Consider the following 69784-nt stretch of genomic DNA (forward strand, 5'->3'; position numbering starts at 1 on the left):
TGGTTATTCATCCATTGGAAGCAAGCCTGACACGAATGAGCCTGATAATGAAAGAAAATGCTGCCTCAAACCATCAAAGGAGAAACTGGTCCTGGTTTTGCTATGTGAACTATTTGCATAAATGGGGGAGCAGTATTTTTTACTCAAAAATAACTGTTGGTCCCATAAAAAACCATACACACATTTTTATGATTCTAGGCTGTGAAGTGTTACTCTTAGCTTACCAGAATTTTTTTTTTTTTTTTTTGAGGGGTGTTGGCCTGTGATTCAGTGCAATTACAGGCCCTTTCATATGGAACATTTCTGAAAGGATGGGAGAAAGAAACCCAGTTGAAATAGAAAGCATGAGAGTAGAACGGCTAGAATTGAAGGTCATTTATTGTCATAACTTTCACNAACCATCAAAGGAGAAACTGGTCCTGGCTTTGTTATGTGAACTATTTGCATAAATGGGGGAGCAGTATTTTTTACTCAAAAATAACTGTTGGTCCCATAAGAAACCATACACACATTTTTATGATTCTAGGCTGTGAAGTGTTACTCTTAGCTTACCAGAATTTTTTTTTTTTTTTTTTTTTTTGAGGGGTGTTGGCCTGTGATTCAGTGCAATTACAGGCCCTTTCATATGGAACATTTCTGAAAGGATGGGAGAAAGAAACCCAGTTGAAATAGAAAGCATGAGAGTAGAACGGCTAGAATTGAAGGTCATTTATTGTCATAACTTTCACCCAATTTACAAGTCATCATGGATTCATTAATATTAATACATCTACCACATGCGAGCCAATTTAATTCAGTTGGTTAAATCTTTAATCAAGGTGGCTATTTGCCTCGTTTTTCAAAATTAGCAGTTCACAGTTCACACATTGTTATGGTAACGTTATGTCCAACTACAGATAGGCCCATCAAGTCTTAGGATCCAATGGATTGGCCGATTGCTTCTGGGTCTAATCCTTTGCAATGGCGGCCTGATAATGAATACCAAGAAAAAATCCCATGGATTAACCATTACTTTCAGAAAACAAGCCAGAATATGATTTATTTTGTATAAGTTTCAAGGAATTAATAACACTATGTATTACAGGCATATCAAATATAATTTAGTTGAAAGATAAACCCGAAATACCGGGAGGGGTCAAAGAAATTACGAAAATAAGAATACTAAAGTATTTACTTGCACAAGCCGGATTATAATATGGTAGCTGCTAAGACTTGCTTGAAAATGCTCCACTTAAATCCCTTCTATTACTTGAATTTACTCATCAAAACCTCAGATATTACATTATAGATTTAAGATGTTAAAATAGCCGGCTGCTGTGTTGCGTCTTCTGCTTGCAAACTTTCATAATATTTGACAAGGACTTTCCATCCTCCAGGGCACATAAAACCATCAGGAGGATTCTCTCCGGTCCTCGCATATGTTCGCATCTGGAAAACCAAACAAGTCCACCAAATCAAGTTCAGGAAATTAAAACCACCAAATAACTTTATTTGATAGCAAAATGTAAAAGATTAACTCTTTCAGCTTTCAAAAACATTAAGTAAAAGGTGATGTTTATGTAAAGGAATAAAAATTAAACACCAAATTATTAACACATTGAATTAACTAGAATAAACTTAACATCAGTTTCATGAATTTTACATTCAGTCATTTCCAGATTAAAAACAATACAGGTCAGGGCAATATCTCCAGTTTATGCTAGAACACCTTCACATAGGACAGTGCAAACTTAACACCAGGGCTGAAAATTTTACTAGTGCAGCCACCCAAAAACTGCATGCATGATAGAATACTTTTTCCAGAAGTGCTAAGATATCATATAGGACACTAAGGAAAGCACTAGATTAAACCAACATCTTTTTCTATCTACACAGTGTGACATGAAATGAGCTATTTTCAGAAAATTGGTCATTAAATACTTTTCTCACCTTGGTTCCAGAGATGAAGAGGAAATCTTTTGCACGTGAAGGATCGAAAAATGCCATTTTCTGTGCCACTGTGTCATATGCAGCAACCTGCAGAATAAGAAAGAAGGTTAAAGACAATGCAGGGAAAACACAAGAAACTCTCAGGATTGTAAAATTCATATCCGACCAGAATCCTGTCTACCCTATATTACATATAAGGCGTTGACATAACATATGATGATACATTTAATGTTTTTGAATTTTTGCATCATATAAAATTACAAATGTGGAGCCTTAGCCGTTTTCCACAAGCTCCTAAGTTTTAGAAAGAGATCGGAGATAGCACAGTTATCAGCAATGCTTAGCTGAGTAAAGTAAAATTTTGATAAAATCTACAGAAAATGCAATACTATCTCAACCAGTGAATTCAAATATTCAAAAATCATTAGCAAAATCAAATTTTGAAGCTTACGGTAGATGAGAAGCCAACTAGATTTTTTTTTTTTTTTTTCCAAATCATATTAAACCATAGAGTCAACTTGACACATTCAAACTAAACATTTACTGCAGTTTCATATGACAAATAATAAAATTGCAAATAGAAGTATATAATATACAGCAACAGCTTGCAGTGACAAGAAGCAACAAATATTTGTTAATCAGGGCTAACAGCAGTATAGAATGATACTTACCCTGAATGGCAAAATATTTAGCTTCTCCAGACCAGGGGCCATGCTTAGCACCTGCTTCCCATGATCAGGATCATATAAATCTCTTTTCTCTGTTGGATGACCCATTCCAGCAGGATCACGACCGACAATATAGAAATTAGCACCTGCATTGATACGAGCCTTGGCATGCCATTGAACTTCAGTTGGGCCTGCATAATGCATTGGTGACGGAAATATGGCCACAATTGTAGTCTCAGGGTCAAGGACTCCGGCTGCTAGTACCTGCAGATATTAAAAAAAAAAAAGGTAATAATTTTGATAGATTAGTCACCTTGGACATGACAATGACGTTAATAATTTTGATAATTTAGCACCTGAAACATGCAGTTTACAGTATAATGTGATGTTGCCGCTCAAATTATAAGTAAATTAGGATCATGAGTTATTAAGACAACAAGTTGATTTGTTGATTGTTTCCAATGCTATACAATTAAAATAGTAAGACATACCTGACATCTGCAATAAACACAAACACAGAGTTGTATTAATTTTACGGAGTTCCACCAGTTTGTTGTTCCATTAAAGCAATTCCAAATCAACTCAATGTCAAATATGTATATAATTGAATTTAGTGCAAATACCTCACTGTGTTGTTCCATTCGAACATCCAACGGCACATCATCAGCCTTTGTGAAACCTCCTAAAGGATGAAGTAACAAAATTGGATTCTTGTAACCCATCTCCAAAAGTCGCCTGCGTGTATCATTCATCAATAAAGCATGCCCATTATGCACAGGATTCCTCAATTGAAAAGCAAAAACTGCATCAGCTTGACGGCTATCAAATTCTTTCCGGAGTTTTTTAGGAGATAGCCTATAGTGATCAAGGCCATCGTTATATTTAATGGGCTGTAACACTTCAAGATCCCCACCAATGAGCCAATTTCCAGCTGGAGTAATAACTTCCTCAACGTATGGCAATCCCGGTGCGGTTGTTCCCCAAGTTCTAGCAATTCTTTCTTCTTTGTTATGCTTATATATTTCAATGCTGCAATGGAAGTTAGAATTTAGGAAACAATCCAAAACTAAGAAACTATAGAAAAATACTGACTGAATGATTGAATTAATACTTATTGATGTTTTCATTTTCATGCATTAACAAATATAGTGATTGGCCAAACTGACCTGCGAAGAATTCCGATCAAGTCTCCACTAGGACCAACCAACCCAACATTGGTTGACGACCCAATTCGGTCTTTAGTCTCATCATCGATAGCCAAAACAATGGGAAGCGACATGTTTACTATATTCCCATCTCCCAATTTTACTGAATTGAAATGCAAACTCTGCAAATACTCATTTTCCCTCATGAACCCTCTTAAAGGACTTGCCCATCCTTCACTAATCACGTGAGCCCACTCCAAGTCGATCTTCGTCAGATTCACTTTCGGCATTGATTCAGCTTCTATCGTCTTGGGTCCACGCTCATTCTCCGGCACCACCAGATCCACCAATACCCCACCATCTGGCTCGATCAAAGAGCTCTTGATCACAGAAGATGCAGACTTAACCGAAACTGAATCCGTACTCATTTTGGGTTGATAAACGGTCAATGGGTTTGAAGAATAAATTGGTCTCGGTCGAACTCTAACGTTATAGTTTGCGAATTTTTTCTGTCTAACTGTTTGGAGATTGAGACCAAAGTTCGCGGTGACGTGTATTTTAATTGTTAGAGACATGATGTTTGGGGGAATTTTGAACAGTTAGGGATGACTGTTGAAGTAATGTGGAGATCCGCCGGATTCGGGAAACTCTCTGTGGCTATGGCGAACATCTTAGCGAAGATGAAGAACAGAAGTTAAATAATGTGAGGTGAGTCAAGAGATCCACACGTTTGCATTGACTCTTTGTTTGAGTTTGTGGGTGAGAGCTTGGAGCTAGTCGGCGTTTTCCAAGTTGCGAATTTGATTTTGTTTTCTTTAGGGACCAGAACGGATATCTGAGAGGTACATATTGACAGGCTTCATATGCGAATCTGGATCATTTCTTGGCTTCTATTAGCATCTTACATCATTACCGCAATCTCACTCACTTCTCCTAACACCATCCCAGTCAACATTTTAAGTCGTTGAAGATTTTATCAAATTTATATATGTTTACTTTGAGTCTCATCCGGCATATTGTTTATTATTATTTATTAAAACAATAATGGTAAACGTATACACAAATATTAGAAAAAAATTTGTACAAAGGCACGTAACAAAAAATATATAAATAAATCTTGTAAAGATTTTTATACAAGGCATGTGACAGAAAATAAATTAAAATCAACTCTTCTATTCATTTCCTGCCACATCACTTTGTACATAAATCTTTGGGTGCATTTGCTTTAGTATTTTTGAAAAAGTAAAAATTGGGTAGTTATTACGAGGTAGAATTTAAAAATTAACAAAAACATCCTCTAGGTTTGTTAATTTACTAAACACCCTTATAATAAAATATTAAAAATTAACAAAAATACCCCCACCCACCCACTAAATACCAGCCGCCACCGCAGCCGTAGGGTGGCCGGAGTCGCCGTATCGACGCACGACCGACCAGATCCAGCTGTTCGTGAGTCGATATGGCTTTTTCTAGCTAGATCCACCATGGATCTGGTCTAAAAATGTCAAATCTACGGCTATATACAGCCATTGATGGTCAAATCTAGCAGCATTTGGTCGTCAACGACATCCATATCTTGGTCGTCGTTGATGACTAGCTACAGCCAAAGATCTAGTCGTCTTTGGCCATAGATCTGGTTTTTTTCAGCCAGATCTACTATAGATCTAGTCGGAAAAGGCTAGATCAGTGCACTACCGGCCAGATCCAGCCGGTAGTGGGCCATTATACCAAATTTTGGCCGCCTTCCGACGATAGTGGCTGGTAGGGGTGGAAAAAACCGGTTAACAGGTAGTTTGAACCAAACCGGTTTTCGGTTTCTAAATAAAATTGAACCGAAACCGGTCCGATTTCGATTATAAACCGGTTTATAACCGAACCGAAAATTCGGTTCGGTTGACCGGTTTCAAACCAATTAATTATAATGGGTTGGATTTCAAGATTTTTTCGGCCCAATTCTGTCAAACCCTCCATTTGGCCCATTTTTTTTTTTATTTTTCCAGGTTTTTTTTTTACACTTGAACAATTTGAATTCATTTTAATAAGGCCATTATCAATTTGTTATTTTCATTAAGAAAATGTTGAAATATCACCCAATAAATCATTTCCATGTTTTACCTCTAAAGTGTAGCAGTATTCAACTTTTCTTATCATATGAAGTTCGGCATCCTGTTTCTCTCGATGAAAGAGTTATAATTCCTGTTTTTCCGCTTAATAGCTTTGCAGATACAAGAACAATTCAATAGTGCCATGACAGAGGAGACTGAAAAGCTCAAAATATTGTCGCATATAATTCAACGAAGTAATTATCCTAACAAACAAGTTTTATCACATTCCTAGGATATTTACAACACAAAACTCTAGAAATAAATTTAAAAAAATAAATAAAAAATCCAACAGAACTGTTCTGTAGACCTAAGTGGAGATTAACAAAATGCAGATATAGGGTTCTATACGAAAGGCGATGATTACCACTTCAAATGAAGGGCGAGGTCTAATAAAGCTTCAACTTGGTGTATGGTTCGTTGCTTCAACCTAACTGCAACAGATTCGGGATCAAACCCTTGAGAATTTCGTGCTTCACTTTGCGCCAGCTCTACCTCTTTTAGCAATGCATCAACCTCTCTAATAAAATCTACCCTCAAGAGAGGGTCATCTCCTTCCAGTGGTGGTCGTAGTGGCCCATGATGGCATTTCGGTGACTGAGAGAAAGAAGAATGGTGAGTTGGTGACTGCAAGTCTGTGACTGCAAGTCTGCAACTGCGACTGCCTGGTGTCTGCCGTCTAGTGAGCAAAGATCGATGACTGCACTGACTGGTGAGCTTTTTGGTGACTGAGAGAAAGAAGAATGGTGAGTTGGTGACTGCAAATCTGCAACTGCGGCTTCCTAGTGTCTGCTGTCTACCGTCTGTGAGCAAAGATCGGTGGCTGGTGAGTTTTTCGGTGACTGAGAGAAAGAAGAATGGTGTGTTAGAGTTGATGCCCTAGAGCCAATCAATTATTGTAGAATTGACTCTTTGTAATAATGTTCATTAATCAATAAAAGACATTTTATTCTATATCGCGTAAATCATTATTATTGCAATATGTATTGATATGTGTCCTTAGAATGGTAGAACCATGACGAGGGTATCAAGTGTTTCAAATCTTGATAGTGAGAACCCTATGAGCACATATGGTGGCCATTCTAGAAACGTCCGTAGCCCCAGTATTATTCTGAAGTAAGGGCACAGATAATACGGTAAGGCTATCATAGTGTTGAACGACCCTGTCGAAAGGCAGTGACTGATCTCACTTGTCAAGGTTGTTTGGTGACAACCTGGTGCAACACATGGGTGCTTGTTGTAGGCGGATATACCGCAGCAAGTTCACTGGACTGACCACCAGGGATTCCATATGGATGTGGTAACCTCAGTGTCGAGAACAAATCCTCTAACGAATGGTGGTGCATGTGATCCTTAGACTTGAGATCACCGGAGCGCCTTGTGCATCGATTGGTGTAGTTTGACATAGCCTAACGCGTTCTTTTCAGAGCTGCTCATACGGTGGTGATTGGCTGCATCAAGGAGTGTTACAAGACTATGGTGGATTGACAGAGGATTCATCACTCCCGGGTATGGGAGAAAGTTATTCATGGCGCAATTCAGTAATGACAATGACACTAAAATTGTGGCCACAGGAATTGAGTTGTTGCTCTATCCAGTTTATAATACGGATCATTGGTCCAGAAACTGAATAAATAATATCGAGAGTAACCAAAGGTTGACACTATTTCTATCCTTTGTCTCGTCGAGATAACGTATGATGAAATGATCGATTGCACGGTAACCATATCGTGACAGGTAGCTACTTTGCTGAATCTGAATCTATCGGGTGGCATGATGCCTTGCTAGGGGCTAATATTGGTCTGTGTATTAGTGAGACGATTAATTGGTGTTAATCGCGATACTATACACTGTCGATATGATGAGGAGCCTATGGTCACACATATAGAAGACAATTTAAGATCCAAGAAGAAAGAATGACATTTTCGTCTTTAAGGTGAAAGGGTATTTTGGTAATTTCACAGTGCAATTAAATTTGCTGAGGTCGTAGCCTTTATTTAATTTTTTAGAAAATTAAATAAGTGAAATTACGTTTAAATGTGTGTTCGCACATATATATATATATATATATATATATATATATATTATATATATATATATTATAATATATTATATATATATATTTATTGATTTAATTGAGATAATGATGGAAAATAAATAAATCAAATTGGAAGTGTTTGGCAACATGGGGCGTTTGAGTTGAAGCCCAAGCCTATCCGTATGGGATTAGGGCAAATTGTTTTACTATAAAAAGAAAGTGTGTTATTAATAAATGAGAGGGAGTTTTTTTGTTAAAAAAAAACACACAGCCCCCATTTGACACTCCACGCAAAAACCTTTCTTTGGCCTAAATCAATAATTTGATTTTTTTTTCTTCTTAATCTTGAAGCCAAAAAAGGAATCTAGCAAATACCTCTTTGGTTCTTTTGAGATTGTCTTCGTGTGGACTACGTGGGTTCGATCCTACACTTGGATCGGTAGCAAAACGTTCAAAGACAATCGTGGTGGAGCCTCCAAACGTGCGTATGGTTTCTAAACACAGATTATTAATTTTTGCAGATTCTTGCTTTAATATGAATTGTAAAATTATACCCTTGATCTTGACTCATGTAAACGATCCTGTTATATTAATTTTTGTTTCCACTGTGTATACGGGACCGTTTACTAATATGGAGAGTGGTGACTGCAAGTCTGCAACTGCCTGGTGGAGTGGTGTGACGATGTCTGCCGTCTGGTGAGCAAAGATCGGCGACGTGAGAACTGAGAAATTTGTGATTTTGTGTGGTTGAGGGCCTGAGGCAGTGAGGCTTGACCGCATGAGAAGTGAGAACAAAGAGTTTGAGAGAGAGTCTCTGAGAGAGAGTGTGAGAGTGAGAGACTGAGTGACTGAGAGTTAGCCAGTTAGGGTCTTACACTCTTACCTAGGGATTCCAAAGTCAAAAACCCAAAATGCATAATTTCAAATTTGTTTAAAAATTCGGTTCAAAAACCGGTTTCCGGGTAACCAGAATTCATTTAACCAAAAACCGAAACCAAACCGAATATTCGGTTTTTTTATAAAACCAAATCGAAACCCCAAAAAAACCGAATTTTCGGTCCGATTCGGTTTTCGGATTTTTTTTTTCACCCCTAGTGGCTGGAATCTGGCAAATATGGGTGGGTAGAAGTGTTTTTGTCAATTTCTAAACACCTTTTTTTTTTTTTTTTGGTTTAGTTAAATTAACAAACTTAGGAGTTTAAAAATAATTGAATAAAATATAATAGTATTTTCAAAATAGGGAAACAAATGTGTATTTTAGAAATGATAAGAATAAGACAGGGCAAAAATAAGGAAACGAACTCACCCTTTTGTATGTCTAGCATTATTCTTATTAAAAAATTATTAGATCAACTTTGCCAATATTCATTTGCCAAAAACAACTCTAACCCAGTGTTTGATTCGATGAATTTTTTATTAATAAAAATATATTATTACTACTAAGATAGATTATCTTGAAGATTAACGATGTTATATTGATATGTTTTGTTAAATTAATGAGTATAAATAATTAATATGTTTGGTTGGGAGGAATAAAATATTATCGGAGGGGTTTTGACTGAATTGTCCTTCCTTATTAATATTATTATTAATATTTAGAGTATTACTTTTAACCCTTTACATTTGAGAATTTAGCTGAAACACCTCAATAACAAAAGTTTAAAATTTAATAAAATACTCTTAGCTACCTAAGACGACTATCGACCGCCAGCCACCACCACCGACTATCGCCCGAAGTTGCTGGAACGACGCACAATTGGTTAGATCTGATCGGTTGTGAGTTGTTCTAGCGACTGTCGGCGGTGGTGGCCAATAGCAGGCAATTGTCTTGGGTGGCTAGAGATATTTTGGGTATTATTCGTGTAAATAGTGAGGGTATATATGTCCAAAAAATTTATATACGAGGATATAGAAGTCATTTCGCATATTTGGGCTAATTGTTATTTAGTGGACATATGAGGGCATTTGTGTCCAAAATGTTTATTAATTAAGGGTAAAATTGGTACGAACAATAGATTATCTCGGTAATTAAAAAATAACACCATTTTAGGCAATAATCGAATTATCCCTTATATTACCTGTAGTAATTACTATTGGTATTGGTCGATTATAAAAATCTTATATTACTTGACACCCAAACGTGGTAATTGTTTGATTAAAAGATAGATTATCGGCATTATCTTTTATGACCCCAAACCAACTGCTACGTAAATAGTTATTATTGGTTCAAATTGAGCAACTTTTTTTTTTTCTAACCATTGTATTAAGGTCATATGCACGCACCTCGACTTAAATCGCGGATACTCAGACGAAGAATTGAACCTGAAACTATGCGTTTATCCATACTATCTTGGACTCACCTTAACCATCTGGGCAACCTACGAATATATTCATATGAAATTAAAATCTAACTGTGTGACATAGTATAAAATGAACGAGAGAGTAAAGATAAAAGTTGAATTTATTTACAAAGAAGGAATCATATATTAATAAATAAATAACAACACATTAGTTTGTATATTTAATTTTGTAACTTTTGATGATAAACTTACACAATTTTTGTTTATTTATATTATTATGAATATAAGCTTTCTTATTCATAATTATCCACGGTCGTGTTCAAAATAGATATATGATACTAGATTGTTCATTCAATATTTGTCAATGGGCTACTAATATAGAGATAAAATGTTAACTAGTAATTTATGTGAGTATTCAAATGCCTATAAAGAAATGGCCAAAAAAAAAAAAAAAAAAAGTATGTAATAAAGTTCCATAAATTCAATTCACAATATAGGGTGCTCCATCATTGCATAATCAAACTTATAATGTAATGTAGAATACATTTGTACTAGTATGAATAATGGCCAGAGCGTGCTGTGGAGTTCATCCTGAGTCCTCACTTGTTCGTCAAGTAATGCCATTCTTCCTAATACTGCCTGCCCTAACAAGCACCAAATTAATGTCCCAAGCTTTGTTTACAAATAATCTCACCGTCACAAATCGCAGCATGACAGTCAAGTTTAAATAAAAAAGAGAACGAATTAATTTTAGGATATCACAGTAAATACTAAATAATATCCTTAAATTATTTCGTGTAAATTTCAAGACATCCCTTCAGGTGTTGCCAAAATACTACTTTTCCCCAAAGGCTTTAGGAAATCAACAAAAGTCTCCCTATATTTTGTCATAAACATTAAACACCGTGTTAAATAAATATAAGTAATAGATTTTGTCATAACAACTTTGGGAGAAATTTGAATTTTAGAAAACCTTAGTCCTTACGGAAGGTTGTATTATTTACCCAAACAATTATTAAATTGATAAATTCATCCACAGACTGACTGTGACGCATTACAGTGACAGCTCTCCTTAATCAGCAGGCTGACCTGATAAAATATCTCATCGAGTCCTGCTACTCTGTTTTCCAAAGAGCAAACCGACCTAGTGAGTAGTTATCAGTTTTTTATCTTTTCACAAGACGAAAACACCCAAATTGTTCCCAAAATTCCCGCTCTTTGTACTGTGATTATTCAAGAACTCAGGGGCATCGCTGTCCCAGTATTTACTCTCGTGCCCTAACTGGGCATATCGAAACGAAATCCTTTCTTTCCTACAAAAGGAAAACAATACTTTGAAGCACGGCTNTATTTACCCAAACAATTATTAAATTGATAAATTCATCCACAGACTGACTGTGACGCATTACAGTGACAGCTCTCCTTAATCAGCAGGCTGACCTGATAAAATATCTCATCGAGTCCTGCTACTCTGTTTTCCAAAGAGCAAACCGACCTAGTGAGTAGTTATCAGTTTTTTATCTTTTCACAAGACGAAAACACCCAAATTGTTCCCAAAATTCCCGCTCTTTGTACTGTGATTATTCAAGAACTCAGGGGCATCGCTGTCCCAGTATTTACTCTCGTGCCCTAACTGGGCATATCGAAACGAAATCCTTTCTTTCCTACAAAAGGAAAACAATACTTTGAAGCACGGCTTCTTTTCTCTCGTTTAATTATTTTTTTCTCCCTTCTTAAGCTTAGGGTTTCGATAGTTCGTTTAGATTTTTGTTAGATATTTCTTAGATTTCGAGCTCCAAGCTCCAGTGTTTGGAAATGGGAGTGCCAGCTTTTTACAGATGGTTAGCGGAGAAGTATCCGTTAGTGGTGGTGGACGTCATCGAGGAAGAGCCGGTTGAAATTGATGGCGTTAAGATTCCCGTGGATACAAGTAAACCTAATCCTAATAAACTCGAATTCGATAATTTGTATCTTGACATGAACGGGATTATTCATCCCTGCTTTCACCCCGAAGACAAGGTAACATTCAATTCAGTTTCTTTTACTCTACTACGATTTTTCTTCTTCTTTTAATTCTTGTCGATTTATTTTAACGTTAATTGATTGAAAATGCAATTTATTCTTGCAGCCTGCGCCCACAACTTTTGATGAGGTTTTTCAATGTATTTTCGATTACATTGATAGGCTTTTTGTGATGGTGCGACCTCGAAAGTTGCTGTACATGGCTATCGGTGAGTGTTTAGTGTGGATAAATTATTTCATGCGGAAAGGCAGAAACAGATTTAACAAATATCATGTGTATTATTTGCAACATTGATTATGCGGAAAAACTTGTAGAAGTTTGTATTGAATAATTATTACGAGTAATGTTTGTAATACTGATTATGCGGCAAAAAACTTGTAGAAGTTTGTATGAATTGTTTCATGCTGTACATATGTATTGAATAATTATTGTTTTTATTGTTTGTAATACTGATTATGCGGAAAAAAACTTGTAGAAATTTGTATAAACTGTTTCATGCTGTAGAAATGGATTGAATATTAATTACGTGTATTGTTTATAATACTGATTATGTGGAAACAACTTGTAGATGGTGTTGCTCCGCGGGCTAAAATGAATCAACAGCGATCTCGGCGTTTTAGAGCAGCTAAGGATGCTGCAGATTCGGTATGTGGTTTCTTTCTTGGATTCTAGGTGGTCAGATCATCGTGTTATTGTTAGATTGCATTTAATAGAAGCCAGTTTTTCATGGAACAATAAATTTCTCTATGTAATTTCTTTATTTTTTGTATGCTAAAGGATATAGACAAGTACTGGCGGCTTATGAAAGAATATGTTTATGATAGTTAATTTTAATGGTGTATTTAGAGTTTTGCTAGTTGTACATATTCTGGAGTTTCTTTTTTGATTTGATGGACGGGTCTGAGAACATATTCTTTGGAAACTAGGGATTGATGATTTGATGATGTGCTCTGCCTGTTATATGTTGACTTGTTTCTCAGTGATAAGTTGTTGATTGGGAAAATCTCAGCCCTTGAACAGGGGAAGTTAATGTATTTGAACTTTTAAGACCTTGTCCAGTTATTATCATTCTTTTTAATGCTATCTTGGAAGTTTTAGAGGTTGTACAGATTGTAGGTGTGTGTGTTCCAATCAAAGTTCACTACCTTTTCCTCACCCTAAACTTCTAAAGAATAGAAAAACTATAGAAGAGATCAAAATGAGTCATGTGGTAGTTGTTGATTCGTCAGTTTTTACTTTGTAGGCAGCTGAAGAAGAACGGTTACGGCAGGAGTTCGAGAAGGAGGGCAGAAAACTCCCCCCTAAAATTGATTCTCAAGTTTGTGACTCTAATGTTATCACTCCTGGAACTCCATTTATGGCTGTTTTGTCAATTGCCTTGCAGTACTATATTCATCTTAGATTAAATAATGATCCTGGATGGGAAAAAGTCAAGGTACCACCTATATCACTGTTTTGTATTTTCCTTTGTGTTTTATTTCTTCTGCAATCAAAATAACGTTCCTACCCTCGGGGTCCATTACAACGATAAACAACAGTTTTTAACCATTTGCTTACATTTTCTTTTTGCAGATTATTCTTTCTGATGCTAATGTCCCTGGTGAAGGGGAACACAAAATTATGTCTTATATTCGTCTTCAAAGAAATCTTCCTGGTTTCGATCCAAATACACGCCATTGCCTATATGGTTTGGTATATATCTCCCTCAGAGCCTATGCTTTCATTTCTGATAGCAACATTGGCTTTAATCAAGTATCTTACACCGATGCCATGCCTAACTCTTCTGTGACTAACATGGTCTTCTCTGTTTATTTTGCTAAATGCCAGGATGCAGATTTAATTATGTTGGCTTTGGCTACACATGAAGTTCATTTTTCAATCCTTAGAGAGGTTTGCATTTTACTATTGTTATCTGCTGGTTTATTATGTATTTATGAAACATGTTATAGTGAGGAAAGGAGATACTATTTTATTTCCTTGAATTTCATTCATCTCTTCCATCTTAAATGTTTTTTGATTGATGAATCAAGTTCTGTAGATTTTCATTCTCATAATAATTGATTGTCGAAGTGCCCTTTTGTCAGTCTCAACGTATTGAGTATCCTTTTTCTTAATGTTATTCTTCAGGTTGTGTTCACTCCTGGACAGCAAGACAAATGCTTCCTTTGTGGTCAGATGGGTCATTTAGCNTTTCGATCCAAATACACGCCATTGCCTATATGGTTTGGTATATATCTCCCTCAGAGCCTATGCTTTCATTTCTGATAGCAACATTGGCTTTAATCAAGTATCTTACACCGATGCCATGCCTAACTCTTCTGTGACTAACATGGTCTTCTCTGTTTATTTTGCTAAATGCCAGGATGCAGATTTAATTATGTTGGCTTTGGCTACACATGAAGTTCATTTTTCAATCCTTAGAGAGGTTTGCATTTTACTATTGTTATCTGCTGGTTTATTATGTATTTATGAAACATGTTATAGTGAGAAAAGGAGATACTATTTTATTTCCTTGAATTTCATTCATCTCTTCCATCTTAAATGTTTTTTGATTGATGAATCAAGTTCTGTAGATTTTCTTTTTCATAATAACTGATTGTCGAAGTGCCCTTTTGTCAGTCTCAACGTATTGAGTATCCTTTTTCTTAATGTTATTCTTCAGGTTGTGTTCACTCCTGGACAGCAAGACAAATGCTTCCTTTGTGGTCAGATGGGTCATTTAGCTGCAGATTGTGAAGGGAAGGCAAAGAGGAAGTCAGGTGAATTTGATGAGAAAGGAGATGAGGTGGTTGTGGTAAAAAAGCCATACCAGGTAAGTTTTAACTGAAATGTCCTTAAACAGTTGCTAGTGTAAATTTGTTTCATAATGTGATGCCCTAATAATTTATCCGTATTCTTTGGCCCTCATTTCCACAATTCATCCTTTTCTTGACCTCAGTTTCTTAACATTTGGACGCTTAGAGAATACCTGGAATATGAGATGAGAATTCCTAACCCGCCATTCGAGATTGATATTGAATGCATTGTGGATGATTTTATCTTTATGTGTTTCTTTGTTGGCAATGACTTTTTGCCACATATGCCTACGCTGGAGATTCGTGAGGTATGTAAACTTTCAATTAGCGTTTTTTCAAGTAGCTGGCCATTCTTGATCTACCCGTTTCGGTTTTGGGTTGAAAATTTCTAGCCAGCTGTCCAGTTGGAATGTCTTAACCCAGAACTGCAGTGCCAGTTGTTAATATAAGGCCAACCTTTATTTCTTTTCATGCATATTTTTCCAGGGTGCAATCAACTTGTTGCTTGCAGTATACAAGAAGGAGTTTAGGGTTATGGGTGGTTACTTGACCGATGGAAGCAAGGTAGTAAACTGATTGTGTTATTTGTTGTTGTATCCCTTAAGTGGTTTCAGTTCTCTAACTGCATTAGGCTTTTCTCTTCCTTTCGTAGTAAATTGATTATTTCCTTTCTCAGCCAAACTTGAGCAGGGTGGAGCATTTTATTCAAGCTGTTGGATCCTATGAGGATAAAATATTTCAAAAAAGAGCACGGTTGCACCAGGTTTCTCCTTTGTCTCTCCATATCAACATTGGATTTGTTCAGCATGAGATGTTAACTGAATATATTGCTGTTGTATAAGTCAGGAATTATTTTTTATCATGTGCACGTTGGATCCTGTGAGGATAAATTTTTCAGAAAAGAGCACTGCTGCATTTTCTACTTATATCAACATGGGATTTGTTCAGCATGAGATGCTAACTGAATATATTACCATTGTATAAGTTAGGAATTATTTTTTATTATGTGTAACTGGCTGAATACTTACGTAAGTTCTGACTGGTTTTTTTTTCTTTTCATTGTACAGCCTACTATTATACCAGTCCATGGCATTTTAGACTTCAAATTAGGTCCATGGAAGTATTGGCCCATTGAATGAACTGGAATTGCACAAATAAAGTACTTTTTAATTAAGATGTTGGCATTATATGCCGATATAGGTTGGGATATAGTAGGTGTCTTTCCCTGAAAACAAAGAAAAAAAAAAAAAGAAAAGAAAAAAAGAAAGGAGAATATGTGGGATATCCTTTAGTTTGAATGAGAATATAACTAGCTGTGGTGTATATGTATTTGTATTTGTATTATGAGGAAGTGAGGCTCCTTGCTGTTTTAGGCTCTTATCAGTATTGTTGTGGTTGGTAGGTTAACAATATTTTGTGGCATTGATTGTCATTTTATCGTGGTTTATGTTAACAGAGGCAGGCTGAACGAATCAAGCGTGAAAAGGCTCAAGCAAAAAGAGGAGACGATGCTGAGCCTCAAGCCCAACCTGATTCTTTGGTTCCTGTTTCACGGTTTCGTGGTTCTCGTCTTGCTTCTGGTCCTTCCCCCTCACCATATCAGCAAATGGACATGGGAAATGATAATGCAGGAAAAAGTTCATTGACATCTGATGGTAAAGGAGCTCCTGCTCGGCCCTCTAAAGTTCCACGTTTGTCTTCAGGGGCCACTATTGGTGCAGCCATTGTTGAAGCAGAGGACAGTCTTGAAGCAGAGGACAGTCTTGAAACAGATGTATGTTTTCCTACTTCAGGAGAGGCACTTTAATGTAATTCTGACTCCTTCAGCCATTCTTTAGGACTCATATTCTATGGGCTAGCCGCCTTTGATTTGGTATGAGCCTTACTGGCGAGGAGTTAAGAGTGCATTTAATATCATTTTAGACTATATTTACTTGCTGTTATGTATTTGCAAGTTTTGCAGGATTATTTTGTGCTATAGTCATGCATCTTAGGCTAATTTATTCCTTGACTTTCAGATGCAGGAAAATAAGGAAGAATTGAAAACAAAGTTGAAGGAGTTACTTCGTGGGAAATCTGATGCTTTTAACTCCGAAAATCCAGAAGAAGATAAGGTTTGAATTTGATACTGCATTATCATGAGTCATAAAATTGCAAAATGATGCTTCTTTTATTGATTATCTGTTTCCTTCTGAAATTTTGAGCGGAAGAGCATTTTTCATTCTAAAAACTCAGTTTCAATTTGCTTATATTTAGCCATATTTTATGAATGCTTTTTTCTTTCAAGAAGTAAATGATGAAACCCCACAATAATGCATATTTCCTTGCATTTATTATAATTTGCTATAATGTAATATTGAAATTGTGATTTAATTTTAAATGGTAAACAGCCAAATGGTGGGTAAAATAAAATTTTCTTATTTTTGGCAATGGACATTTATCATGTTTGGATGTTATAACTCTGATTCTCTTTTATCAGGTTAAATTGGGAGCGCCAGGATGGAAAGAAAGGTATTATGAAGAGAAGTTTAATGCAAAAACTCCTGAGGAACGCGAAGATATACGAAAAGATGTTGTAAGTTAGATGAACTTAAGTATTATGTTTAATATGCCTATATCTTTCAATCAATGTAGGCTTGTCTTATGTACTCAAGTTTCAATTGAGTAGGTTTTGCGGTACACAGAAGGGTTATGCTGGGTTATGCATTATTACTATGAAGGTGTCTGCTCTTGGCAGTGGTGAGTATTTCTTCTTTCAACTTCTTGTTATTTCTTGCAGTTCTCCTTGAGGTTCTGATATACATATAGTGGTACAGAAGCGAAGAACTTCCTAGACAATTTTGGTGTCATTTATATTTTGGTGTTGATATTTTGGATTTGAGATTCCAAACAGGTCTTGTCAGTCATCGTTCTGTTTTATTCAGTCTCACAGGAGCTCTTTGTAGTCATTCTTGAAATTGTATCCATTTTTTTTTTTTTTTCAAATTTGATCTTAATTCCACTTTGGTGTTTCAGGTTTTATCCTTATCATTATGCACCCTTTGCTTCTGATCTCAAAGATCTTGGTGAATTGGATATCAGGTATGAATTGGGCCAGCCTTTCAAACCATTCAATCAACTATTGGGGGTCTTTCCTGCTGCAAGGTGTGGTAGCTACTTACTTTAATTATTATATTTAATTTCTGATAAGTTTCGTAAGTAGGAATGTATTGACTGTAACCTTTTTTCAGTGCTCATGCACTCCCTGAGCAATACAGAAAATTGATGACAGATCCAAATTCACCTATAATTGATTTTTACCCAACTGGTATGTGTCTTTGCTAAATGAAATCCCCATTACTTATCTATTATTAAATTAATCCCTTATGAGCTCTGTCTTCTTGATATATTTCCTATGTCAGATTTCGAGGTGGACATGAATGGAAAACGGTATGCTTGGCAGGTGAGTTTATTATCTTGCCCTTTTGTTTAGCTTTGTGTAGGAAATAACTTTCTTTTCTACTTATTTATACATTTCTATTTGATTTCTTGAAGGGTATTGCCAAGTTGCCTTTCATTGATGAAGCTCGCCTTCTTGCTGAGGTTAAGAAAGTCGAACATACTTTAACGGTATGGTACTTTGATTAAGCCTGCATGTGATGCATGTGCTGTTTTCCTTTCTTTCTATGAGATCATTTTATATTAATTGATCCAAGTAATGCGTAAATCTCCTGTAGGAGGAGGAAGTCCGGAGAAACAGTATGATGTCTGACACGCTTTTTGTGCTATTATCCCATCCTCTCTCTGCAAGCATCTATACACTTGATGAACATTGTAAACAATTAACAAGCAAAGAGCGAGCTGAAGTCAAGGAACTTATCAAACCTGAGTTAAGGTTTGTGCTGCCGTGACTAAATGTTTTGCATCTACTTCAAGCTCTGGAAGCTGACTGCTGCTTTAGAGAGCTTGTTTGACTTATAGGATTTTAAGTTGATTTTTTCTAATTTCTACCAGTAGCTATTAACATTATATTCTTGAAAATTTTCAATGATTCATTTGTGTCACCTGTTTCACATAGTATTATATATTAGGTAATTTAAAATTAGGCGTAGAATTTTCCATCTTGGTTTATTTATAACTTGGTTCATATAATTACTGAACCTAGTTTAGATCACCATATTAACTTTTCATCTTTTTGAAAAGGAAAAATTAAGACCAATTATGTTTGTTCGTGGCCATACTGATGTTTCAAATTGTTGAAAAGGAAATTTGATTGTTTTCACACGTTTATGATTATAACAATGCTAGTAATCATGAAACAGTTCTATCATCACTCTGACCCAATGTGTTTAGCTTTGGCCACAATTTCACATACACATTTAGTGCAGTGTGCTAGTTATGAGTGTAAGAGGTTTAAGTCATGTCTTGCATCTTGTTTTTGTTTGATTGTTGCTAATGAAATTTATGTTTAGTTTATGTTTGGACTGTCTTATGATTTTATTTAGGGTTATGTGCAGTGGCGGGATGAATGGTTATATATCACCTTGTGCTGGTGATCCTCATCCTCCTATATTCAGGTCTCCAGTTGATGGGATGGAAGATATCATGGGAAACCAAGTCGTGTAAGCTTCTAATTATTGAATATAATTGTTCGTTAGGTTATTGAAGTTATCATATTCTAAGATTTGCTAATTAATTTTCTTTTTCTTTATGTGCCTTGATTTTCAGCTGCGCTATATACAAACTCCCAGATACACATAAACACATCACCCGACCTCCTGCTGGGGTCATATTTCCTGAAAAGGTAAGTACTAGTGAAGCCTTTCTGTTGTTAATGCATGGTTAATGAATGCAATGAACCATGTGGGTGTCTTATATGTCTGAATCTTAGATTTAACATTTTATTCAGTTATATCATACTTACCAAAGCTAATGCATGAGCATTCAGAATGTTAAGGAGGCTTGATTCTTTTACTTGACTCTAGTATTAAAATGTAATTCAAAATTTTAATCTTGCAGATGGTGCAACTGGATGATATAAAACCTGCGCCTACATTATGGCATGAAGATTTTGGGAGAAGACCTTATGAAAATGGAAGGTATGTATTCAATTCAGTGAGAGGCCAATGCGAAATGGGATGCTCAACTTTTAAAGTTTCTTCCTCTCTGTGCTAATTACCTGCGGATTAGTGTTTAGAAGTTTTTTATTATGTTTTAAATAATTGTGGATTTGGTTTTTGCTATCAGGCAAAATCCCCGTGGAACCATTTCTGGCCGTGAGCTTGGAGAGGCATCACATCGACTTATTGTTAATAGCTTACAGTCGAAGGTAGATCATAATGGGTATGGTAATCATATGCGTGGTCCCCCAGTACCTTATGCTGCGGTTCCCTATGTCCCTCCAGTTCCTTCCTATCATGATTACAGGGGTCACGATCAGGGACATCATAGAATACCACAACGTAGAACAGATGGCTCTCCTTCTGGCAACCCACGATCTTCAGTTCCTGCCCGTTCCTATGACAGTGGGTATGGTCAACAGTATTTGTCATCAACTCCTCAACCTCCTCACAGAAGGTCTCATCCTCAATATGATAGAAATAATCGGTCAGCTAACAGTGGAGAGCAGCCTATAGATTTATACAACCCTTCAGGAATTCACCTGAATGGTGGACCTAGGTACCCACCCAGGCCTATGGCCCAGACGTCGGGGGCAACTGCATATTCACGCCAAGGTGGTTACAGTAGCATTCAGAGCTACCAACCACCTGGTGTTGGTAGTGCACATCAGTGGGGTGGGCCACAGGCAAACCAGAGCGTTCCCAGAGGTTATGGCCACCATCAGCAAAGAGGAGATCAGAATCAACACTACAATCAGCAAAGAGGAAATCAGGGCTATAATCAAAACAGTGGAAACCAGGGCCACTATCAAAATAGAGGAAACCAGGGTCACCACCAGTATAACAATCCACAGAGAGTAAACTACAGCCACCATCAACAAGGCGGCAGTCAATATTCTGCATTGGACAGAAGACCAAATAAGAGGCCGCCACCACCACCACCTGGGAACAGCTACCAATGATATGGTTTCCAATGATTTCTCAAATGTTGTACAATAGTCCGTTCTAAAATGTGGCTAGAGCTCTACCATTGTTTCTTTTCTCATTTCCTTGTCAGCTTTGTTTGTCTCAATTTCCTTTTTATTTTTTCTCATAAAATCCTATGTTATGGGAGGGGCGAAGGTTCAATTATAAAGTGAAGAGCCGAAGATTACCCCCCAACTGTCTTTAGGTGGCATTTAATAGGAAGAATATGTTGTTGGAATCATAATGTAAAATGTAATCGGTTTCATTCTTCTGTTTATTTTTCACTAGAATATGTAGTTGTAGAACTATGATCAGTTGGTTAACTTTTTCTTCAAGGCTTTTGAGTTTTGACGTCAAACTACGCTGTGAACGGGAGTTCATGAGCAATATTGATCACCCTAGCTGTTCTTGTTTCTGCGTTGGAGGAGTAATTTAGGAGAGAAACTGTTCCCTTTTGGTAGTTAAGTGGAGGATCCTTATTCTTCTATTGTTAATTGCCTTACAGGTAAAGTTGTATCAAGGTATAGAAGACGGAATGGTAAGTTACTTGTATTATACAATGGAATTGTCAATAAACAATTCATACAGTTGGGTTTTTATCCCAGATTTTTTAAGGTCACAAACCTGTGGTTCAAGCTTTGTTGACCTATGCAAGAAAACAAAAAAGATGCTGACTTCCAGAAGTCGAGAAGGTTGGCTTTTGTTCAAAATCCATCATGCATACCTGCACGTCATTAGATGTGTGCTTAAAATCTTAGATAAAGATTTAAATCATAATCCTACTGGACTTATCCAAAATCTAGCGAGGAACATTGTACATATTTCAAAGTGATGAATCTTAAACACGAAAAGACCGATAAATTTAAAAAAAAAATATCATTCCCAATATATGTTAAAGAAAGTAGCATTGGTTTAGATTAGATATATTATGAATCAAAACGGTCAGGTCAGGTGCAGTTTTACTGGTCTGCTGAAATGGATAGACGTGCCACGTTCACCCCTTAAATAAATCACATCATAAGATCCAGGCCCCAAGAAAAAGAGCTTTCTTCATGATTCGTATCCCAACCTTTTATTTTTCAAACTAATAAAAGTGCATAGATCGAATACCAATATCAATATAACAATAAAAATGTTGGTTTTTTAATTAATGGAAGTTATAGAGCCCAAAGCGCCGCACGTGTGCAGCGCAGTCACAGCTTAGATCTGTCTGATGGTGGGATTATTGGGACCCCAATAAAAAGATAATTGAGTTCAATTATTTAAAGGGATCGAATTGGTTGCTGACTCTGGTTTGCCTTGAGCTTTTGGAATGTTTCGGTTCGTCTTCGTCCCATTGGGATTGTATTTGTGTTCACATTTCACGACTAACACTTTCGTTTCTTTTATACGTCACACGTGTGATTGATTTGCTTTGTTGTTGGTTAGGATTACCCTCTTCCTCAATTAACTGCACCGCTTACCCCTTTATAAGGAAATTACGTGTCTATTTATTTCTAACTTTGATTCAGTATATATATCTCCACGTGATTCTTGCCACCATTAAATTTGGTTGCCTAAATTATTAATTAAGATTCTAACTCAACAAATTACATCAAAATACTTTAAAACTAATTTATTAAGTGTATAATCAAATCAATTAATCATCCCTCGGGACCTCAACTATATTAATATTATTTAATTTCTATTCAATACCTACTGCAAATCAATCCATTTTAATATTTTATTAGTAGAATCCCCATTGATTAGATTGTTAAACAAGATGAATTTTGAGTTAAGGGGATAATTATAATACGTGGGCTCTCAAGGAATTTGAGAGGCAAATCAAATGAGGTCACACATGACGATTCCTAATTTAATTATCTGCATTTTAACTATGTGGTCCTCAAAGTTACAATAGCCTTCAAATGACATAATTAATAATCTAATAATTCTATTAATATAATGTTTTAGAGTTGAATCTAGCATTATTTAAGAGCTTAAATGGGTTTTGGGATTTATTATTATATCTACCAAATACCCAACCATGCATGCCTCACTGTAATTTAATGCATACTTGACTTCATGTGCTAATCACAATGATGTCAATTATATATCAACTTAATAATGTAAAATATTAAGCTAATTAATCATGTCTAGTTACTTTACCTGTACGTATCAGCAGGCACAAATCACATCGCACTACAATTTGCATGGAGCTCCATCACTTCTTCAAAGAAAAAATAATTAATGATTAATCAAACAAAGTTGAGTGATGACACAACACAGGTAGCTCTCTGGGGTGGGGGGGGCCAAAGAATTTCTTCTCTGAGATGACCCTGAAATTCTTGCCGCTCTCAACTTTAACACTAACCCTGTTCATGATCTAACATGAAGCTGTGACTGTGAGAGATATTTGCACTCTGCAGCGCCAAGTGTTGAAGCTTTTACCCAGTCATACAATTCGGCCATGGTAAAAATATAATAATATATGTAATCAACTTTTAAAGATATCTGACTTTGTGAACCAAAAAAGTTGAACGAAATCAGATTTAGACCCTTAAAAAATGTCATACAAAATCCAAAAGACCTTTGTCACCGACTTCGTATAATCTCACCAGCAAAGCAAAGCAGCTACCTTCTCAGACTCTCTCACTTAGCTTTCCAAATGAATAATCATATATAATATATATATATATTTTTTAAACTATGAGTAGGGTTAGGTTTTTCTTCTTCCACTTTCCAAAAGATCAAAGCGCCTTAATTTGGAGATGTGTTCTTATCTTAACCACACCATTAAAAATAAAACATTATAATCAACTATCTATTGCAGTTATTATATTATTAATTTGTCAACAGGACTCGAATTATTTAATTCCTCTTTCTGGAAAAGACTTTAAATGACAGGTAGATGGTGATGTTTATACGTTTCTGTTCTCATCACACTTTAACGATCCAGAAGACAACCATATACAATATAATGACCATCTTGAAATAAAAAACTCTCAAGTAAGACTCTGCAATGAAACACGAGGCAACGACCAACCATTTTAGATAAGTTTGTAGTTTTGATTGGATAAGAAGTGTTGAATTGAATTTAAAATATTAAGTTAGAGAAAAAGGAAGAATTCTTTGTACATGGAGCAAGAATCAACCTCAAGCACCAAGTTAAAGAGACCTACCACCTCAAACTACTTCCTTTAATCAAATTCCATTTGGAAAATTTGACTCCATTAATCATGAGGCCAAACATAGTGGGAAATGGGGATGCCTGCCTGGGTTTGGCTAACTCTGTATCATTATTCTAATATGGGATCAAATATTTAATAATATTATAATTAAAAGATAAACAAAGAGGTGTTCCCATTAATGGGACTGCTGTTATTTACTTTAGTCAAACGATTTGCATAATCGAATAATTTTTCCTTTCTGTCTTTCAACATTAAGTAAATGATAACACCTACGTACTTGTTTAACTATGAATTTCTAACACATGCCATTTATTAATGCACACGTATCTTGATCTGTTTTCATCTGTTACCTCAGATTCTCCAGGGAGAATTATTAAGAAAAGCAGTCCTTTAATGGAGATAAAAATATTAGGCTGAAATGCAAATATAATAGTGTTGAATTTTTTATGGCCTGGGAAAACTAAAGGACTGACAAGGGAGAGTCCCGTGAAGGGGGACCTGCTCCCGTCAGAGCAACACGCACACGTCAGGCCTGCCAAATGATATGGAGTTTACACGCGTCATTTCCCTGCAATAAATCGTGCGAAGACAGCTTGGGAAGAGAGCAATGGGACATAAAGCCGGATTATATCCTGACAATCGCACAAACCATGAATTTAATGATGATTACAACGCTTCAGTTTGATATAAATGAAGAAGACCCCTTCATAAGGGGATTTGGCCATTTTGTATAGGGAAAAAATCTCTCTCTCTCTCCTGTAAACACATTTACTTTTTCAAATCTTTTGTAAGTCAGTCCGCAGTTGGGACCTGAACCACTAATATCAATACAAATCAGTGGCGAGGACTTACTAACTAGCATCCGAACCACTTAAAAAACTCCCTGGGCATTTATTTCGCTTTATATATTCAATTTTCACGTGTATTTAACAGCCAATCAACGTACGCACGTGACAATTCGTTGGTGCCAAAAACGAGCATCAACAGTTTGGCGCTAGAAGGAGGGCTGATTTAGTGTCTACCCTTCATCAGGAGAATCTTTGACCTACTGGGTCTTACAGCTACAATGGCCGCAATCTGAGTGAGCAGGTCAACCACATGTGAAGGAGTCCCCCTAGCCCAGAGGGACACCCCTTCCAACATACCTCCAGTTTCGCAAAATGTTGCGGGGAATCCCCCAGCGCTCCACAACTGGACCCTGCCACAGAAGTTACCTGGAGAGGTTCGATAATACTCTCCAGACGGTCAACCAGAGGTGGACCGTTGGACCAAGGCATGTCATCTACGACAGCCGGAACGGTACAACAGCCAAAGACGCCTGCAGGTCGCGCGAAAAGCGCGGCAAAGGGCGATAGCCCGTGCCGCGAGCACTGCAGCGCGTAAGCGCAAGGGTAAGCAAGTGGCAAAAAATAAGCCTACGGGCTCCCAAGGGCCGGCGAATACAAAGGGCGCCTCGAGCAGGGTGTCGGCAAAGCTGAGACCGGTGAAAAAAGTGAATCGAGCTGTCCCATGCACGTGAGGCAAACCCAAGCGAAAACGCTGGGCACGATGATTCCGATCACCACCAGCAGAACGATCCCGATCGTTCTCATGCGGGTGGCCCCCACACCTCTCGGGGCAGTTCGTACCACCGTGAGGGTCATGAAAGTGCCCTGCACAACCCATACCTTCACACGCCTCAAGTCAGCATGTGTCAAGTGCGGCGGAAAAAGACGGCCGAGGAGAGAGGAATCCGACCTCCGGACTCTCCTGAACTGCAACCGAGAAGGTCGGGCTCGCACGGGTGAAAGCAACCCCCAATTGGCTCCGTTACCGCAAATTGAGGAGCTGCAGCGAGCTCGGACAGTTAAGGGAGCAGCAAAACGAACAGTCGCAGGTGCCTTGCATCCCTTTCACTCCCGAGGTGCTAGCTGCCCCGCTTCCACCAGGGTTCAGGATCCAGATATGCGGCTGTGTCGATGGAAACCATGATCCGTAGGATCATTTATATGAGTTCAACGACCTGATGGAGCTCACCAGGTTTCGGACTCGCAAAAGCCGTTGTTTGGCCGTGACGCTGACTTCTCACGCCAAACGGTGGTTAAGGTCGCTCCAGCGGGATCGTCGGTTCGTGGCCTCAGATGAGCACGACGGTCCTGCGGCATTTCCAAGCCAACCGGAAATTCAATGCCTTTGAGCTACCTTAGCAACATAAGGCAAGAAAGAGCGAATCCCTGCAGTCTTACATTGATCGCTTCCACAGGGAACTCAACAAAGTGGCTCACGCTCCAGAAGAGTCCATCCGAACTCTATAATAGTGGAGTTCGCCGCAAACCGACCTGTGGAAAGAACTGCAAGCCGAGGACGGTATTTCCCTCACCAGATTCTACAAACCGGCAGAAAAGTATCTCCGAATAGAGAATTCGCTGGCGGCACTCCGCGTCGCGATCACGGCACTTCCAGCAGTACGCCTGGTCGGGGAGATAACAGGCGAGCTGATCGCAAAGGAGACAATGACGATCAGCGAAAAGGAAGAAACCCCGTTACGAGCAGAAAAAGTCCTATGCTCCTTCCTCGCTCCGATCGCGACGGGGCTCAATATACTCCGGAATGTGTCCATATCAGCAATCCTCGATAAATCCGAGGAGGCCAGCTGCTCGGTGAGCCCGAACCCATGAAAACCCCTTACGGCCAGAAACAGCAAAAAATACTGCGTTACCACTCGGGTAATGGGCATCTCACTGATGAGTGCCGAGCTCTAAAGCAGGCCATCGAAGAGCTCATTAAGAAGGGGCATTTCAAGGAGTACATTGATGACTCCCCAAAAGAAAACCAAGGGGAGCGAAAGAAAAAGCGCCGTGATCGTAGCGGGTACGATAGTGTTAACATAATTTTCGGAGGTCCGCACCTCGCGGGAAACACGCGGAGGAGCGAGGAAAGATACGCTCGCGAAGCGCACCATGACCCGATCAGGGTGATGAACACTTCGCAGCGACCTCAAAAGGCCAGAAAAGAGGAAACAATACCTTCTGCGAGAAAGGGCGGCTCGCTTGCACCATCCTCACGAGGACGCTCTGGTGATCACCCCCCTGATAGGGTGTCACAATGTCTGCAGAATGCTTGTGGACAACGGAAGCGCTGTGAACATCCTGTTCAAGTCCGCTTTCGATAGAATGAACCTAGCCGAGGCAGACCTGAAGCCAGCCTCGATGCCTCTGTACGGTTTTACAGGGGATCACCTGATCCCCAGCGGAACAATCCAGCTACCAGTCACGCTCGGCGACACGACGAGGTGACTAGGGTTACCGAATTCTTGGTCGTGAACTGCCCATCGGCCTTCAATGGAATCTTAGGGCGACCTCTCCTAAGAACTTTCAGGGCAATCACTTCCATTTATCATCTCAAGATGAAGTTCCCCACTCCATCGGGGATAGGGGAGGTAAGCGGATCGCAAAGCGCATCTCGCGAATGCTATAAAAAGCGGTCCAAATGGCCGACAAAGGAAAGGGCATTTCGCGATGTGCACCCCGCCAGGCCTGGCGATCAGCCGGGTCGAGCCACAGCCTGGTCCAGCGGAGGATAATATAGATCCGTGAATTCAGGAAATCCCCCCGAGCGGCCCGGTTGAGGATCTGTCCGAAGTTTCGGTTGATCCAAAAGAGCCGAGCCGAATGCTCAGATGGAAGCTGTCTCAACCCTTAGCTCGCTTCCGAGCTGGTGAGCTTCTTGAAGAAGAACATTGATGTGTTCGCCTGGTCGCACGCAGATATGGTCGGGATCAGCCGAACGTTATTTGCCATTCACTGAATGTCAGCAGTGAAGCTAAGCCAGTTCGCCAAAAGAGAAGGGCGATGGATCCGGAGCGGTACGCCGCATTAAAATCAGAAGTGGAGAACCTTTTCTGTAATGGATCTATTCGCGGGCTCTCTACCCAATCTGGATTGCTAACCCGGTCTTGGTAAAGAAGCCAAATGGCAAGTGGGGACCTGCGTAGACTTCAGCGACCTGAACAAAGCTTGCCCAAAGACAGCTTCCCCCTGCCAAGAATCGACCAGCTCGTTGATGCCACCTCGGGGCACGAGCTGTTAAGCTTCATGGATGCATACTCGGGATTAATCAAATCCCGATGTATAAACCGATGAGGAGCATACGACCTTCATTACGGACCGGGGTGTACTGTTACAAAGTATGCCCTCGGCCTCAAGAATGCGGGTGCGACCTATCAGAGGTTAGTCAACCGAATGTTCTCCGACCAGATCGGAGGACAATGGAGGTCTATTGGACGACATGCTGGTCAAATCCCAGGTCGCCTAGAACATATTCGCATCTCGCTGAGATGTTTGACATACTCCGGCTCTACAGAATGAAGCTGAACCCTCTCAAATGTTCATTCGGGGTATCGTCAGGAAAGTTCCTAGGTATTTGGTCAATCAGCGGGGCATAGAAATAAACCCCGAAAAGATTCAAGCTCTGCTCGATATGGAGAGCCCGACCAGCAAAAAGCAGGTCATGAGTCTGAACGGGCGAAAGCGGCACTTAGTGCTTCATATCAAGGCTATAGACCGCTATTACCATTTCAATGTTCTGAAGGCCAATAAGAAATTCGAGTGGACTTCCGAATACGAGCAGACATTCCAGAGTATAAAAGAGCATCTCGGGAAGCCATCTCTCCTCTAAGCCTCTTCCACAGGAAATCTGCTCATCTATCTGTCCGTGTCTCAGTTCGCGGTCAGTGCAGCTTTAATACGGGAAGAGGAAAAGGCTCAGTGGCCAGTATATTATGCAAGTAAGCGTCTATCGGACGCCGAGATGCGGTATCCAGAAATGGAGCGACTAGCTTTTGCTCTGCTGGTCGCGTCCAGAAAGTTGCAACCTTACTTCCATGCCCATACAATCAATGTAATGACAAGTTACCCTCTCAGGCAGGTCCTCCAGAAACCGGAGGCCTCAGGTAAACTGCACAAATGGGCCATGGAGTGAGCCAGTTCGCACTAAAGTATACGCCCAGGTCGACTATCAAAGGGCAGGCTGTTGCAGACTTCACTAGGAAATTTCCTATCTCCCAAGCGAGCAACAGTCTAGCGGAGTCGGGCAAGAAACTATTCAGAACCTGTCGACCTGGAACCTCTACGTCGACGGGTCATCAAACAGGAAAAGAGCCGTGCGGGTCTTTCCTGGTGAGCCACGAGGGGGTTCGAATTCATGGTATTCTCCGGTTTGGGTTTAAGGCGACCAACAATGAGTCCGAATACGAAGCTCTGCTCGCGGGTTGCGACTTGCCAAGAAATGGGTGCAACGCGGATCAGCATTTACAGCGACTTATGCTGGTCGTCAACCAGATTCTAGGGGAATACCAAGCAAAGAAGAGAACATGGTCCGCTACCTGAAAGAAGCTAAGGTCTTCTGGGTCGTTTAAGCACTTGAGATCGCTCAGATCCCCAGGGAGAGCAACTCTATAGCGGACGCCTTGGCAAAGAAGCCTCGTCATTAGATTTGAGGCTCCTGATAGCATTCCTGTTGTTTCGTTGATGCTCCAACCATCAGCTCGACCGAACAGGCTGTGAGTGTGGTTCAGCCAGATTCCTGGATGACTCCCATTGTCCAGTACCTCAACGATGGGATCTTGCCGAGCGACAAGGTCGAGGCAAGGGTCCTGCGAGTAAGGTCTGCTCGCTTCACACTCATCGGGGATCAGCTGTACAGGAGAGGATTCAGTACCCCTCTCCTCCGATGTGTAACCAGTGAAGAAGCAGACTACATCATGAGGGAAATTCATGAAGGGATTGCGGTAACCACACAGCAGCTCGATCTCTTGCGAACAAGGTTGTTCGCCAGGGATATTATTGGCCCCGAATCCAAGAAGATGCGCACAACTTTGTCAAGAGTGCGACAAATGCCAACGGTTCGTGAACATTCCGCGAGCCGATCTCACGAGCTGATTACTATGTCTAGCCCCTGGCCATTTTCCATGTGGGGGACGACCTTATCGGCCCCATGCCAGTCGGAAAGGGAGGGGTCAAGTATCGTGGTCGCGGTAGACTATTTCACAAAATGGGTCGAAGCCGAGCCACTAGCCGCGATCACGACCAAAAAGCTGAAAGACTTCGTTTCAAGAACATAGTGTGCGCTACGGAATTCCTCACACCCTCATCTCAAATAATGGAAAGCAGTTCGATAATGAGGGGTTCAAGCAGTTCTGGACGAGCTGGGCATCCATAAAAAATTACCCGGTCGCCAGACCGCAAGCGAATGGCCAAGTTGAAGCAGTCAACAGACCATCAAGCACACTCTGAAAGCCAAGCTCGGGGCAGCCAAAGGAAATTGGGCGACGATCTCCCCGAAGTCTTATGGGCGTACAGGACAACTCCAAGGACCTCCACCTCGGAAACCCCTTTTTCGCTAGCCTATGCTGGCGAAGCAATGATCCCTGTAGAGGTCGGAACTGGTTCTCTTCGGAGGAAATGTACAATGAGGATGAAAATGAAGCGCTTATGAGAGCAAGTTTGGACCTGGTCGAAGAGCACCGCAACAAGGCTTCGCTAAGGATAGCAGCTACCAGCAGCGAGCGAAAAGGTTCTTCGACTCAAAGGTCAGACGAAGAGACTTCCAGGTCGGAGACCTTGTGCTAAAGGAAGTTCTCCTCGGGACGGAGAGCCAAGTGCGGGGGTACTAGGGCCTAACTGGGAAGGTCGTACCGGGTCGACAAAGTAATCAGACCGGGGACATACCATCTCAAAAGGTTGAACGGCTCCAAAGTACCCGAGCTTGGAATGCCGAGCACCTCGGCCATACTACCAGTAATTCCGAGCTCAACTCAGTTTGTCAATTTCTTTCAAGTATTACTTTGTTCGCTTGAAACAGCTCGTATGTGTTTTGTTCGCATGTAAGAATTTGTAGCAATTGCTTATGTAAATCGCAAATTGTAAATTGTACATATAATATATGAAAAAGCGAACTGCCAATTGTAAAGATAGTTCCATTCATTTACAAACAAAAAGAGTCAAAAGACCCGATTACAATGGGGACAACTCATTACGCTTTAGGCTGGTCAGGGGGATCCTTTGAACCAGAACCCCCTGCCTGGTTGGGTCGTTGGGCGCCCGCGGCTTCCAGATCATCTCTTGGCCATGACGCAAAGTCGCTTGCCAACCCTCCGGAGGTCGGACATGTCCAGATCGGGTTCTTTGCTCGCAGGGGTAAATAGACCGATTGCCCAGTCGCGGCCTTTTCTTCCAGTTCCTCTGACTGATTCTGTATTTCTTCAGTCAGGGAAGCGATTTTGTCCTGACTCTCTGGAGCTCGGCTCGAGAGGTAGCCTTTGTTCGGAAGCCACCCTATCTTCTTCAGCTCGCTGAGCCAGCGCGAAGGTCGCCTGGAGCTCCTGGTCCTTTTCTCGACCTCCTTAGAGAGCTGGCGGTTGTCCTTTGAAGTTCTTGACTTCCTCCGACGTCGATCGAGCTCCGTCTTCTGGAAGTCCACGTTCGTAAAGCAGCGTCCTTTGGCTCAGATACCTGTTCGCCGTTCGAACGCTGAGTTTTCCGCCTCACGGATCCAAGCTCTGTTCAGCTTTGCGACCTCTTCCTGCAGGTCACTTGTCCCCTTGGCGGCCCAGCCGCGTCTTTTCCATGGACATCCTCATCGCGAGCAATGCCTGCGAGCAAGATATGAGTTAGAAAAAACCAGAATGAAATTTCAAGTACAGCTCGTTACCTTGCTCAGATGCTGGAACGACGTGCTCATCAAGTCGTCGCCGTGTCGGCAAACTGTCGTATGACTCCGACAGCGTCGTACTCGAGCAGGCCATAGACTATTGGCTGCAAGTATTGGGCAGACTCCCCAATGAGTCTAGAACCGGCGTGTCCTTCGCTTGCCAGCAGCGACCGCCTCGCCCACGGGCTCCTTGCCCGACCTCCTGGGTTCCTGGTGCGACCTCAGAGGTTGTTCCTAGACAGTCTTCGACTCTTCGGGCTGAATCTGCTTCTCTTCTTCGACCTCTGGGCCGGAGCTTCCGCTTTGGGCGAGCAATTGGCGCCTGAGAGCCTGTTCCGTCCTGGTCGCTTTTTACACAGGACGAGGCTGGGAAGCCGGGACTGTTCGCACCAGCTGTGCCAGGATTGGACGAGCAGCTTCGGCCGCCCTCTCTCTCTCCGATCTAGGAAAGAGGAAAAGGTGCTCGCGGGACTGCCCGGACTCCTTTGGGGCATGGTCTCTGCATTTAAGGTCGTCAGTAAGGAAATTTATTCCACGACCCGAAAGGGACCAGTATAACTTACTTGTAGGGGTTCTAACGACGCCCTTGTCCCTGAAAAAACTGTACTTCCGCAGGTTCGCGGTTGTCACAAGCTTCCTCGCGTCTGTCTCTCCTCGTCCAGTACTCCAAGGATACAAGCCTGTCTGGGTCGGCGAGTAGCTTCTGCTCGGTCGTTTATTAACTGCAAAGAAAAGTCGTTATTGGATAAGCGAGCAGATAATGAACTCAGCGAGAGAAAACCTACTTGGGTCCTGAAAAGGCATGGTGGCCGTTATAAAAGAAAAAGAAAAACTTTGTCTCGTAGGCCCCCGCATTGCTGGGATAGAGTGTGTATCCCGCCGGCAATGGTAGGTCGCCGAGACAAATAGTACGAGTTCTTGTCCTACTCTTCTTAGGTAGTAGGCGACGCCGAGCTCCAACGCCGTTGGCTCTCCCAAGCCGTTCTCGCAGCACGCGATGTACATGCAACAGCGATGACATACGCGTTTGGAGTCAACTGCATTGGTGCGATCCCGAAATGATCCAGGACCGACCTGATGAAAGGATGAGGAAGGAATCCTCCCTCCACCCTTGAAGATCTCCTCAGAGATCGCGGCAAGGCCATGGGCGGACGCCGTGACGGCTTAGTGTGTCGAGGAACACCTCGCCGCGGATGTCGAAATGCCTCTTTATTCTAGCATATTCGTCGGAGGTGAGAAACCGAGTAGACATCGAGAGCTGGTCCTCGGGAGCTCGCGAGGACGAGCTGGTCCTTCCTCGGGTCGGATGTTGACGGTTCCATTCCAGTCTGCAAAATCGACAGACATGGTCATTTGGCCTTCGTGCTTGTCCCGTACGGCGGCAGGGACAAACTCTTAAACCAACAGTAACTCGAGCCGCCGTACACGGCTCGAATCCAATGACGGCGTCACGTCCCTGGTGAAGCACGGGAGACCAACACCATCACCAAACAAGCAAATGCAAAGAAAAGAGGAAGAAGAGAATCTTACCTTCTGTGATGAGTAACGAGACCGAAGCTCGTTTCAGTTGCCTGAGAAGTGCCGATCGGGAAAGAATGGTTTCTGATTTGCAAAGGAAATTTCGTTGACCTCATCTGAAAATGCGAGTTTTTAATGGATTGCGAATCTACGGTTACCACCCTCGGAAACGAAACGACAGCCCACCTCTCTCTCCCCGCATTAATGCCCCACTCGCATTAAATGCCGTGATAATAGCCGTCGTTTCGAATGCGCTGCGCAACAATGCTGTCAAAACGGGGTCGGGTCAGCACACGATGCATTTAATGTGTCCGAAACGCTTCAGCGCGTGCAGAGCACCTGACAGCGCGAGGACCAGGTTCATTGAATTTCTAGGCACAGAAAGGAGTGTCCATCAAATCCAGGTCGTTAGAATGAAGATAGTCAGGTCGCTTAGGGAGGAATTGCGCGAGATCATGTTCGCCAAGAGACATGTGCCGAGCTCATCCCATTCAGGTCGGAGCGACCAAAAACCTCCATAAGACTTAGTTTCCAAGGTTCGTTCCTCAAACCTAAAACTAGGGGGTACTGTTATGGCCTGGGAAACTAAAGGCTGACAAGGGAGAGTCAGTGAAGGGTGACCAGCTCCCGTCAGAGCAACACGCACACGTCAGGCCTGCCAAATGATATGGAGCTACACGCGTCCATTTCCCTGCAATAAATCGTGCGAAGACAGCTTGGGAAGAGAGCAATGGGACATTAAGCCGGATTATATCCTGACAATCGCACCAAACCATGGATTTAATGATGATTACACGCTTCAGTTTGATATAAAATGAAGAAGACCCCTTCATTAAGGGGATTCGGCCATTTTCGTATAGGGAAAAACTCTCTCTCTCTCTCCTGTAAACACATTTTTACTTTTTCAACTCTTTTGTAAGTCAGTCCGCAGTTGCGACCTGACCCACACTAATATCAATACAAATCAGTGGACGTAGGACTTGCTACCTTAGCATCCGAACCACTTAAAAAACTCCCTGGGCATTTATTTCGCTTTATATATTCAATTTTCATGTGTATTTAACAACCAATCAACGTTACGCACGTGACAATTCGTTGGTGCAAAAAACGAGCATCAACAGAATTTAATTTCTGTAGACAAAACTGGGCGCATGTTACTCACCCCGCTTCTTCCCCTGATCGTTTTAACGACGTTTCTTGTAGAAGCTTGTTCAAAGCTGATTAAAATATATACTGGAACCGACTGGTACTCAAGGTTTGGTTTCGGTTCCTACTCGGAACTGACTATCAATTGGTAGATTCCAGTTCTAAATTTTTGGAACTATTACTGTGAGATTCCGATTTCAGTTCCTATAGTTAGGAATCAGAATCGGAACCGGGAACCGAGACTAATATAAAATAAAATTAAAGAGTAGAGAGTTTAATAAAAACTTTTGTAGAAAAAGTAATGTGAATACATTTATAGTTATATTTCATAATATTTAAAGTAAGTTGGTTTGACTTTTGAGAATCTATTTTTACAAAGTAATTGAGTTTGTAATTTTGAATTTATAATTTGTAATTTTATTTTTGTTAACAAGTGCCAGGTGGGGGGGTATTTGTAAGTTTTTAAGGGTTTTTTTACCATTTTTAAAAAATTTGGAGGTAATAAATTTTACAGGGTGCCCAGAACTAGAACTGGAACCATTATTACAGGTTTCGGTTCTAAGTACCTAGAAAACGAGTTCCGATTTCAGTTCTAAATTTTAAGGAACTGTCAGTTTCGATTCTTTTAAAAAATACAGGATATCAGAAACCAAACACCTCTACCATATACGTTTTTGGAATATATAGATGGAGCTGCCAATCTTTGATTGAATACTGTACAGAGATGGAATATTGAACATTAAATCAACACAGTGATGACATTTGACAAACATTAATCAGTAGTAGAAGAAGAATCAGTTTATGGATTGGACAGACAGACTTGAACAGCATTTTTGCGATATAAAATTTTCGATTATATTGATCGATTCTTGGAAACTGAACCATTGTCTAAAGGGATGGACCCTGAATGAAAGAATATGCCAATTGCCATTACCATATTTGGCAAGAACAAGTACAAAACTGAGCAGCAAGACTTTGATCATATTATATTTAAGATATTAAATAATTGAGCCAGTCCCATATTATTTGAGAACCTTCCAGGCAATTGGTATGGTGGTATATTCGAGTTGAGTTCCATCTCTTCCCTGGTGGACGAGTGATGTGTCCAAATATCGCCCTTTAGCTTTAACTATTCGCATAGTGGAGTTCTAGTACACAATTTGGTATATTTTAACTATTCATTTTGCGGTGGTATTGCGATGGTTATGGATTAACAGTACTCAAAACATTATAAAACGAAGTGGGTTTACATCAAAATTTAGAAAAAAGGCATCAGATCAGAAAGAAAGCACTAAACTTTGACGTTTGATTAGGGCAAAGGGTAGACAGATGCATATGAACCACCAGCTGTAATACATATTTCATATCAGTAGGTTCAACTGGTACAATATTTGATTCATAAATGAAATGAGATTCAGATGGATGGATGGATGGATCCCCTCCCTCCCTCTTCTATCAAACATGAGGTGCCAAATTCATTTATAAGTTCTACTTCTTCTCAAGAATGTACTTAAGAAACGTTTGGTTGGGGATTATGTGAGATTACTGGGTTAAGTCATCTTATATTACTTTATAACCATGTTTGATTGTCAAGTAATATAAGATACCGGTAATCTTCAAATATCAATAATAGTTACTATTGGTAATATTTAAGGTAATCAGATTACCTTCTATTTTGTTAGATATTCTAAAATTATCAAGGTTATTTTTTTTTTGTTACAATCCTATCCCTTATTAATAAAATTTTAGGACAAGAATACCCTTATTTTTAAATTTATTTACATGAATATGGCTTTTACTATTTCACCCCAATTAATTAACTTTTTGGACAAAATTACCCTTAAATTCAAAATAAATTGTAGCCCACCCAAGCCACCACCCCCACCCACCTGCCGCCGCTTGTTGTCGGCAACCATCGCTGCTACCGCCAAAACAACTCAGGAAGGTCGAAAATGGTCGCCGTGCGCCAATATGGCCATTTCCAGTCAGATCCATCGATCTGGCCGTCAATGGCCAGATCTGTCATACGGTGTACGGAGGCCATTTCTCACCTTTCGTGCTCCGTTAGCTTGTCGGCTATGGCCAACGACCTGCGGTGGTTGTCGGCAGTCGGTAGTGGCTAGGTTGGTGGGGGTGTTTTATTGATTTTCTAAACTTTTATTATAGGGTTGTTTTTACTAAGTTTTTAAATGTAGGGGTTATAATAACCTAAATAATAATCAATATTAAAAAATAATATAATAATAATATTTAATTAGAAGATAATTCAATAATTTAAATAACATATTTATTAATTTATTTCTTCCAATCAAATATATTAATAGAACATATCTACCAATTAATTCATAATAATATTCAATGTAATTTAACTTATAAGAAATACAACATTCTTGGAACCAAACGCGCATTTAAGAATTTTGATGATGAATAACCTTCCTCTCTAGTCTCCTACCTCCTTTCAAATCATAATTCCAAAGTAGGACAGACAACAATTCATAGTACCACGTGTCCTCCAACAAGTTCTTTTGTGTACTTGTAAAACACTTACTCTTTCATTCATCAAATGCAACTTGCTTAATTTTATTGTTACAATAATATTATATAGTATGGACCACTAGGCACATGGAGATGACTATTATCCACCATCTTCTTGAATTCCCATTATCTCACTTCTACCCCATTCATATATATATTTTGAAATTATTTAGCATATAGTTTTAATTAATTTAAAAAAAAAATGCATAATGTTAGACAGGGAGAAAAGAGGATATGAAATGTAACATTTGTGGGTAATAGCCAGCTATAAAAAGCTTATCTAGAAAAATTAAAGAAAAGGGTAGTTGTAGTTATAGGCCAATCCTTAAAAAAAAGAAAAAAAAAAAAAAAAGAGAGAGAGCATATAATATACTATAATAATGTTATTGCAACATTTAGTATGTAGAATCAAAGTGTCAGAAAAACAAAGAATGAAAATGACATGTAAAATTAAAGTAAAATAAAATAAAATAAAAAAGTGAAATTCAGAAATAGGGAATTGTCATGAGATGAGAAGTTGAGAGAAAATGAAATTGTAAGGTATGGTAGGGTGGGTGGGGGCAGTGATTTTGATATAAAAAGGGACCAATGACACCAATATTCATTCCCTTACTTTCGGGTTTTCAAGAGATTATTGCTATGCTGAGCTGACCTCTCAAACTTTTAACACTTCATAATTCTCCTTAAAACACAAATTCCATTTCTCTTCAATCTTTCCTCTTATGGAAAATCTCCACCAACAACGCCTGCCTTCCATGAAATCAAGATTCAAACGTGTTTGTGTTTTCTGTGGTAGCAGCCCTGGCAAGAGTCCTATCTACCAGTTTGCTGCTATTCAGCTCGGCAAACAACTGGTACTCAATTATTTCACTTCCAATATTTTGGTTTTTATGTTTTTATTTACCCAAGTGTAGCATTCTTCTGATTCTTGTATTAATACATCTTGTCCGGAACTATCAGTCTTCTGTTCTGTTACTTATTCAGAATTCAACCTCTCAAAGATTTGAGATAACCCATAAGTTTTTTTATTCCGGAATTTAGTAGTACTAGTTGATTGAGTATATGTTCTGTTTTGGTTGGATTGGATAGGGAAAAAACCATTGAGAAAAATAGAAGATGTTAATTCATGGTTTTGTTAATTAAAGAGTAATGATTAGTCTTTATATACTTTCAGGTTGAAAGGAACATTGACTTGGTTTACGGAGGAGGAAGCATTGGGTTGATGGGGCTTGTCTCTCAAGCTGTATATGATGGTGGTCGCCACGTGTTGGGGTATGTAACTTGCTAACTTAAATTATTTTCATCTCATCTGCTCTGTCTCTCTCTGTCACAATAACCTTTTTAGTTTAATTCTTTTGTTTTTCTTTTCATCTTGCAGAGTAATTCCCAAAACTCTTATGCCAAGAGAGGTAATTAACTGTTTATCATCAAAAGATGTAGAGTTCAATTATATAAAATGAATCTAAAATCCAATTGTTAAATTCAGATAACTGGAGAGACTGTCGGAGAAGTAAGAGCTGTATCAGGCATGCACCAACGCAAAGCTGAAATGGCACGTCAGGCTGATGCCTTCATTGCCTTGCCAGGTCCTTATTTTTCTATAATTAAACTAATCAATCACCCATTCCAGTATTAATGGGTGCTTCCCAATATGCATACCTGTAACTCTAACGTCATAAACCCAACTAAAAATTCACTTTTGCAGGTGGCTATGGAACTCTGGAAGAACTCTTGGAAGTTATCACTTGGGCTCAGCTGGGAATCCATGACAAACCTGTAACTATTCTATCTTCAACATTTTGCCTACAAAAAAGTGTAGAAATAATGACACTATATCTGGTAACAGGTGGGGTTACTGAACGTTGATGGATATTACAATTCACTCTTATCATTCATAGACAAAGCCGTTGATGAAGGTTTCATAGCACCAGCGGCCAGACATATTATTGTTTCTGCACCAACAGCTCAAGAGCTCATGTGCAAGCTAGAGGTACCTTTATTTATTTATTTTTTTTTTTTAGCAGACTTTTAGACACGTGCAACACAATATCAAATGATATATCATAGCCGTTCATCTTAATTAATCTTGTGAAGTTTTGAGCAGGAATATGTCCCCAAGCACTCTGGGGTGGCATCCAAATTAAGCTGGGAGATGGAGCAACAACTGGGTTACACAACAAAGTCAGATATCGCTCGTTGACTTGAACATCAAAATTGTATAAACAAATCATGGAAGATTAACGACTTTAGATTTTAGCAAATATTTATACAACTACTCACAATCTTGTAGATGCGATGCGAGCTCCACAGACAAAAGTCTTAAGTACCACCACAGTGTTTTTAATTGTAGCTGTGGATCACGCTGTGAATTCTTTTTTCTTTCTTTTTTAATTATAAATATATATATATATATATATTTTGTTTACTTTGTCAATTAGAATCTTGCTTGAGTGTAAACAAAGGCCAGCAGCAGTGAATTGTATCAATAGTATTCCCATGTCGGTAATTACTAATTTCAGAATTATTATAATTTTGTGTGGTTCTTTTTACTTCCGAATTGATGGGTTTGTTATAAATTGCTGTCATATCAAAGAGATTGATTGGGACAGAAAGAGAAATATTAAAATGGAATCTCTCAAGAACTTGCAAATCATAGAATACATGTATAAAAATAGAACTGCTCTTCAAATGTTTGGCTTACCATTTAAGGCACATGCAAATGTTAATAGCTTCAACCGTTTAAACCAAACCTACAACCAAAGTCATTACAGTGATAGTTGATGATGTTAACAAAGAAGCGCACACTTGTCAAGAATCCAAATGGGTTGGGACCGGAACCAAAACCAAAACCAGAACAACCAGAACCAGGTTTTAAATTATTTTGGGTTTTTGATTTTATTTAATGGAGTTATTATATTACTGAAAGGGTGAAAGACAGATGTCATTAAGTGGGAAAAAGGACAATGGGCGAGTGCCTCGTGGAGAAGAGAGAAGAGAAAAGCAAATGGTGGAGAGGTGGTGGTCCATCTTCTTTAGTTGATTGTGATAGATAAGGGCCTAGGTTCATTGTGCTAATAGCCTAATAGTGATTGAAGTGGTGGTTTGAATGGCTTTTTGGCTTCGAACTTGGGGCTGGTGACTGGCAATTGGGAACTGTAAAGGGACAGACCTTTATTCAATTCCCGTAGTTATCGAAATTCTTCCACCTTTAATCGTCATCTTCGTTTCAGTTTCGGATAAGCACGAACTTGATATGGTCTGCGTGGAGAAAGTGCATAGTTTACTGTGAGTCATTCACTGATTTATCCATGCGTAAAATTGAGTGGATGGAAGTTTCAAACACAAGGGGACAAATTACGTCCCTCTTCTTTACAAGTGAAAATTTTACTTTGGTCAACAGAAACCAAAAGCCTCTCTTTTTCGAGGTCCCTGTCGCTGCTGATTCATAGACAGCAGGAATCAAAATCATAATTCCATTGCTGTTTACGATCAAGACAACGAGTTGATGCCATGGGCTTCAACAATGACTTCAAAATTTCAACAAACGAAAACTTTAGAATGATTCTTCTTCACCTCAAAGACAAACAGAGTTCCACCCTTCAACACTTCTTGGACTGGAGATTAAACTTTGTTTTAAGGAACGTTTAAAACTACAAAAAGGAAATTATTTGGCAGTGATCTGTTCTATCTAGAATGAAATATCATAAGGGTGTTGCTCATCCTTTTATAGCTCAGAACTAAACATTACATTTTATAGCTCAGAAGAGTGCTGTGCTTCCAGAGGAACAGACTCGACATAATCATCGGCATGGGACGTGCAAAGATCCTTGTATATAAGCAAGAGAGGGTTCGAAGACTTGAAGCAAGTCGTAGTAGGCAACGTGAGAAAGAATCATATAGATTTCTTGAGGTTTAGTATGTTACTCCTGAACATAAAAGTAATTTCCAACTTCCTGATCCTAAATCGGAAAGGGAAAAAAGGGTTTCCTGGATCCATGATTGAAATTTTTAGTACAAGAATCAATACTGATAGGTAAGGCATTTTATATTTGTAATATTCTATTTGTTTATTACCATTACAATTCTTGGCCAATTGAAACTACATTAAGAAACAAACTACCAAAAAACAGCAAGAAATACATAATCATAAAAACAAATATGGCACAATTAGTAAATTATTTGGAAAATTTTCAATTGAAATTACAATCACAAGATTATGAGCTCTGACTTCACCATCGAGCTCCCAATTATTGTACCTCAAATCGATTAATATACAATTAGATAATCGCCACCTATAAGCTAAACCCTTGTTTAATTTCTAATGATTATTACATGCTTGGTGCATGTAAATACTAATATACCACAAATCTTTGATTTTCCACTGGTTACGATGGGAAGCTGTATTCATCAAAACTAGAATCAACTGGGAGCAAATCTACCAAACCACTTGATTCACGGCTTTACTTCTTTGGCTGTTCTAGCTCCGTGTGATTATTTGTTCTGCTATGAATCCGTGTCAGCCAACGCAAGCTTCTCACCATTTTACCTGATTAACAAATCCAAAAACTGAGTTCAATTCTTATTATCAACAAACAAGAAAATGATCATAATAATAGAGCAGCAGCTACAGAAATAACAATGACAATAATTTGAATTATCCCTTACCATGTCTTTCTAGAACGATTTCCTCATGTGTGTGTGTATATATATATATGTATTCTCAGGCATGCCCACTATAGTTTAGAATATTCACAAGCTCAATCCCGAGTAACTCTAATCTCTGACTTAATATAAAGTAAAATATGGTGATTCCACACACTATTTGCTAGTAAGAACATTACCTTCTAATGTTTAATATGTCCTCAACACACAACATCGATATTGAAATATAGTGAGCTCATGTTGTTGGCCTTGTCATCGTAGATAAGCCACGCCCTCCCACAGGAATAACTCCTTGAAAGCTTTCATCTGATTCTTCCTCTAAAGCAGCTGCACAATATAAAAATAAGTAAATGCGAAGAAAACTCTAAAAATTAACAGCAGTATTTTTTTTTTTTTTTTGTACACCCCGATCACATAAAGATCTACACCCTTTCTGTTCTTTTCATGTATTCATTAATCCAGCTAATTCTAGTTATCCTAAGGCAGTAGGCATGAGGAACAAGGGACAATATAATCTTTACCAGCATCTTCTTCACCAGCCTGAGCCCCCGCAATCCCAACACATGAATATAAAGAACCTTCATCCACTTTCAATTGTTCATATGCAAGATATATGTCCTCGATAGTAGCAGCTTCGTATAAGGAAGTAAGTTCCTTAATACATGATATGTCCTGAACACCACAACCACATAAAGTAATTGACCATAAGAGATTACATGAAAAGTTGAAGGAATAAGTCAGCATTATTTTTTATTTGAACAAACTTTGGACATAAACTATTATCCATTCTTTTGTCAAATGTTAAAGATATAAACTAAGCTCAGAGATTATCAAGTGACAAGATTTCCCGTGTACCTTCCTGGGAACAGAAGAAGCTTGCAAGTGAGCTAACAATCCAAGCCAATAGGCATTTGACTTGATTTCAGCTTCATGTCTCATTAGAAGGGTCCGCTTTGCCTGTGTAATGCACAGAGACACCATATCAGTAAACAACAAAACATTAGCTCAGGCAAAAGCATATAAGAAAAACTGAAAATCCCACAAATGAATTTTAGACACCAAGCTCTCCCGCAGAGAGAATAATTATCTGGAACTTTGAGATTTGATTCAAACAGTTTCAACAGATAATTTTTTCTTCATCAAACACCTGTACTATAATATGACTGCTTCCATTTACATGTTACATAAAACACTATATGGTAGATGTTTGACAACTGACCCTGTCCAGTTCCCTAGGGACAATCCTGTTAGTATGCAAACCTCTGAGGACATTCTTGCATGCCTCAACAGCTTTATGAACCTGGAAGTTAAATAGATCCAAATCTGGTTAGAGGTCAGAAATTACACGAGCTTCAAATAAAGATGTCTGGAAAACTAAACTCTCACCTTGCCTGGGGTTGATGTTACAGATACCACATACCATCCAAGATTAAGCCTATCAAACAGGTTCAATTCGAATGATACATCATAAGTTAATCCAAGAGAATCCCGGACTGTTGTAAAAAGCCTGTTGGAAGCACAAGGAAAAAATTCACGTTATTAACTAGCCACACAAATTGATTCTCAATTCTTGGATGCAAGAGTTGATAGAGGATTCAAAATTCTTATTTTTTTTACTCTTTTGCAAAGTCAATACAATACAAAATTCAACAAACTCCTATCAACTCATGCCTTCTATATATTAAATAACAGTACTATATAATACTAATTACACAGATTATCAAATAAGACTAAAACCATTATCCACAGCAATAGAAAAATACATTAGACATCCCTAAGGATCATGTGTTTGCTAAGATGTTAGTGCCCACATGCCTGGAATAGATATATCATACCCTTTCACTGTAGAAGCCCAAAACTAACTGAATAGATATATCATATACCCTTTCACTCCAGGAGCCCAAAACTAACTGAATAGAGATATCATACCCTTTCACTCCAGGAGCGCAAAACTAACATTTCGATTTCTAAGTTCACTAATTCTTGTTCGTGTCTATCAAAAACACAAACACAAAGACAGCAAAATAAAATCCTTGGACAACAATTTATCATCTGCAATACTTTGATTCTGTATGAGAAAGCTCCACAGCAGTTTATAGAATGTTCAAATGACTTTCCTCTTCTTAGGATCATAGTCCTAATGTGATTCTGTGCCAACTCTTTCCAAGAAATATGTTGATAAATTACCTAATGAAATTGGACTAGCTGGTGAACACTTAAATGAAAAAATGCAACAGGCCGCAAAGGAACACATTCATTCGTCAGTTCTACTGTATGTGTTGGCTATGAACATGCTACTAAGAGAATTACCTAGAATTTATGATCTCAGCAAGCAGTCCCATTGTAATACCAAAGAAAAGTGAATGTCTGCGAAGTTTTATTTGTTGATCCTTCTCGAGATTATTCCCCTCCAAAAGTGGTTCCTCATTTTTAGGTTGTAGATCTGCATAAGCATTGCAGCTAATGAATCCTGAATTGCTATTGGAGTATAAAGTGATTACATTCCAAAAACTAAATAAATCTCATAAGAAAATATTAGGAGATAGAGTTCCCAAATACAAAAAGTTATTCAAATTAATGTAAGCATGTGAAAACTAGCAATATGATTTAAGAATCATAAATTTGTTTATTGAACTTCCAAGCGACAAGCATTAGGTATCCAGCATAAACTCACCATGAGTAGTTGAAGTATCACCCATTGACTCAAACAGATCTTCTCCATCAACTGTTAAACCCCAACGATTTGGAGCAGGGCCTGCAAGGTAGGCACATGCTCTCTCATCTGTGTCCTTCAGGAATACCTGATTAAAAGGCAAAAAATGACTATTAATATGGTTTTTTAAAAAAAAAAAAAAAAAAAACAAATTTCTAAGATAAATACAAATTTGGCTATATTTTTAAACGGTATACTTCATAAGCATTCCACATTTTTGCATTTCTAGAAAATTAGAAACTAAACGTAAAAATATTATAAATATTTGATTCTCACTTGTTGATGTTGCAAATCGGATGGAGATGGTCCAAAGAAGAATGGACTAAACTCATGCTCTCTCTTAGAATCAGTTGGTGCTCTAACTGTGCCTAGATAGTCAAGAATACAAGACTCAATTTCCTCCTCCGCAAAGTCCCCGACAATACTTACCTAAGGAAAAAAAACCATTTAGATAATAAGAAATCTCATATCAGATGCGATGTTTATAAAACTTGACAATTTCCCACCTCCATGTTATTCCCCACAAACTGATTCATCACTGCATCTTTTACCGATTTCAAAGTTAAATTTTCTAATGATTTTGGTGTAGGTTCCACAAACCGCTCATCTCCATTTAACATTGCCAACATGAGTTTGTGAGCAGTTGAACGTTCCAAGCTTTTGGGAATGGACCGATAATATGAAAGATATAACTGTCTAGCTCTGTCAAAGGCATCATCCAGCCAGACACTATGCTGCAAGTCACCAACCACCGTTAAACAATTGATTGAACAGGAAGTGTTACCAAGTCATAGTAGTTACAAATGCCACAAGGAAGACACAATATGTACAAAATGATGATTATGGTTGACATAGAAATACCTCAAGCACCATATGGAGTAACTGGAAAGCTGCACGCATTCCGTTATCTCTTAGAGTAAAACGGAATTCCATAGCAATAAATTCTTCTGTGGACTCCAAAGAGCAATTTATCAAGTGATTTACACAAAAAAGTTCAACCTGGAGAAGCAATTAAAAATATATGAGAGACAACTGCATAACAGCAGATTGTGAAACTTCAGTGCTGAGAAGTGTTCTTACCATTATGTATACAAATATAGTAATTTGCTAAACAATCACAGCTAAAAGGACTAAAAGATTCATTTTTGAGTAGTAATAACTAGTATTCCAAATTATTACATGTAACTAACTTTGGCATCACCCAATGCGGGAAAACTCACTGCGGCAAAGTAACTCTCCATGCTTTGAGGTCACAAGCCCATCCTAAAGGTAATTGAATGGAACAAGAAGGGGAAGAGGAGAATGATTTTATTCATAGAAATGCATTTTTTAATTCACTACATTATACATTTCTGGTTTTCACGCACAAGCTTTTATATTTTTTTTCTAAAGTACAAGCAAAACCTTGGTTCCATCATTACACATTTGTAGATAACTCAAGAAATAAATTTCTAGACCTTAATAACACATGAAGACATACCTTGCATACATAAAATGGTAAACAATACAGAACCATGTATATGTGTGTGCATACTATTCATAGGAGTGTAACTGTGAAATTACAAAAGGTATAAAAGTACATAGAATATAACTTAATTTACCTGTTCCCTTGAAAAGTTGCCCACACGACCACCCTCACTGAGAGTTCGAACACCCACCACAACAGCTCCTCTCGACTCAGGACTTTCAGCTGCTCGCCCACCGCCAACAATAAGCCGCATAACACCTCCTTGGGCTTCATGTTTCAAAATCTGAACAGCAACAAGGGTATAAAGGGTGAAGTATAATCACATATGCAAACACATACCCCTATCAATGTGAATACATGAGAAAATGAGCTAGAGATCATAGCTGTTTTTCTCATTTCAAGGCAATGAATAATAGCAACTAAAAGATATAGGCTTCATAATAATAAGAATTGAAATTTACACTACGAGAAGAGGTAGGGAATGATAACAGGAGTCCGAAGGAGAAAAAAAAAAAATTGCAAAGATTACTCCACAAGATATCTACTTTACCAAACATTTCCATGTTCTGAAAGATCTTGAATTAAATACAAATACACATAAAAAAAACATATAAAATACCCAAATCTAATTAAGAAAACAAAGAGAATTAAATACAAACAGAAGTTATACCTTATAATTAATAGGAATTCCATTTGAAAGACGGCGTTGAGTGATCCCAGTTTCTTTGTCATGCACTTTAGTGACATTTAATTCAGGACTCGGAGGAACGAAGGATGGCGTGCACTGCAACTTTAACTCCTCTAACTCTGATAGAGATATTAACTCCTTTGGAACTTCAAGCTGGCCAAATAAGATAATAACAATGAAGTTCAGAACTTGATTTTCACACAGATACACCATTCAAATGAAGTTAAGAACTCATATCAAGAAAAAATCGAAAGGAAGGGCACCTCTGGCTCAGCTTCAATTGGCTCTTCTAGTCCCGATTTTATGGCATCTGTTATCTCACTTGAGGATATCTTGAATTCAGTTTCTCCAATTCCATCAACATGCACCTTCTTTGGAACACATGCAACGATTGCTGCAGGAACAGGTGCAGAAGGTCTTCCAAAATCTGAGATAAATTCTAAGACCTTGGCACCAATGGAATTAACCTATAGCAGCAGATAATCGAGGATCAAAACCACTGTGTAAGAGAAAAATATTGATTTTTTAGAAAAGAAAAAACTTGGAGCAAATCAGTAAGAAACATGCAAATCCTATTACTACATTCTAAGAATTACAATAAAGATACTTGAGCCTTGCTTATGAGCACAAATCTGTTGGTAAAAAGTTGATAACTGAAATGGAAATTATATGTTGACCTAAACTAATAGACAAAGAAATAAGCATGAGGCACAACTACTCATTGGTGGGTCAATGTAGTTAGTAGACAATACTTCTTCAAGAGTAATTGTTCCAGCAATAGCAAGCAAGCTTTCATGTCCTTGTCTCTGATCCATAACCGTATGGCCAAGGGCATCACTCTCCATAATGAAATCCAGATTGTCAACAGATGACACGTTATCAATCATAGCTGCCAGGTGTTCACTATCTTTCAATAGAGCATCCAAGTAGCGAGTCAATTCACCATTGGTGACACCAAATTCTTTAAGCCTTCTGACCTGCACCAACAAAATATATATCATTGCCATCAACACATGCAGGTAAAGAAGATCAAGTAGACTTCAACTGAAACTGTGAAAGAAGCACCTGGTACCTACTGAAGCCTAGCATAGTAGTAACTGATTCATTTATTTTACCAGATAAATCCTAGCCTAACATTTCATGAATAGAAAATGAAAAGAATAAAAAAAAAAAAGAAGATGAATAAATAAAATTGATTACTTCCTCTACTTGACTGGTTCAATTAGGGTGTCGCCAAAATAACCCAGGAGAATCATAGAACATCATGATTAGAATCAATAAAAGAACAAAAGTTTCATTGCAGTTGTCAGTGATGACAGCGTTAGAATAGCAGAAAGTACAAACCTCTTGAACTGCAACTTTAATTGCATTTTGCCAATTCTTAGGTTCTGCAGTTACTGTAAGGGTTGTGACTGTGCATCCTTCCCTTCCAGAATCACTATGATCCATTTCAACAGATGTAAACGGCGGATTTGAACTCTGAAAATTTCTATGAATTAGCTAACCATTGAAGGGCTACATACATGATACATGGCAATACATACAGAATGCAAACACATGGACTTAATGAATAATTCAACCACCAGTCCACCACTATCCTCCCATAAGAGAAAAGTCCCAAAAGTTTGGCTTAATTATTAATTTCTGACTGTTATATTTCTCTAAGGTAGAACCCACAAAAAAAAAATAATAATAATAATAAAATAAAAAAATTTCAAAGTGAATACTGAAAATTATGTGCATATAAAGCAGCATACCTTGTATCTTGTGTTAATCCGAAAATGCAAAGCAGACAAAAAGATTCTTTTCATCAAAACATTTCGCAGATCACCATATGTTTGAACCTTATTCACTGGAATCTGCAGCAAAATTCACAACACAATTTTAGGGGAAGAAAAAGAAATGAAAAAAAAATCAACTGATTGAAGGTCACCAGAAACAGATGAGAACGAAACCATTTTAAAAAAAGGAACAGGAAACACAAGAAATTATATAACGAACACCAAAACAAGCAATGTTCATAAAATGCACCACATGTAAGTGCAGGATGCAAATGATTAAAATAGCAACACAAGTCTTCAAAGCTCAGACCTTGCAGAACATATTAATTGAGAAATTTTGAAGCAACTCATGCTGAAATATCTGTGGGGGATTCATATTTGAACCACTTCCAGGGAGAGACCAATTATGCTTCACGGGAGGACGAACTGCATGTCTTTCCTTTTTAATGATTTTAGATTGATCAGCTGAACTAGATGGTCGTTCATTGGATAAGCTTCCAGCCAGCCCAACTGGGAGCTTAGGAACTAGAAAACTAGCCATTGCACCAAATGCACTAGGACTAGGAGGTGGTGCAGATGCTGCCTCATTTTCAAGGCCAGTTTTCCCAAAGACAGCCTGTGAGGAAGCAAAAAATCATGGTCAATATACCAACTCCAGAAGTAAATTCAAAATTTAACAATGTGGATTCACGCATATTGCATAACTACAAGAATCTGTGACATACCTCAATCTAATGAACCGTCTTCGAAATATTATCAATGTCACCCACGATATATAAGGTTGCATTAGCAGGGAAGTACCAACGCTCATGGAATTTCCTTATTTTATCAGCATCCCATTTCTTAATCTGCTCTTCTAATCCAATTGGGAACCTTCTGCTTAGCTTGTTTTCAGAATGCAGATGTTGTAACAACTACATAGAAAAGAATTTCCCATGAAAATATAGATATTGACGGGTCAGATGAAGACATGGAGGAAAACCAACTATATATTTTTCATACCTGGCAATCAACACGATACTCTATCGTATTCATCATCTGTAGTTCTGAAAGTATGGCACGACGTTCTTTTTCAATTCGGGAAGAAAGGAATTTTGGATGGAAAGCTATCTGTATAAATAAGATGGACAGAAAATATAAGACACGTCAAATGAATCATTTTTAGTTTATTTATTTATTGTATAGATCACATCAGAAAGAAACTGATGCCAGTGGTTCTGTCTTAAACAATAACAAGGGCAAGCAGAAAGAAAGCAAGCAAGTCCAGCTGATATGCAAGTAAATTCATTCATAAAATCATATGGCAAACTCAACTGTTCATACCTCGTTCAAGGCATCCAGTACAAGAGGAAGTAGATCTTCTTCAGAGTCCTGGAAAGTGGAAAACGCAATCAAATTCAAGTTAATATAAGCATAGATCATTGATATGGCTATAGAACTGCTAAAAGAAAATCAGATTAACAAATACAGGAATAGAAGGAACATCCCAAAGAGATAATAGAAACCTTTGTACAAGTCGGTGAATGGATGTGAAACACTGTATGGTGAAAATCAGTGTAAGCATTAGAACGGGCCCCTGTCCCAAGAAGTTTCTCACGTTTCTTACTTCCCAGAAATGCAACATGTTCAATCATATGTGCAATTCCCTGCTCATCATCTTCCTCGTCAATTGATCCAGCATGAATTTCCATGTGTGCTTCAAACCTAAAATCATCCAGGTGAGTGGGAAAGAGTCAGAGAAAGTCTAATTAACTTAAAGAATAAACATTTGGGATTCCTTCACTTCACCTTAGCAAAAATTAAATGGAAAACTCTTTTCCTGAAATAAAATGTTAGAATACAGGTTTAAAAATTATTAGATACAACTTCTTTTAGCACTATTTTTCAACGATTTTTCATCAATGACATATTAACTTTTTACATTACTTCAAATAAATTAACCTCAATTTAGTTTATGGATACAATAATGTCTCTCCAACGTGCAGCATTATTATGTTCAAGGCAAATACTAAAAATGGAGCATTCACCTAGAAAATGCATTGGCAAACACACTACTTAACAAGTTTAATAATTCGTATTTGAAGAAAACAAACTCCTCAAAGGGTGGAACCAACCATAAATCTTATAATACTAATGGCTAAATTTGTTAACTGAACAGATGAGCAACAAACAAAGACTTAAGGAAAAATCTTCTTCACAATCTAAAAGAAAATGAAAATCTAGTATCTTTCAGTAGTTCTCAAATCCTGATAATGCTACTGATCTTTTTTAAGTAACAACAAATTATAACAACTACTAAAATATAAAGAATCTTGCAAGATTTCACATCCTTAAACACATAAATCATATTTTAGGTAAACTATACCTGCTTGCTGGAACTTTGTTTGGTAAAATAAGATAACGGAGCCCATTTTTCAACTGCCCACGAAACAACTTCGGGTGAGATGGAAGTTCAGAGTTTAAAAATGCCTCGATTTCAGCCTTGTCTGGTTCACGAAACAATGAATCCAAATCCTGTCCATCAACAACACCATCTGGCCAGGTTGTACTGGCTGCATGTGGTTCATCTGGACCCACAGTTGCAAAGGGAACACGAACATGCTTCACCTGAAAATTATACATACCACAGTCAGTGAGAATTCTCTCCAGCATAAGGGGAATGAAATTGGGGATACACTGGCACATTAACATAGATATCCTATGCAGTTGCTAGATGTAATGCTCTCCAACTCACAAATGCAATAGAAGTCCAACATTCTCGCTCAATATCTTACATTATGCGAACCTTCTTACAATAAGGTAGATTAAAAAAAATCAATATCTAATTTAAAAAGGACACATAACTAAAATATTAAACAGAAGTTTGTGCTCAGACAACAATATAAGTGATCAACTAACAAACCTGAAATATACCAGAAAAATTGAGTGGCAGTAAAAAATAAAAAAAATGAAAAAGAGTGTTAAGTGAGCTACACATCAACAAGGCTATGCGGATAGAAAATTCAAATGATAAGCAACTGATTACAGAATTGAACATAAAATTACTTACATGAGCAGTGGGGCGTAAAGGAAAAGTAGATTTGTGAAGAAAAGCTCTTGGTATGGATTCGACAAATCTGCAACGAGTTCTACGGTGATTAAGAGAGCAGGTAGCGCAATTAAATTGTTCTCGTTTACCGAATGCGGAAGCATGACGGTTTCGGGTAACAGCCTTGTCTAAATATAATGTTGATTCACCACCTGCACCTGACCACCTTCATCGGCCAAATTTCAGAAACAAAAAGAATTACATAAAACCGATGACACATTAGTGAAATTGAATAAATTATATATTTATGCAGATAGTGAGTACCTGGCAGGAGAAAGAAGAGAAAGAGGCTTCACATGAAAACGGTTTCGAAGCGACAGATGAGTGCGCGGCCGTACAATCCGATACCCGCTGTCTCTATGATTCAACGACGGACGGATTTGAGGCACGCTAACCCCAGCCACTAGAGAGCCTGATGACGTTGCCATCTTTATCTCTATATCTATTCTCCGATATTTATTTATTTATTTTAATAATTAAACTATTAGCAGAGTCAGCCCACCGACCACCACGTTGTACCTGCTACAGATATTGAGGATGAGAGACGAGCGAGAGAGAGAAAGAAAAAGCGGGGAAGGGAAGGGTTCAGCTGCAAGATTTTTTACTTGCATCTTGGCTCGACTTGTACGGGTTTGGCTTCGTGTAAATACTCTTTCCATACAAATATTTTACTTCATTATTCAAGTCGGTCTACTCCTCAGCCGTCTGATTATAATATCTTGTTGTATCAATGATCTTTCTGTTATATTCTTTATGTACTTGTTCACAGAATATACTTTCCTTTAACGACCACGATAAAATTGGACCCTTCCATGCTTTGGCCCATTTCAAATTATGAAATATCAACTGAAGCACGTCTTCTTATTTGACATTTTTTCTTAATGACACATCATCATACACAAAAATATTTAAACTCATCATATTCATTCTTTCATTTATTTCCTATCATATTACATTATACAAAAATCTTTATAAGATTTCATTAGACGTTTTCCATTACTCATTTGTGTATGATAATGTGTGATAAAAAAAAGGAAATATGTCAAATAAGAAGATGGGCTTCAGTTGATATTTCATAATTTGTGATGGGCCAAAGCAAGGAAGGGTCCAAGCCAGCTCAATTTTATGTTGCTAGGCCCGTATATGCAAGTGACAATTCAAGTTCCATATATATTCTATTCATTTCTTTTTTTTTTTTTTTTTTTTTTTAACAAGGTGTCCGGATTAACGCTGCACACATCTCAACTAATTTCCGAAGCTTATTGAACACCCTACAAGCCTAAAAAACCCGCTGTCACATCACTTTGTAAATATATTTTTGTAAAGTTGTTTGTACGTCTAGTATTATTGTACACAAAATGATAAGCAATTCAGTTCCATTAGTAATGTCAAAATATGGATAAATCTATTAATTTTAAATTTATAAAAAAGGCTTCTAAAAATTGCAAAAATAAGTAAAAAAAGTCTTCTAAAAACATAAAGATTTGCCCAAAATTTAAAGTCTCCTAGTTAGGCGTTGGGAGTTGGGACGAATTAACAACTTTTTCCCACCCAAATGATGGTTTAATAATACTTTCTTACCCACAGACTTTTAAAATACTATTTTACCATCTAAAGTTATATTATGTTTCTCCTTTCAATATAGCTCAATTCCCAACAATTGATGGGGTCGACGGGATAGGGTTTGAAGGGTTTTGGTGAGTAATGATAGGGGAAGAGAATGGTGGTGGTGTTAGGGCATAACGATGTTGAAATCGGAAATAGAATATAACTTTAGATAGTAAAGTAGTATTTTAAAAGTTTGTAGATGAGAATGTGTCATTAAACCATTATTTGGGTAGGAAAAAGTCGTTTAGATTTGAGCTGTCTCAAGAACATTTGTGACCCTAGGTAAAAATTACTTTAGGGGCCTTCTAATAATATAAGCATATCTTAAAAAGTTATTTCAAATTTATTTTTCTTGCCTTTTGAGATACAAAATCACTAACTAAATTTTTATATTCAAGTTTTGAAACTAAATCTTTTTCAATTAATAATATAGCCAAATTGTCTAATCTTTCTTGTGACATAGTTGAATGCAAATAAAATTTTATTAACTTTAATTTTGAAAAATTTATTTCTGTTGAATCTATAGTAACAGAAATAATTAATAGTATTCTATAAGCTATCCATGCATTTGGAAAAGAATTCACTTTTTTTTTTTTATAAAATCTAGTATCTCAAGTGGTGTTTTAATTTCCACATTTATAATTTTATTTTAAAACTTTTAATTCTGAATATAAATTTAAACCATCAATATCAGAGAGCATGTCATGTTTTAAAAAGTTTTCAAGATTTAAACAATGTTTTTGCAAACTATCATCATCAAACAATTTTAACTTTTTTATATTATAAAGGAAACCAAAATTATTACTATATCTTTCAAATTGTTCAAACCTACTTTGAAGTGAAGAAATGGCATGATCAATTAAATATATGAAATAATTTATTATAAATATTCTTTAGCAGACAATTTCATCTCTTCGTTTTCATTCTCATCAAATTGTTTTTTTCTTTTTATTGTACGTTTTTCATGAAATTTTGGTTCTATAGTCATTTGCTCTGCAATCTCTTTAGCATAAATCATAGAAGATGTAAACTCATTTTCTCTATATTTTCAAAAAATGAAACAAGACCTTCAACTGATATGTTACAACAACAACGTCCATATTTTTATATTATAAATATTTACTAACCATAATAACAATAAATAACATTTCATACTAAATATTCATGCCTAATAGAAATTCAAAATTTTCAATCTCATATGTTACCAAAGAAATAACTTCACTTTTTATTTTAGGATCTTCATTAGTTTCTGCTAATTGATATAAAACATCTATTATTTGTGGAGCTTGAAATTTTATTGCTTTAATACTTTCAACACGACTTTCCCAACGTGGTTGTGATAATGGCTTAAGTGTCAAATTAGAAACGTGATTTTACAAAATTTTCCATCAATTTGTAGAAAAAGAAAATAATGAGTATATGCGTTATGTTACTCCGAAAAAAGTAATAGCATTAGTGTTAGTGTATGTCCTAGGAACCAATCGTATTGTCGATTTCAGGACATTATATCTTGTAAATGTATTATGAATAAAAGAAAGTATTCTTATTTCACATGTTGATTTACTGCTTCATTTATATTATATTTAATATTGTATATGAAATGTCTAGATGACACGGATCTTCAGAAGATCAAATCATTGAAGAATTGCCTACGCAAATAATGCTAATTGGGCAATAACATTGTGTAGTAGGCATGTTGAATGTCTCAATTGAATATCATGTGATGGTATTAGTGTAGGTGATTATAAGAGGTATATCACTAAGACATTAGCATGGATAAACAGCTAGTGAACTGTTTATAAAAAACAACCGATTATGATGAATCACATGGACGTGGTCAATGATGCATCATAGGATCATGCTAGTGTACCACTAATCCTTAGACTTGAGACATCACGGTTGGAAACAATATATGATGCATATGGTTCATATGGTGTATAAGTACGAGACTAGTCATGTCATGTGTAATAAGCCAATTTGGTCATATGTTATTCATGTGCGAGGACAAGTGATGTCAAGATGGGATTCGTTAACTCAAAATAGTTCAATCTCGAGTTCCCCGATGAATGTCAATAAATATTGGAAAAAGGAAATCTCTGGCTAGAGTATAATAAATGTAAGATGAAACATAGTTTCATGTTGACGAGTTCCATTATATCGATTGACAATTTGATTAAAGATTAAGTTAAGGGCTTTGACATACCATAAATCATTCTTAATCGGAATTAGATAACGAAAAGATTTGACTACATAGTACGTACGATCATAATAGGTTCATTGAAGTTTACACTTCATTGTGGTTTAAGAGTTATGAAACATTGCTAGACGTCTACCATAATCAGTGGGAGTTTCGATTATAAATAGTTATAACGAAACATATCAGAATCTGATATTGGGCCCACGGCTAGATCACAGTGAACTAAAATTGTCACACATAAAACCAAGCTCAAGAAGAGAGCGTAATACATATTATTGATCGGATTAATGATATTCGGACGTAAACAGTTGCATCCGGAATAGTGTATTTGTGAGAAATGATTATCCATGGATAGCTAGCACCAACAAAGGGTAATAAGGATTTATTAAATATTATTATTGAATTCGATTCGATGATGAGGACAAAAGTACATTGGTTTTATTCTAAAGAGTTAAAATAATTAATAGGATTAAAATTGGGCTAATTACGAATTAACCATAAAACCAAGGACTTGACATAAATGCTCTTTCACAAGATTAATTTTAAGTTGTTTGAGAACTTCCCAAGACAATTTAAAATTATACTTTGTGCCCATGGTATATAAACAAAGTGTTATACCATTTTCATTTAATTAAATCAGTTGAAACAAAAATCACTCTCTCATTTTCTCTCTCACTCTCTCGGCTCTCTCTTCCTTGACTTGTGTGGATCACATTTTGAGGTTCTTCAACTAAGATTCCAAGAAAGCAGATTCAAATGTTGAATAGCAAAGGAGTTGATAATTTTCTATCATTTTCTTACATTAATAAGTTAATGTTTTAATGGTTTGTTTTCTACCTTATGTTCATTATCTCGATCATCATTTTCTCTCAATTTTCATATCCAAAATGCATGAAACACAACCATTAGTACATGAATTAGCCATATCACAAAGAACTAAATTAAGATTGTGACAACCACATGGTGTATAAAATGCTTTAAAATTTACATTTAATAATCTTTTTTGCACACCTTGATGTTTACCTTTCATATTAGACCCATTATCATATCCTTGTCCTCTCACATTATTTACATCAAGTTTAAGATTTTTTAATATACTTGTGAGAACATTAAAAATGCCTTGATCAGAAGTATCATACACTTTTATAAAATCTATAAAGTACTCTTCTATTTTTATTGGACTTATTGAAATATCTACACATCTTAATATACGTGACATTTGTTCTCGATGACTTGTATATAGGGTACAATCAAGTATAACTGAAAAATATTTTGATTCTTTAATTTTTTATTTTTTTTTAATAATGGTATTTCTTATTTCTAATGCTAAAATGTTTATCAACTCATTTTGTATATTATGACCAAGATAATGAGTATGAATTTCTCCATTTTGAATATGTCTAAGGTGTTCTTGCATTATTGGATCAAAGTCAGCAATCATTTCAATTAAACTCAAAAAATTTCTATTATTTTCTTGATAAATCTTCTCATTTGTACCACGAAATGCCAAATTATTTTTCGAAAGATTTTTTACAACCGCTATAATTCTTAATAGTACATTCTTCCAATGCTCTTTCTCTTTATTTATTTTCTCTTGTAAATATTTATCAATTGTTTTGTTTTTAAATAATCTCATCTCAACATCAACTCAAATGTTCATATTTATAGCATGTTCATTGCTTGTTTCGTGACTTTTAAGCTTGACACTAAGATTTTTCCAATCTCCACACCCTTCATTTGCTAATTGAATTGTATTTGCTTTTAAACTAAATAATTTACAACAAAAACAAAATACTTTATTTAATTCTTTTGAATATACTAGCCATTTTTTATTATGTTTTTCTCTATTAGGTAATTTTCGAATATAATGAATTGTAGAAAAGCGTCTAGAATTTTTATCTCTTGGAAAATCTAAAACTTGTCTAGTTGAACATTTCTCAACTAATAAATCATATAAGCTTGTGTCTAAATTATTTCAATGTACCGGATCATAAATATTTTTAATAGTTGTTTCATCTTTCTCATTAATATTTTCATTCTTGCCGAATGAAATTTCTTCTTCTAAATTTTCATGATACTCTTCACTAGTATTTGATGAATTTGAATTGTTGTCTTTAAAAATTTATTCACCATTTTCAATCAATTTTTCATTTAAATCTTTATTTGGTTTATCTAGCATTTGGTGTTTCGTAGTAATAACAAATTTATCAAGTACACCTTTTTGGGATTGAATTAGTTTTTCTATCTTTTTTTTTCTTATGTTTTTCAAATTCAAATTTATACTTCCTAGTAGACATTTCTATTCAAAGAATAAATAATTTAGAACCCTTAATATTATTTTGCTAAAATAAAAGTCATTATAAAAATTAAGAAGGAACTTTAGCACCTGATTTATACTCATGATTTTGCTTTTTGCTGTGCTAATACTCTAAAATCTTATATTATTATCCTGTATAAAAATAATAATGAAAATTATTTATTCACTTGATCAAATATAAAGTAAAATAAGCTGAAAATGTCAAGAGTAAAATGATTTAGAGCCCTTAATATTATCTTGCATAAAGATAATAATGTAAATCACGTTCACTTGAGAAATTTACTTCAATAGAGTAATAGAGATGAGAAAGGAGAGATAAGAGATGAGAAAGCCAAGACTTAAGAGTAAACTGAGTTGAGAATGCTCTGAGTAAAAGATGAGAAGTTTTATATAATAGATTGTCATTCATATTTGGGAGAGTGGAGATTGTGATTGCAGCAGGTAAGGGAAGGTGTTTCAACTTTCAACGGAAAAAATGAGCTGTCAATTGTGTTTCAAGTTTGGATGTAAGGATAGACGATAGGACATACGGTGAGATTGATGGGAATTGGGAGATTATAAATATATTAAAAAATACTTAAAAAAATAATTTTGGGTAGAGATAGGTATATGCGATACTGCATATGGTGTGGGATTAATGAGAATTGGAAAATTATAAATATATTAAAAAAATACTTTAAAAAATAATTTTGGGCCCCCCCTTTTTACCTCTTTTTTCAGGGAGTCTCACCTGCCTAGGGCTTAAACCGGGCCTGGTTTAGATAAGCGGGATTGATTTTATAAATAAACTCTCATGTTAAGTCACGAAGACTGTAGAATGGATAGAGCGAATGGCATGACGACTGACGAGGACCAACAGAGGCCTTTTTAATGGACTTGACCACATAAATTACTCATTTGATATTTTTTCTAACCTATGCGATGACAAAATGACAAAAAAGCTGCCTAAAGGAGAGACCACGCAAGTTGGATTAAGAAACTTTGTCTAACGCGCAATTCTACCGCCTCTGGAACCGCCATAAACAACTGGCGGAAGCGACACGCACAAGTTATTATAAAATACAACTCATGTGTCTCTTCACACTCGAAACCGCGTTTTTAACTTTCCATTCTTAACCATATCCCAACCGCTTTATAACATCTTCCACGACTCTTCTCTCTTTAATTATCCTATTTTTATAACTTTTCTTCTTTCCTCGTCCGACTCAAACTCTGTCTTTTCCTCTCAACACCTCAAACTAATGAACTATATATATATAGGTCTCGCTTGGGAACATAACCTTAGTTCATTCATATTTCAAGCAATTTCCACTTCTAGCTATCATCGTATTCATGAAATCTCAGACATATTTTTCTCCTAATGCTTCAATGGATTCTTCAATTGATAAGAAGAGTACTCCCAGTTCATCGCCCAAACAATCAACTTTCGCAAGATTACGTAGAAAACTCTCTCCAAGAAAGCCCGACTCGCGTTCTATTTCAGTAGAAAGCAGTGCCTGTAGCACAAGCAGTGGCGAGATACAAACGGTGTTCAACTACTTCGATGAGAATGGAGACGGAAGAATATCAGCAGCTGAGTTACAAAGCTGTTTGAGAACTGTGGGAGGGGAGCTGTCCGCGGCTGAAGCTGAAGCTGCCGTACAGTCTTCCGATTTAGACGGAGATGGGCATTTGGACTTTTACGAGTTCCAGAAGCTGATGGAGAACGGAAATGCTAACGAGGAGCAGAAAAATAGTGAGCTAAGAGAGGCTTTTGGGATGTACGTTACGGAAGGGTCGAGTTACATCACCCCAGCCAGTCTCGAGAGGATGCTCAGCCGTCTGGGTGAGTCCTCCTCCATCGACGATTGTAAGGCTATGATCCGCGTCTTTGATCTTAATGGCGATGGGGTCCTCAGCTTTGACGAATTCGCTGTGATGATGCACTAAACAGTTTTTTCTTGGTCTGAGTAGTTTGTAGTCGACAATCGATTGCATGTATTCTTTCATTGTTTCCACTGTACATTGTTAAGTAATCCCTTGGTTGATTATTTGTTCTACTTTTAAATAATTGAATTGAATTGATTTCTTGCTCCTTTCTGGTATATCCCTTCAATGTCACTTACACCTTTACGTTTCACAATAACTTCAGAAGAGTAGAAAGCAGAAACCCAGAATTAGAGCCCGCAAGTCTTCACATCAAAATTTTGATTTTCAATAGAATTTCACGCTATTAGAACTTTTCAGATATCATTGCCACAAAATTTAAATATTTTAAACTTATTAAAGTACCAAATCTGAGAATTATTGCCGTAACATCACATTAACAAGTAAAACAGACGCTTGGTCTTTCTAAATTTAGTTCTGTTACAAACATATATGGAACAAAAGAAATACAAAACCTCCATATCTATCTTCTCATATTCCATTAAGGGTGACTACAACTTTGCGAGCAGTGGGGACATCACGATGCTCACATAGCCATATTCCCTTAAACATCAAAAGAAACAAAATTAGATTCAAGATATCAAGTTGGCAAATAATAAAAAATATGCAGCAAATTGTTCTCAAATACATTATAGCTACATAGCAACAGTAACAGGGTATCCGGTGTCCATGGTGCACCTGGACATTTTAAGCAGGAAATGACCACAACACGGTTGGAAAATGATTATTTTTATAAATATTTAACATGCCAAGTATAATAAATTAAACATCTAAATACCAGAACGGTAATCCAGATATTAGATCTCAACTTTACACTGTTCCAGCTTGGCTAACATTTTGCTAATTCATGTGAAATAAATTCTGGTTTTGTGAAAGAAAAAGGCAATTATTGAGACATTCTTAATTGAATTAACTTGGTGGCTTGTTCTATTACTTTGTGATCGTGCCATCTCTTCTATAATTTGGTGTTTTTTTCCCAACTCTTCTATCTAACCATATATTTGATTATTATCCAAAAAAACTGGAATCACTTCATTATGATGCATAAATACACAATAGCTTATTCTTGGTTCCTGCGACCTAATTATTTAGGATCCAACGATTGAAGATCCAAGGATTTTTTTAAGATGCAGGTCTCAAACTAAGTTGATGAGCCATGCATTTCTATAAAACATGTTGATGGATTTTAAGACACATTATCAACACAAAAATTTTCCTCTCAACAGAAAAAAAAAGTCTGAAACCAAAGACAACTACACAATTCTATCACACCTGCCAAGTTCCCATATTCAGCTTTCCATCGGTGATGGGAATCCTGCACAAGAATAAGGACCAGGTAAATGGCAATCAAGCATTAAAATTTTAGAGCAAAAAAACAGTAGTAACAAAGGTGGGACATTCGCACGTTAGTGAGCAGCCAAACATTGATGATTTGATGTGTGCTGGCATGTCATCTGGGCCTGCAGAAGTTACACAGATCCAACATCAGCACTTGGGCAAACTTATGGATGACCGGGAAGTTCATATCATTCATATGGAACAAGGGTTAAGCAACTGTTTTACTAAATATAACCCTTCAATACAGTTCACATCATTATGTTTGAACTCATTAGTTCAATATGTTTAGAATTCACCCAGATTAAAACTAGAAATACCACTAATTGACAGTGACTTGTGATGAAGATAAAATTTTAAGCCAGATTTCATGCAGGATATGCTTCTAAGGAAAAGTTGGCATTATAGTGGGTATAACTACAGCACCTTCACAAAAGAGAGTAAAAACAAGGATATACTGAGGAGTTCAACAAGAGAGTAATATGACTAAACAGGGACTGTAAGAACACATGACTTCTTTCCAAAATCATATTTGAGATCATTTCATAATCAAGAGAATTCCTTTTTCATTGCAAAATTGCTATAAAGTTTTCTTCCAACACCAATTGATCCGATATCTTGTCTTTCAAGTTGCAGTTATATTTGTGATTATCTGCCACATAATTTGTCCCAAAATGTAATGTACCAGGAGAGATACTCCCAAAAGACAGGAACGAGTTAAAATTAAAATCCAAGCAAGAGAGCGTCTAGTAAATTGAAACAAAAATAAAGCCCAGACAAACCTTCCAGAGTATGCTTCCACGGAGCAGATCTCCCCTAAAAAAAAAAAAAAAACATAAAACCAATCCATCACTGATGAGTAAGATGAAGCATGCTACAAAATCGGAAACGTTTAGATGAAAGCAAATCAACCTCTGGAACTATTTTATTGAGGAAGGTCTCGGTGTCATCCCGAACATCAGAGTCGTAATTCTCATTAATGGTAAGAGAAGCACTTGTGTGGTGCACTGAAATGTTAAATTAACCACAAAAGATAAAATTTCCAACCAATAAAAAGTAGAAATTGAATAGCTAAAGTCTAAATTACGCAGGCCTCAACTGAAATAAATAAATAAATTAAATGACTTACGGAAGAGATGTGCGAGGCCGCATTTAAATTCAGACAAGTCTTTCCCAATTTCTTTCACTATCTGATTCCCGTGAAACCAAAGTGCTGTATACTTTAATTAAAATGAAAAATAAAAAATAAAAAGAGATGGTTAGGGTTGAAAGTTGGTGAACTTACCTTAGGAGTAATAAGATGACAGCCTCGGTGATGGGGAGGCAGAGTAATGGTCTTCTGCGCCCATTTAGGAGCAGTACCAGAAGCAGCCATTGAATTGTCACTGAGGGTGCCCGGATTGGCTGTGAACAGTGCTTTTATCCGAACCGAAGGTGGCTTTGAGATTACACCTGAAAACAAAGCTGAGCTTTGCATAGCGGAAATTACCAAAGGCAGCCCAATATACGAAACTGCTGGAAGGATTAGTAAGTTTGTTACAATAGTTGTAAGTCTAACGCCTACGCCACACCCGCACATTTGTATTCCAGTGGGCCGGCCCTGGACTAAAATGTGTGCGTTTGAATTGTCGGGGCCATCCGTGGTTGCAGTTTGCCCACCTTGCGATTCTCTATAGAGTAAACGACATGTTCCCACCCAAGGTTAAGCAACATGTAAAGTTCCCACCCGTAGTTTCATAAATTCCAATTCCCATCCTTAAATTAACATTGTTAATGAATTTAATAGCTAAAAGTATATTATTACTATACTACCCTTGACTTTTGATTTCAAGCACCTAGTCACCACCACAAACTCAGCCACAAAGCCACCCAAAAATCAACCACAATCACCATCACCATCACCACCCAGCTTTGCACGAACACTCTTATCCGATCACACCAGCCAACTACATCTGTGAAACCCAATCGCATAGTAGCCCTTCTCCCTACAAAAAGCAAATCCCTTGGACATTTCTCGAACACTTGGGGGTAGTCGTAGAAAACTTCAAAAATACCCTAAACCCTAAATCTGTCCTCAATCTCCCACAAAAATCCAACAACCAACAATTTTAAAAAACACAGCTGCAGCGACGGCAGTTGTGGAAATGGTCGTCCGTGACGAAGCAAAATGGCTAGAAAGGCAAAGGTCAGCAGCGTAGTATCCTTATAGTAGGTGGAGGCTATTGGATTTTGGTCGCCATAAGGCCATCACGATGTGGCCAAACTGGCCACAGCGTGATGGCCTTACGCTGGCCAAATCCAGCTGCTGCGGAGCCTATTCTGAGAAGTGAGAAGAGTGAAGAAGAGGGAAGAAGAAAGAAAGTAGGAGGAAGAGATGAAGAAGGAGAAGAGGAGAAGAAGAAGAAAAAGACGAGGCGACAGTGGTAGGGTGATGTTAGCTAGATCTGGGAGAGAAATGAGGGAGGGACAAGAGTGGGAAGGCTGTGGTGTCGGTTCAAAGACTATTTTACCCTTTCACCGTTTCATTCAACATTTTTCTGTTAATTTAAGGGTGAGAAAATGGAATTTATGAAACCAGGGGTGAGAACTGGGTATTGCACTTAACCTTGGGTGGGAACAAGTCGTTTGCTCTTCTCTATATTATATAGATTTTGTGCAAATTGATTTTGACATAAATTAAGGCATTCAACTAAAAATATAATAGTAAAATAAATAAACAAAAATAATTATTAGATTTTGGAGGGCATAGTGGACAATTCTCGATGCTTTATTTTTTAATATTATAAAGAAGAGTAAACGATTTTGTCCCACCCAAGGTTTGGCCTAATGACACTTGCCCATAAGGGTGGGTAAAATTTTAGGGTAGAACCGGAACCAATGGGTACCTGGGTGTCGGTTTCGGTTCCTACTCAGAACCAGCCATAATAGGGTAGGTTTCGGTTCCAAAAAATTGGAATTGATACTATGCGGTTCCGGTTTCGATTCCAAATCAAAGGAACTGGAACCGGAACTAGGACTAAATTGATATAATATTAAAAAATAGAGGGTTTTTTTTAATATTTTGCATATGGGGGAGGTTTTTTGACATTTTACATATCATATAAATATATAAGAAAAAATTGGTTTTTTTATCTTAGTATCAAAAATCTTATTAATTTTCATTAAAAGATAAGTTTTTCAAAATATTCTTATTAATATTTAAGTTTCACTTATTATTTGATTAAAAAATTAATATATATTAAGACATTTACGTTAAATAATAACTTTTAAATATTTATTATCAGTGAAAATAAACAATTAAATACTTATAATTAAGCATCAAACATCAAGTAAATATATAAAAAAAATATTATTTAATGTTTTGCACTTAATTGTTAGGGGTGTAATTGTAATTTTATAAGGGTTTATTTATCATTTTTTAGAAAATAGGGGGTAATATTTTTTACGTACCCAGAACTGGAAACTATGTTCCGGTTCCAAGTTTTCAGGAACTGGAACCGATGGTTCGGGTTTTGGTTTCAAATCAAAGGAACCGATCGGTTCCGGTCCCTTTGATTTTGGGCAGGTACCCATATGTGCCTACCCCTATTGCCCATCCAAAAAGTTTCAAATTATAATTTTACCATCCACTGCTACTCTCCGTCTATTCAAATTTCCATTTCACCGGATTTGACCATTGAAATAACTCTTTTACCCTTATAAATCATTATTAAATAAATTAATATTAAAAATAAAAACTAAAGGAAAAGTGAAAAATTAAAATAATAAAAAACCCAAACCTTAACCTCCAAAGCTCCAACCCGTTCTATCCTTCTTCCTCATCTACAAATCTACTCTTAGCCACAACCCCTTACAGTACACAACCAAAATCAATTTACCCTTATAAAACCCAAAATCATTCAAAAAAAAAACATAAAACCAATCCATCACTGATGAGTAAGATGAAGCATGCTACAAAATCGGAAACGTTAGATGAAAGCAAATCAACCTCTGGAACTATTTTATTGAGGAAGTCTCGGTGTCATCCCGAACATCAGGTCGTAATTCTCATTAATGGTAAGAGAAGCACTTGTGTGGTGCACTGAAATGTTAAATTAACACAAAAGATAAAATTTCCAACCAATAAAAAGTAGAAATTGAATAGCTAAAGTCTAAATTACGCAGGCCTCAATGAAATAAATAAATAAATAAATGACTTACGGAAGAGATGTGCGAGGCCGCATTTAAATTCAGACAAGTCTTTCCCAATTTCTTTCACTATCTGATTCCCGTGAAACCAAAGTGCTGTATACTTTAATTAAAATGAAAAATAAAAAATAAAAAGAGATGGTTAGGGTTGAAAGTTGGTGGAACTTACTTAGGAGTAATAAGATGACAGCCTCGGTGATGGGGAGGAGAGTAATGGTTTTGCGCCCATTTAGGAGCAGTACCAGAAGCCAGCCATGAATTGTCACTGAGGTGCCGGATGGCTGGGACTTGAGAACTGTGGGAGGGGAGCTGTCCGCGGCTGAAGCTGAAGCTGCCGTACAGTCTTCCGATTTAGACGGAGATGGGCATTTGGACTTTTACGAGTTCCAGAAGCTGATGGAGAACGGAAATGCTAACGAGGAGCAGAAAAATAGTGAGCTAAGAGAGGCTTTTGGGATGTACGTTACGGAAGGGTCGAGTTACATCACCCCAGCCAGTCTCGAGAGGATGCTCAGCCGTCTGGGTGAGTCCTCCTCCATCGACGATTGTAAGGCTATGATCCGCGTCTTTGATCTTAATGGCGATGGGGTCCTCAGCTTTGACGAATTCGCTGTGATGATGCACTAAACAGTTTTTTCTTGGTCTGAGTAGTTTGTAGTCGACAATCGATTGCATGTATTCTTTCATTGTTTCCACTGTACATTGTTAAGTAATCCCTTGGTTGATTATTTGTTCTACTTTTAAATAATTGAATTGAATTGATTTCTTGCTCCTTTCTGGTATATCCCTTCAATGTCACTTACACCTTTACGTTTCACAATAACTTCAGAAGAGTAGAAAGCAGAAACCCAGAATTAGAGCCCGCAAGTCTTCACATCAAAATTTTGATTTTCAATAGAATTTCACGCTATTAGAACTTTTCAGATATCATTGCCACAAAATTTAAATATTTTAAACTTATTAAAGTACCAAATCTGAGAATTATTGCCGTAACATCACATTAACAAGTAAAACAGACGCTTGGTCTTTCTAAATTTAGTTCTGTTACAAACATATATGGAACAAAAGAAATACAAAACCTCCATATCTATCTTCTCATATTCCATTAAGGGTGACTACAACTTTGCGAGCAGTGGGGACATCACGATGCTCACATAGCCATATTCCCTTAAACATCAAAAGAAACAAAATTAGATTCAAGATATCAAGTTGGCAAATAATAAAAAATATGCAGCAAATTGTTCTCAAATACATTATAGCTACATAGCAACAGTAACAGGGTATCCGGTGTCCATGGTGCACCTGGACATTTTAAGCAGGAAATGACCACAACACGGTTGGAAAATGATTATTTTTATAAATATTTAACATGCCAAGTATAATAAATTAAACATCTAAATACCAGAACGGTAATCCAGATATTAGATCTCAACTTTACACTGTTCCAGCTTGGCTAACATTTTGCTAATTCATGTGAAATAAATTCTGGTTTTGTGAAAGAAAAAGGCAATTATTGAGACATTCTTAATTGAATTAACTTGGTGGCTTGTTCTATTACTTTGTGATCGTGCCATCTCTTCTATAATTTGGTGTTTTTTTCCCAACTCTTCTATCTAACCATATATTTGATTATTATCCAAAAAAACTGGAATCACTTCATTATGATGCATAAATACACAATAGCTTATTCTTGGTTCCTGCGACCTAATTATTTAGGATCCAACGATTGAAGATCCAAGGATTTTTTTAAGATGCAGGTCTCAAACTAAGTTGATGAGCCATGCATTTCTATAAAACATGTTGATGGATTTTAAGACACATTATCAACACAAAAATTTTCCTCTCAACAGAAAAAAAAAGTCTGAAACCAAAGACAACTACACAATTCTATCACACCTGCCAAGTTCCCATATTCAGCTTTCCATCGGTGATGGGAATCCTGCACAAGAATAAGGACCAGGTAAATGGCAATCAAGCATTAAAATTTTAGAGCAAAAAAACAGTAGTAACAAAGGTGGGACATTCGCACGTTAGTGAGCAGCCAAACATTGATGATTTGATGTGTGCTGGCATGTCATCTGGGCCTGCAGAAGTTACACAGATCCAACATCAGCACTTGGGCAAACTTATGGATGACCGGGAAGTTCATATCATTCATATGGAACAAGGGTTAAGCAACTGTTTTACTAAATATAACCCTTCAATACAGTTCACATCATTATGTTTGAACTCATTAGTTCAATATGTTTAGAATTCACCCAGATTAAAACTAGAAATACCACTAATTGACAGTGACTTGTGATGAAGATAAAATTTTAAGCCAGATTTCATGCAGGATATGCTTCTAAGGAAAAGTTGGCATTATAGTGGGTATAACTACAGCACCTTCACAAAAGAGAGTAAAAACAAGGATATACTGAGGAGTTCAACAAGAGAGTAATATGACTAAACAGGGACTGTAAGAACACATGACTTCTTTCCAAAATCATATTTGAGATCATTTCATAATCAAGAGAATTCCTTTTTCATTGCAAAATTGCTATAAAGTTTTCTTCCAACACCAATTGATCCGATATCTTGTCTTTCAAGTTGCAGTTATATTTGTGATTATCTGCCACATAATTTGTCCCAAAATGTAATGTACCAGGAGAGATACTCCCAAAAGACAGGAACGAGTTAAAATTAAAATCCAAGCAAGAGAGCGTCTAGTAAATTGAAACAAAAATAAAGCCCAGACAAACCTTCCAGAGTATGCTTCCACGGAGCAGATCTCCCCTAAAAAAAAAAAAAAAACATAAAACCAATCCATCACTGATGAGTAAGATGAAGCATGCTACAAAATCGGAAACGTTTAGATGAAAGCAAATCAACCTCTGGAACTATTTTATTGAGGAAGGTCTCGGTGTCATCCCGAACATCAGAGTCGTAATTCTCATTAATGGTAAGAGAAGCACTTGTGTGGTGCACTGAAATGTTAAATTAACCACAAAAGATAAAATTTCCAACCAATAAAAAGTAGAAATTGAATAGCTAAAGTCTAAATTACGCAGGCCTCAACTGAAATAAATAAATAAATTAAATGACTTACGGAAGAGATGTGCGAGGCCGCATTTAAATTCAGACAAGTCTTTCCCAATTTCTTTCACTATCTGATTCCCGTGAAACCAAAGTGCTGTATACTTTAATTAAAATGAAAAATAAAAAATAAAAAGAGATGGTTAGGGTTGAAAGTTGGTGAACTTACCTTAGGAGTAATAAGATGACAGCCTCGGTGATGGGGAGGCAGAGTAATGGTCTTCTGCGCCCATTTAGGAGCAGTACCAGAAGCAGCCATTGAATTGTCACTGAGGGTGCCCGGATTGGCTGTGAACAGTGCTTTTATCCGAACCGAAGGTGGCTTTGAGATTACACCTGAAAACAAAGCTGAGCTTTGCATAGCGGAAATTACCAAAGGCAGCCCAATATACGAAACTGCTGGAAGGATTAGTAAGTTTGTTACAATAGTTGTAAGTCTAACGCCTACGCCACACCCGCACATTTGTATTCCAGTGGGCCGGCCCTGGACTAAAATGTGTGCGTTTGAATTGTCGGGGCCATCCGTGGTTGCAGTTTGCCCACCTTGCGATTCTCTATAGAGTAAACGACATGTTCCCACCCAAGGTTAAGCAACAAGTAAAGATCCCACCCGTAGTTTCATAAATTCCAATTCCCATCCTTAAATTAACATTGTTAATGAATTTAATAGCTAAAAGTATATTATTACTATACTACCCTTGACTTTTGATTTCAAGCACCTAGTCACCACCACAAACTCAGCCACAAAGCCACCCAAAAATCAACCACAATCACCATCACCATCACCACCCAGCTTTGCACGAACACTCTTATCCGATCACACCAGCCAACTACATCTGTGAAACCCAATCGCATAGTAGCCCTTCTCCCTACAAAAAGCAAATCCCTTGGACATTTCTCGAACACTTGGGGGTAGTCGTAGAAAACTTCAAAAATACCCTAAACCCTAAATCTGTCCTCAATCTCCCACAAAAATCCAACAACCAACAATTTTAAAAAACACAGCTGCAGCGACGGCAGTTGTGGAAATGGTCGTCCGTGACGAAGCAAAATGGCTAGAAAGGCAAAGGTCAGCAGCGTAGTATCCTTATAGTAGGTGGAGGCTATTGGATTTTGGTCGCCATAAGGCCATCACGATGTGGCCAAACTGGCCACAGCGTGATGGCCTTACGCTGGCCAAATCCAGCTGCTGCGGAGCCTATTCTGAGAAGTGAGAAGAGTGAAGAAGAGGGAAGAAGAAAGAAAGTAGGAGGAAGAGATGAAGAAGGAGAAGAGGAGAAGAAGAAGAAAAAGACGAGGCGACAGTGGTAGGGTGATGTTAGCTAGATCTGGGAGAGAAATGAGGGAGGGACAAGAGTGGGAAGGCTGTGGTGTCGGTTCAAAGACTATTTTACCCTTTCACCGTTTCATTCAACATTTTTCTGTTAATTTAAGAGTGAGAAAATGGAATTTATGAAACCAGGGGTGAGAACTGGGTATTGCACTTAACCTTGGGTGGGAACAAGTCGTTTGCTCTTCTCTATATTATATAGATTTTGTGCAAATTGATTTTGACATAAATTAAGGCATTCAACTAAAAATATAATAGTAAAATAAATAAACAAAAATAATTATC

The 69784-nt window shown here is 37.6% G+C and overlaps 7 protein-coding genes across 13 annotated transcripts; 3 read left to right on the forward strand and 4 right to left on the reverse strand.

Annotated features, from left to right (window-relative positions):
- Nucleotides 1-1104: 1104 nt before the first annotated feature.
- On the reverse strand, nucleotides 1105-4541 carry LOC116128448 (ATP sulfurylase 2). The gene is made up of 5 exons (XM_031414172.1): nucleotides 3764-4541; nucleotides 3221-3626; nucleotides 2601-2861; nucleotides 1930-2016; nucleotides 1105-1428 (listed from the first exon to the last, which is right to left on the reverse strand). The coding sequence occupies exons 1-5, from the start codon at nucleotides 4315-4317 to the stop codon at nucleotides 1291-1293; spliced, it is 1446 nt and encodes a 481-aa protein (XP_031270032.1). The 5' UTR covers nucleotides 4318-4541; the 3' UTR covers nucleotides 1105-1290.
- Nucleotides 4542-11664: 7123 nt separating this feature from the next.
- Nucleotides 11665-21355, forward strand: LOC116128666 (5'-3' exoribonuclease 3). Of its 2 annotated transcripts, XM_031414433.1 has the most exons (23): nucleotides 11665-12201; nucleotides 12311-12413; nucleotides 12774-12850; nucleotides 13449-13640; nucleotides 13778-13897; nucleotides 14033-14095; nucleotides 14868-15017; nucleotides 15144-15308; nucleotides 15487-15564; nucleotides 15677-15763; nucleotides 16457-16774; nucleotides 17019-17114; nucleotides 17480-17575; nucleotides 17669-17739; nucleotides 18016-18144; nucleotides 18231-18307; nucleotides 18402-18442; nucleotides 18535-18609; nucleotides 18717-18874; nucleotides 19497-19601; nucleotides 19708-19783; nucleotides 19999-20078; nucleotides 20227-21355. In XM_031414433.1, exons 1-23 carry the CDS (start codon nucleotides 11998-12000, stop codon nucleotides 21059-21061), a joined length of 3396 nt encoding a protein of 1131 aa, XP_031270293.1. In that variant the 5' UTR covers nucleotides 11665-11997; the 3' UTR covers nucleotides 21062-21355. The 2 variants fall into 2 exon arrangements, with proteins under 2 accessions (XP_031270293.1, XP_031270292.1); XM_031414432.1 differs by lacking the exons at nucleotides 11665-12201; nucleotides 12311-12413; nucleotides 12774-12850; ... (1 more) ...; nucleotides 13778-13897; nucleotides 14033-14095 and adding exons at nucleotides 14402-14432; nucleotides 14568-14630.
- A 16371-nt stretch (nucleotides 21356-37726) lies between these two features.
- Nucleotides 37727-39651, forward strand: LOC116128568 (cytokinin riboside 5'-monophosphate phosphoribohydrolase LOG7-like). Of its 2 annotated transcripts, none has more exons than XM_031414306.1 (7): nucleotides 37727-37977; nucleotides 38298-38395; nucleotides 38502-38532; nucleotides 38610-38709; nucleotides 38829-38899; nucleotides 38970-39113; nucleotides 39218-39651. In XM_031414306.1, the coding sequence occupies exons 1-7, from the start codon at nucleotides 37846-37848 to the stop codon at nucleotides 39221-39223; spliced, it is 582 nt and encodes a 193-aa protein (XP_031270166.1). In that variant the 5' UTR covers nucleotides 37727-37845; the 3' UTR covers nucleotides 39224-39651. The 2 variants fall into 2 exon arrangements, with proteins under 2 accessions (XP_031270166.1, XP_031270165.1); XM_031414305.1 differs by having other exon boundaries at nucleotides 39228-39651.
- A 1589-nt stretch (nucleotides 39652-41240) lies between these two features.
- Nucleotides 41241-52150, reverse strand: LOC116128532 (stromal processing peptidase, chloroplastic). The gene is given in 25 exon segments (XM_031414245.1): nucleotides 41241-41669; nucleotides 41965-42112; nucleotides 42307-42457; nucleotides 42641-42742; nucleotides 43005-43085; nucleotides 43172-43292; nucleotides 44096-44228; nucleotides 44460-44586; nucleotides 44775-44927; nucleotides 45005-45232; nucleotides 45360-45497; nucleotides 46100-46249; nucleotides 46637-46807; nucleotides 46918-47121; nucleotides 47407-47631; nucleotides 47999-48133; nucleotides 48412-48513; nucleotides 48746-49051; nucleotides 49161-49349; nucleotides 49438-49545; nucleotides 49759-49806; nucleotides 49941-50139; nucleotides 50801-51042; nucleotides 51485-51689; nucleotides 51788-52150. Coding segments are annotated over 24 exon segments (3774 nt in total). The 5' UTR covers nucleotides 51952-52150; the 3' UTR covers nucleotides 41241-41669; nucleotides 41965-42020.
- Nucleotides 52151-58796: 6646 nt separating this feature from the next.
- LOC116128662 (calcium-binding protein CML37) lies at nucleotides 58797-65866 on the forward strand. 3 transcript variants are annotated; one of them, XM_031414426.1, is made up of 2 exons: nucleotides 58797-59308; nucleotides 65456-65866. In XM_031414426.1, exons 1-2 carry the CDS (start codon nucleotides 58978-58980, stop codon nucleotides 65719-65721), a joined length of 597 nt encoding a protein of 198 aa, XP_031270286.1. In that variant the 5' UTR covers nucleotides 58797-58977; the 3' UTR covers nucleotides 65722-65866. The 3 variants fall into 3 exon arrangements, with proteins under 3 accessions (XP_031270286.1, XP_031270287.1, XP_031270285.1); XM_031414427.1 differs by having other exon boundaries at nucleotides 58799-59251; nucleotides 65399-65866; XM_031414425.1 differs by lacking the exon at nucleotides 65456-65866 and having other exon boundaries at nucleotides 58902-59719.
- Nucleotides 59856-62478, reverse strand: LOC116128661 (UPF0047 protein C4A8.02c-like). Of its 2 annotated transcripts, XM_031414423.1 has the most exons (8): nucleotides 62192-62478; nucleotides 62036-62096; nucleotides 61819-61913; nucleotides 61689-61722; nucleotides 60977-61031; nucleotides 60844-60886; nucleotides 60020-60114; nucleotides 59878-59982 (listed from the first exon to the last, which is right to left on the reverse strand). In XM_031414423.1, the coding sequence occupies exons 1-7, from the start codon at nucleotides 62381-62383 to the stop codon at nucleotides 60043-60045; spliced, it is 552 nt and encodes a 183-aa protein (XP_031270283.1). In that variant the 5' UTR covers nucleotides 62384-62478; the 3' UTR covers nucleotides 59878-59982; nucleotides 60020-60042. The 2 variants fall into 2 exon arrangements, with proteins under 2 accessions (XP_031270282.1, XP_031270283.1); XM_031414422.1 differs by having other exon boundaries at nucleotides 59856-60114; nucleotides 62192-62477.
- A 136-nt stretch (nucleotides 65867-66002) lies between the features above and the next one.
- Nucleotides 66003-68625, reverse strand: LOC116128660 (UPF0047 protein C4A8.02c-like). 2 transcript variants are annotated; one of them, XM_031414421.1, is made up of 8 exons: nucleotides 68339-68625; nucleotides 68183-68243; nucleotides 67966-68060; nucleotides 67836-67869; nucleotides 67124-67178; nucleotides 66991-67033; nucleotides 66167-66261; nucleotides 66025-66129 (listed from the first exon to the last, which is right to left on the reverse strand). In XM_031414421.1, exons 1-7 carry the CDS (start codon nucleotides 68528-68530, stop codon nucleotides 66190-66192), a joined length of 552 nt encoding a protein of 183 aa, XP_031270281.1. In that variant the 5' UTR covers nucleotides 68531-68625; the 3' UTR covers nucleotides 66025-66129; nucleotides 66167-66189. The 2 variants fall into 2 exon arrangements, with proteins under 2 accessions (XP_031270280.1, XP_031270281.1); XM_031414420.1 differs by having other exon boundaries at nucleotides 66003-66261; nucleotides 68339-68624.
- Nucleotides 68626-69784: the final 1159 nt, after the last annotated feature.

This window comes from Pistacia vera, unplaced genomic scaffold (genome assembly GCF_008641045.1).
Source record: "Pistacia vera cultivar Batoury unplaced genomic scaffold, PisVer_v2 Contig200, whole genome shotgun sequence".
Taxonomy (NCBI): domain Eukaryota; kingdom Viridiplantae; phylum Streptophyta; class Magnoliopsida; order Sapindales; family Anacardiaceae; genus Pistacia; species Pistacia vera.

Bases quoted from the DNA above. Each gene is read 5' to 3' on its own strand.
- LOC116128448 (XM_031414172.1), bottom strand. From the start codon at position 4,317: ATGTCTCTAACAATTAAAATACACGTCACCGCGAACTTTGGTCTCAAT. The intron at 3,627-3,763 runs GTCAGTTTGGCC...CTTCCATTGCAG, and splicing joins TTGATCGGAATTCTTCGCAG to CATTGAAATATATAAGCATA. The intron at 2,862-3,220 runs GTATTTGCACTA...TAATATCTGCAG, and splicing joins GAATGGAACAACACAGTGAG to GTACTAGCAGCCGGAGTCCT.
- LOC116128666 (XM_031414433.1), top strand. From the start codon at position 11,998: ATGGGAGTGCCAGCTTTTTACAGATGGTTAGCGGAGAAGTATCCGTTA. The intron at 12,414-12,773 runs GTGAGTGTTTAG...AACAACTTGTAG, and splicing joins GTTGCTGTACATGGCTATCG to ATGGTGTTGCTCCGCGGGCT. The intron at 17,740-18,015 runs GTGAGTATTTCT...TTGGTGTTTCAG, and splicing joins GGTGTCTGCTCTTGGCAGTG to GTTTTATCCTTATCATTATG.
- LOC116128568 (XM_031414305.1), top strand. From the start codon at position 37,846: ATGGAAAATCTCCACCAACAACGCCTGCCTTCCATGAAATCAAGATTC. The intron at 38,533-38,609 runs GTAATTAACTGT...TGTTAAATTCAG, and splicing joins AAACTCTTATGCCAAGAGAG to ATAACTGGAGAGACTGTCGG. The intron at 38,900-38,969 runs GTAACTATTCTA...ATCTGGTAACAG, and splicing joins TGGGAATCCATGACAAACCT to GTGGGGTTACTGAACGTTGA.
- LOC116128662 (XM_031414426.1), top strand. From the start codon at position 58,978: ATGAAATCTCAGACATATTTTTCTCCTAATGCTTCAATGGATTCTTCA. The intron at 59,309-65,455 runs ATGGGCATTTGG...ATTTAGACGGAG, and splicing joins GTCTTCCGATTTAGACGGAG to ATGGGCATTTGGACTTTTAC.
- LOC116128661 (XM_031414422.1), bottom strand. From the start codon at position 62,383: ATGCAAAGCTCAGCTTTGTTTTCAGGTGTAATCTCAAAGCCACCTTCG. The intron at 62,097-62,191 runs GTAAGTTCACCA...CACGGGAATCAG, and splicing joins GTCATCTTATTACTCCTAAG to ATAGTGAAAGAAATTGGGAA. The intron at 60,115-60,843 runs GTGTGATAGAAT...TTGATGTTTAAG, and splicing joins TGAATATGGGAACTTGGCAG to GGAATATGGCTATGTGAGCA.
- LOC116128660 (XM_031414420.1), bottom strand. From the start codon at position 68,530: ATGCAAAGCTCAGCTTTGTTTTCAGGTGTAATCTCAAAGCCACCTTCG. The intron at 68,244-68,338 runs GTAAGTTCACCA...CACGGGAATCAG, and splicing joins GTCATCTTATTACTCCTAAG to ATAGTGAAAGAAATTGGGAA. The intron at 67,179-67,835 runs GTTTGTCTGGGC...TAACTTCTGCAG, and splicing joins GTGGAAGCATACTCTGGAAG to GCCCAGATGACATGCCAGCA.